Raw genomic sequence first — 72089 nt, 5'->3', positions numbered from 1 at the left:
AAATTATATTTAAATTAGGGGGGTAACTTTATTGTAGTGGCGGCAACGTTGGCAGCGGCAGATTAGGGGTTAATAAGTGTAGGTAGGTTGCGGCGACATTGGGGGGCAGAGTAGGGGTTAAGAAATATAATGTAGGGTTCGGCGATGTTAGGGGCAGCAGATTAGGGGTTCATAGGGATAATGTGGGTGGCAGCGGTGTCCAGAGCGGCAGAGTAGGGGTTAATAATTATAATGTAGGTGGCGAAGATGTCGGGGGCGGCAGATTAGGGGTTAATAAGTGTAAGATTAGGGGTGTTTAGACTCAGGGTTCATGTTAGGGTGTTAGGTGTAGACATAAAATTCCTTACCCCATAGGAATCAATGGGGCTGCGTTAGGAGCTGAACGCTGCTGTTTGCAGGTGTTAGGTTTTTTTTCAGCCGGCTCAGCCCCATTGTTTCCTATGGGAAAATCATGCACGAGCACGTTTAGCCAGCTTACCGCTACCATAAGCAACGCTGGTATTGAGGTGAGATGTGGAGCTAAATTTTGCTATACGCTCACCTTTTTGCGGCTAACGCCAGGTTTAAAAAAACCTGTAATACCAGCGTTGTCTTAAGGTAGCATTAAAAAAAAAGGCTGGTTAGCAACGCACCCCTGTTACCGCAAAACTCGTAATCTCGGTGTATGTTTGTATTAATTTCTTTTAAATGGCACCTTCAGAATAAAAATAAAGAAAAAAAGAAGACTATCAGAGAAGAAAGAGAAATAAAGGAAAGAAGAAAGAGAGACAAGAGAAGAAACAATGCTTATCTTCTTTTGTAGAGATTCTCCTGTACACTTACTAAATTTTAAACGTTCTCTTCAGCGTTACTGCTCCAGACTTAAAGGGACCGCAAACATTTTGAGATTGTATTAAAGCTTTGAGCTCCTGTTGCATTTATCTTCGTATGGACAATTCAGCAGTCCAATAAATCAGTTGTCTAGTACCAGATGAAAGGACATAACTGATCACATAAAAGATTTGTTTATAATTTTCTGAGCTAAAGGTATCGCTTTGAGAGTGGAGTATCTCCCCTGCCTCTTGAATATGATTGTGGACTAGTATTCCCACAACCTGGGAGATCTAACAGCAGAAAAAACATGTCTTCACATTTAGAGATTCCATGACCCTTTTCCCCCGGATCTTTAACCCTCATTAGAATTTTCAAACAAGATCCTTTTCCAGCTCCCTGAATTCCTTTTCTCCATTCTTGTTTAAAACATGGAGCTTTTTTTTTTGCCTCCATTCTTAATGATTCCCAGAGTGATATCCCAAATCCACAGGAATCTTCTTTCTTGATGTTGATAGCAAGCACAACTTTGGTATCCTCAGTTACTGGGACTTTCTTTCCTTCCTCATGATCTCTAATCAAGTTTCCCTCATCTTCTAAACTTGTCAGGAATCTTCACCCTCTCATATTTTCATATTCTAAGATAGATTTCAAATAAAATAGTCTATATCAGGAGTGCATGGGCTCGCACAGAGATTTCAGAATCAAGAAGAAATCTTTGGAGGATGCATAGGCTTCCAGAACTAGGAAATGTTACTTATCAGCAATGTCATTAAACACCTCTTCCTTTTATGTAAACATTGTTCTTGGGATAATGGATGTCCAGTCTGTCACAGTTTCTAGACCCACTAACAATTTCTTTTCATTACGAAATGCCCAGGAAAGGGATGTTCTTAATCAGGATGTGGACACTGTCATTACTTTGGACCATTCCAAATATTAATTATCAGCTCTATTTAAAGAGATGGAACACTTTATCCTCAAAGAGAATAAATTAAAGTGGGACGTTTGGAAACTTGAGAGTTATTTAAAGTTAAAACTTATACCAAGAGGTCTTAGGATAAATAAGTTTCCCACCTTCACAACTAAAAGTATTTATTAACCTTTGGAATAACACATTGTCTGAATGTTTATATACACTAATGAATTTGTTAATTGATTATAAGATGACCTTAATACAGGAAGTATCAGCTAAAATTATTTTAGTACAAGATGAATTGAATAAGAGATGTGAAAATATTGAATATCCAAAATTTGACAAACTATTACAAGATGCTGTCTTTGAAGCCAAGATGTTCCTTTTGGAGATAAAACATAATAAATATGTATGTGATCAGTTAGATTACACGAACAACACTGTTTACATTTGGAATAGGAAAGAAAGGTTTCAGAGAAGGAAGGAGTCTAATCTATCTTATGGCTCAGATGGGAAAGGTAGGGGTAACAGGGGGAGACGAAGAGGCAGGGGGAGAGATAGACACAATAGGAGAATTCACTTTTCCGATAGTCAGACTAACTCTTTTGGGGACAGTTTAGGTGATGATGACACCACAAGTGCATTACCTAATTTACAACCCCAAACTGTTGCAAATGTCAGCCAGACACAACTCGTAGTTAGGCCTAAGTAATCCTCGACAGCCCCAGTATCCATTCTAAAAAAACCTATTACTGCCTCCAGATACATCTCACAAGCCACTGATATTCAGCATCCCACTGAAATTCCCAGTACCTCTGAACAGTTAGAACTGAATCAGGTCCCCCCCCCCGCAAATCAGACAGGGGAACAACAAGGTATAAGAGGAGCCTACAAAGGAGGGCATTCTCTGAGGACAAACCAAATATAGACACATTACCAGTAAATAGCATCATTAACCTGTCAGCATATGAATTGAGTGTCACCGAACAGAAAGTTTTGAGTCTGGGTTTGAGTTTTGTACCCACCCATTCGTTTAATCTGTTTAATACTCTTTTGGATGTAACAGGTTCATAAGAAAAACTGGAGAGAAAAAAAGAGGGCGCCTCATAATGTATTACAGATAGTTGAATTTCTCAACGAACAGGTGGAACAGGTGGATTATGCTCACCAGATAAAGTTACACCGTACACTATTGCTGCCATGCGTTTCTCGACCACTCAGTGGTCGTTTCCTCAGGCAAATGCAAAAACGGATACAAACATGCTTCATTAGCATCATTAAATACACATGCCATGATATAACAGGAAGATGTCAATTCAAAATAAACCAATGGGAGTATACATTGTCAAACTGGTATAGGTGTTACTTTGTATCAGGTATTACCCTTTCACCACTATTTGAAACAATTGTATATAATAATAGCGCAATCAAGTTATAATCACATTGTTTAAACCACTGTTATACACAATGGGGAAGTCTGAGTTAAAAAAAAAAAAAGAATCGTGGCACCAATGAAGATAGGTGGTGCGTTCATTTGATTTTTCTTAAAAACTAAAATTTTTGTTTTTACTTCAATTAACAAAATGTGCATACTCTTTTTAATATTTACAATTTTTGAGTCACCAGATCCTACTGAGTATGTGCAAGAGTTCACAGCATATACGTATATGCATTTGTGATTGGCTGATGGCTGTCACATGATACAGGGGGAGTGGAAATAGACATAACTTTGCAATTTATTTAAAAAAATGTACTACTCATTTGAAGTTCAGACTAAGTGCTATTGCATTGTCTTCTTATCATGCATTTGTTGATTATGCAAATCTACTGTATTGACTGGTCCTTTAAGTGCTAGCCTGCATTTTAGCACTGGTCATAGTATGGTGCAACTTTATCTGGTGAGCATAATCCACCTGTTCGTTGAGAAATTCAACAATCTGTAATACACTATGAGGTGCCCTCTTCTGTTCTCTCCAGTATTTTAGATTATTCCACACACCGGAATCATTTGCAGAGCAGCCATTTGTCATTTCCATCGAGGAATTACCGATTAGAGTCACAGCCGACTTTAAACAGCAGTTGACAGTTTGGCTATTGCACAATCCACCCTTGGATCTCTGATCCCATATCATCATGGACTCAAGTATTTTTTTGTATATATATTTTTTTAATATACATTTTATTAATTTTTACACAATTGACCAACAATACAACTATATATTTCATACGGTGCTCCCCCTTTCACGGACACCCCCTTGGGTGTCCTTTTTTCTCATAAGAAAAATTACTTTTAAAAAACACTTCTTTGATACAAGTAGTGTCACCAGTACAGATTCCACAGAGAGGACTATTAATTATATTACATCTAGTAGATTAGATCTAGTAGATTAGATGTTGAAACCTTAGATTTCCAAGACCTCTGTGGATTATCGGTATTGGAGTCACTAGATATGGAAGCTACTAATGATCAGGTCTCTGGTCTGTGTCATACGCTGAAATTAAAGTGACCCTCAAACTTCTATCACATTCATTGTAGGGGTCCCATTATCGAGAAGTTTCAGAAGAGAGTAGAAAGTGATTTAACTAACCTGTTTTATCAGCAATCCAATTCGGAATTAGTGATCCGGGCTGCTGACAAAGGGGATTCGGTGGTGGTGATGGCTAGAGATAAGTTTGTTAGTGAGGCCCTGAGACAGCTCACAAACCCACATGACTCAGGGTTTTGAATACAAATCCCACCAGATTGTTTAACACTAAACGGAGGGATCTGGTGGATGATGGGCTGGATCAGGGTTTCATTGACAAGGAAACAAGCAAATATTTACTTGTCTACCACCCCATAGTACCTGTGTTTAACCACCTCCCTTAGGTGCACAAGTCCTTAGAGAACATAGTTGGGAGGCCTATTGTCAGCAGCATAGGGTCTCTACTCGATCACCTATCAGAGTGGCTTGATAAAATCTTACAGCCTATGTTGACTGATTTGTGGAGTCATGTGAGGGATTCCAAACATATCCTCAACATAGTCTCTAAAATTAAATGGAACAGAAAATATAAATGACTGACAGTGGATGTAAAATCCCTTTATTCCTCGATTCCCCATGAGTAGGGTCTTTTGGCAATAGCCTTTTATATGAGAAAATACCATGGGGAAAATGTTGAGTTTTGTGACTTTGTACTGAGGGTAACTGACTTCTTACTGCACCATAACAACTTTGAGTTTGAGGGGTTTTTTTACCTGCAGACCTGTGGTACTGCTATAGGGGAGAAGTTTGCCCCCTCCTACGCCAACCTCTTCATGGGGTGGTGGGAACAGGAATACATATTTGGGGGTGGAAACCCCTTTGGCTCAAAGTTGGTTATATATAAAAGATTCATAGATGATCTTCTATTTATCTGGAGAGGAGAACAATGTGATTTGTACTAATTTCTCCAATACTTAAATGCTAATGATTTAGGGATCAGTTTTACTTTTGAATGGGGTCCCTTTAGCATTTACTTTTTGGACCTTACACTGACAGGTGTTTGTGGTGAAAAAGTTTCCACTAACGTCTATAGAAAACCGATCTCCGGTAATACCCTTCTGCACACAAATAGTTGCTATCCTAGGAGCATGTTTAAGGGTTTTGCCAAGGGGCAATTTATCCACCTTAGACGGAATTGCTCAGACAAAGTTTAATTTCAACTTGGGTCACAAAAACTGTTCACAAGATTTCAGGAAAGGGGTTATCATAAGGATTACAATTAATACTATTGAAAAATCTGTAAAGAAATTAAACAGAAATAATTTACTAAGTCAAAAAGAACTGCCAGCCCAGAATCAGAAATTTGGGGGAGAAAATGTTTTGTTTATTACAGACTATTCTGAACAGTATCACCAGATTTGTAATATAATCAAGAAACATTTTTCGATCCTAAGAGCTGATGATGGTCTAGCCAGTGTATCCCCTAAGATTGTAAGTTTGCTTATAAAAGTGGCAGGACCCTAGGAAACTTGGTAGCTCCTACTAAACTTCCCGTGAAAGCACAGAGGGAATCCTCCTGGTTGACTGCGGTTGGCATGTATAAATACCATAACAGGACGTGTGTGGCCTGTGAAAAGGTAGAAACAGAAGCATGGTTTAAATCCTCAGTCACAGGACATTCTTACCAAAAACATTTATGTCTAAACTGTAGGTCCACTCTTGTTGTGTACCTGATTACGTGTGGAATGTGATAAGCAGTACATAGGTCTCACCACCCATGAGGTGAGATCTAGGATCAGGGAGCACCTTTCCAGTATTAAAATTGGTACTGCTATTACTCCATTAGTACAGCACTTCGCTCAGGTACATAGCAAGAGGGCAGACTCCTTCAGATGGTCATGCATTGAAACAATCATGCCCCCACAGGGGGGGAGATAGAGAGAAAATGCTTGGGAAAAGAGAGGTTTTCTGGATTTTCAAAATGAAAACTAGATATCCTGAGGGTCTTAATTCAGATTATGATTTAATAAACTTTTGGCAATAGATCAGTCTGTGTTTCAGTTCCTATTATTATTATTATTATTATTATTATTAAGTGTGTTTCACATTTACTTTAACCTCAAAAGTATTGGGTTAATTAATAAATGGTTAGAAATTTTATTTGTGCTGTGGTTTTGATTAATTGGAATTTTAGTGCAATTATGAAACTTGCATGGTTACCACTAAAATGTATTTACCATATGTACTTATATGTGTGGGCTGATTTTATGCATGATTACAATTCATTTCTAATTGAATACCATTTATTTCCTCATGTATTTTGAATACAAGTGTGCCACATCATATTCTATGTATTATATACTGAACAAGTATCATAATTGAATTTGAATTGGTCTATGTACTGCTGTTTTAAAGCACCCATTACTTGGTGTGCAATGAAGTGTCAATTAACCTGTTGTCCAATAGGTGGTAACTTATGGTTTTAAATGGCTGTTTTAGATTTTATGGCCAGCAGCTTCGATTATGGCTCCCAGCCGAAACGCGTCAGCTGTTTCTTGCTGACCTCCTTTCTATACTATGTGCCTGGGTATCCTGACTTTTAACAAGCTTTTTCAATAAATGTACCATTTTTACATTCTTCCGGCTGGTGCTCCATTCTTTTTTGTGCTTCCTATGTGCTTTTGACCTACTCAAGTGTAGCACAGCCGGGGAGAGTTTGTATCCTGATATCTGCTCCAAGCTTTGAATAATAGGAGCCGACCCTCTACTGGACCAATCACAGTGGAGCTGAGCCCTCACACCCCCGCTGACATCATCACAGGAGCAGTGATGTGCGGTGAAGTTAGAGGCTGGTGAGGCACTAGATACGATACGCCGAAGAAACACATATACCGCGGGCCGCAAGTACCCCCAACAGGGCAGGTTTTAATTATAGCTGAACCAGTGCACAGGTGAAGTAATCAGCTGATGGGTGAGAGCAAGTTAGTAACCACTGTGTTACTGATCAGCTGATTACTTCACCTGTGCACTGGTTCAGCTTTAATGAAAACCTGGCCTGTTGAGGGTACTTGAGGACCATGGTTGAGAAAATAAAGCACTAGTTTATCTGAAATGTGTTGATTACCTGGAGAATAAAGCACACATACTCACTGTGCTCATGCTCACTGACACACACACACACACTCTGCTCACATAACCACTCACACAATTCTGTGGCACAGTACCAGTTACTAAGCAATTAGAATGATACACAATCTCTTCTCTACTCTCACTACTGTATTGTAAAAATAGAAATAATTTACCATACAAATTATCAATACTGCCAACACAGCTGCTGCAATGCGGTGCTCAAGAAACACACATGCACTTCCCACTTAGGTATGCTCTTCAACAAAGGATACCAAAATAAGGCAGTACATAATAATAAAAGTAAAATAGAAATGTGCATTTTGGAATTTTGAAGTACAGGTTGTGGTTTCAACAGAAAAAAACAGCCATTTCCATTTTAATCCAATCCATCAGGTAAAATGGATCACATTATGAACACACTGAAATGGAGGAAACATAATTTTAATAGTTTATATTTCATGTCAACCCCTTGTTTCTATTATTTTACTAGATTACCGGGCCCCGGGGGGGAAGTACAGCATGACCCAGAAAGAACACAAGCCCCTAAATAACTGTCTCATATTAAAGTATTGATGTGATGTCATTATGAAAAACATGAATATGCCAAGTCATTTTTTGTTCTCCAGCAGCCATGGGATTACTAGAAATAAAGGGAGAGCCTGGGCAGGCTTATTGAGAAAATATGGCTAGCTACAGCTGTGTATCAAGGGTGGTGGTGATTATACTGCACGGTCATTACCTCTTGGGCTGAGGGCTCATGTCATGACCAAGTTCATATTTAATAAGACAGAGTGCCTAGAGGATTGCTATTTTTTGGTATGGCTTCCAAATATCTGCCTGCCTTGTAATATCCATAGTATTTTTTTATTTAATTAGCAAGAAAAACAAATAGCTTGACAATAAATAGTAACAGGGGGTTCTCAAAGAGCCCCTTTGAGAATCCCCTGTAACTATTTATTGTCAACTTAGCTATTTGTTTTTCTTGCTAATTAAATAAAAAAAATACTATGGCTATTACAAGTCAGGCAGATATTTGGAAGGCATACCAAAAAAAGAGCAATCTTCTAGGCCCGTGTTTCTCAACAGCCGGGCCACGGCCCACTACCGGGCCGCGACGGCCCTGCTGGTGGGCCGCGACCCGACATTGCCTCCAGACACTCGCTCTGACAGGCCCGCCTTTACACATCTCCTAAATTTTGGACGAGCCTGTCAGAGTGCCACTGCGCATGTCAGTTTGCGCACTGTGTCACTGTGAGCATGTAGCGGCGGGCGGGCGCACTGTGAGTGACCGGGTAGAAGCGGCTGGCGGCGTGCAGAGGTGAAGCATCGGCTCACAGGTAAGTAAGCCCACTGACACCAATTACATAATTACGGCCACTGACACCAATGTATATATTTAGGGTGGCCACTGGACACCAATGTGTATTTGTAAACTGTGTGTGTATATATATATATATATATATATATATATATATATATATATATATAGATCCTACTGACACCAATGAATTATAAAATATTAACCCACTGTAAAATATATATATATATATATATATATATATATATATATATATATAGATCCCACTGACACCAATGAATTATCATATAATTAACCCACTGTGGGTGAGGGAGGAGAGAGAAAGAAAGAAAGAAAGAAAGAAAGAAAGAAAGAAAGAGAGGGAGGAGAGAGAGAGATAGAGAGAGAGAGGGAGAAGATAGAGAGAAAGAGAGAGGGGAGGAGAGAGAGAAAAAGAGAGAGGGGAGGAGAGAGAGAAAAAGAAAGAGAGGGGAGGAGAGAGAAATAGAGAGAGGGGGGGAGAGAGAGAGGGGAGGAGAGAGAGAGGGGAGGAGAGAGACTGTATATATATATATATATATATATATATATAATTTTAATTTCTTCCAAACCTACTGCAACCCACTCCCGATGCTTACCGGGCCCTGGACCGGTCCCGCTAAAACTTACCGTTCCTTGAGGTCACTTAGGTTGAGATCCACTGTTCTAGGCACTCTTATTAAATATGAACTTGGTCATGACATGAACCCTCAGCCCAAGAGGTGATGACTGTGCAGTATAATCACCACCACCCTTGATAAACAGCTGTACTCCTGTAGCCATATTTTCTCAATAAGCCTGCCCGGCTCTCCCTTTATTTCTATTAATCCCATGGCTGCTGGAGAACAAAAAAATGACTTGGCAATAGTCATGTTTTTCATAATGACATCACATCACATCTCTCAGACAGTTATTTAGGGGCTACTAATGCTAAATCCAATTGTCCACTGTTTAGATATAAGATCAGCACATGGAGCAGTTTTCTTCAGCTTTTATGGTCAAAATTCCATTTGTAAGAATTATGTTACATGATACCAGCCAGGTCAAACCACTAACAACAATTACAGTCAGTTTCAGCATTATGGGAGATGCTGTACAGTAATAACAACACACATCTTAGTAATATCACCTCAAACAGGGTCACTGATAACTATAAACAAAAATGCTGGAACAGTTTGCTTACACTCAAAATAAGGAAACTGACAGAGCCCTGAATAGATCACCAAGCATAACTCACTTCTAAAGAACAGTATGCAGATAAATGCCAAAATAATGTGAATAACAGCATTTCCTTACCTTCCAGAATATACAGCACCCTACCCCTTCACTTAACCTCTTTATACAGCCCCCCTACCCCTCTCATCTGTTCATAGTATTTCATATGCACAAAACCTCTTTATACAGTCCTTTACTCCTCTCATCTGTTCACTTAACCTCTTTATACAGCCCCCCTACCCCTCTCACCTCTTCATAGTATTTCATATGCACAAAACCTCATTATACAGTCATTTACCCCTCTCACCTGTTCATTGTACTTAATATGCAGACAACCTCTTTATACAGCCCCCTATTCCTCTCACCTGTTCATAGTATTTAATATGCACCCACTACCCCTCTTACCTGCTCATTGTACTTACTATGCAAAAAAAAAAACTTTTTATACTACAGCCCCACTACCCCTCTTACCCGCTCATTGTATACTTTTTATGCAGAAAACCTCTCTATATAGCCCCACTACCACTGTACTATGAGAAAAACTCATTATACAGCCCCAATACCCCTTTCACCTGTTTATTGTAGCAGAAAACCTCTATATACAACCGCACTGCCACTGTACTAGTAAACCTCTCTACACTCTACAGCACCCTACCCCTCTCACCTATTCATTGTACACTACTCATTATGCAGGTAACATGTTTATACAGACCCTACTTCCCCATTACCCAACTTTTCTGTTATCTCTTTTTTTATACTTAATATGCAGCAAACCTCTTTATACAGCTCCCTGTCACCTCTTCATTTTAACGGCTGGTGTTCTGGGTCATGCTGCTCGCTGCTGGATTGCATTGCCGGGCCCCAGGTGGAAGTACAGCATGGCAGCTGCAGCAGCTTAGCCTCTCATCACTAACCTGGTCATCACTGAAGTTGACGTCTCATGTCCTCACCGGTCTCACTCCTGCTGAGCTGACAACCTAACACTGAGTGCGCACTGCGAGTGCAATGGACCCGGTGGCCGTGCGTGGCTGGCTCAGGGCTGCTGCAGACTGCAGTCACGGTGGACACGTCTGACTCCGTCTCTAGTCTGAGTTGAGCTGCTCTGACACTGTGACCGCACGTGACACGCGGAAGGATTCTATTTCCTTCCTGCCTGGCACTCAGAGACAGCCAGCCCCAGAGAGATTCAGACGAGTTCTGAATTCTGAATCTGATTGGCTGAGAGTGAGACTCTGAGAGGTGGCCAGGGCTGAGTCCGGACGGAGGCTTTCACAGTCAAGCCTCCAGTGGAAGCGTATGGGGCGCATTGGAGAGCACTGCATTAGCACCTTTTCTCCTCTTGGTGGCAGCCTCTCAGCGTCCCATACACTTCCACAGTAGTCAATACATTCATATTGCGCAATGCAAGGACAGCTGGCTGGCCTTGTCTTGTGCAATATATGAATGTATTGATGTATTACGTTTTATAAGTTAAAAATTAATTTACAGTGAGTTGAATACGCACAAACACAATCCTGATTTTGGTGGAGGGGTGGGGGGGGTAGGGGGGTCACCTTTTTTTATTTAAAAAAAAATATATGAAAAAAAAAAAAAAAGATCTAATTTTTTTATTTTTTTATTTTGAAAAAAGGCTGTTATTACATACATTGGCCAGGGGAGACACTGCCTCACCTGCCTCCTGTGACTGCAAGTCACTGCACAGGAGCCAATACACTCGCTTCACATAATCGAAGGGGAGGATTCACTCCATCATATGGCCAATACAGAGAGACTTTTTGGACGCGCCCCTAGTGACGCTTCAAGGTGTTTGCAGTTGGGACGCAACGGTGAGAATGGATTCTCACAGCGTCCCTCGGTGCTTGGAGAAAAGCTGTTGCAGACGAGTGAGCCCTTGCTGTACCGCACCAGGAGCCTGTACCGCACCAAGAGCTTTTCGTCTATCGATATAAGAGGGCGGGGTAAGCTGGTTTATCCGACTAGAGCTTCCGCCTTTTGATGTGGGATTGTCCAACTGTTTGTCCTATTTGCGAACAGTAGTAGCTGTTTAGTGTTAGTACATCATCAGTGCCCTCCCTGACGTTTGAACTTGTATAAGGAGAACCTTTGTGTTATGCTAACATTGTTCTTGCCCCGCATTCCTTAGGAGAACAAAAAGCAAATTCTGTAACCTGTAAATGCTGCAAATCATATAGCAGGTTTAGGTAACTAGCAGCATTTTGTAAATCTAGGTTACAGATTTTTCTTTTTACAACTTTCTAGGGAGTGTGGGGGAAAAAACACATTTTTACATAAAGGCAAAAAATCCAGCCCATTTTTGGTTCAGAACCTGGGTAGCTGATTGGTGGCTAAATTTACATTTTGTTAAATGTAGCCACCAATCAGCAAGTGCCAAAAATGGGCAGGCTCCTAATCTTAGATTCCTGCTTTTTTCAAATAAAGATATCAAGAGAATGAAGAAAAATTGATAATAGGAGTAAATTTGAAAATTGCTTAAAATGGCATGCTCTATCTGAATCATGAAAAAAATGGGTTTGTATACCTTTAATTACTTTTCTGAGCTATTTCATACAGGTTTTTCCCATAGGTCAATTAATGTGGCTTATTCTGCTATCTGCACAGTATATAATAAGATCAAAGATAATTGTCTTATTGGCTGTAATGTTCATGTTTGCATGCGAGCAAAACCTGACACTTGTGCAATGTAATTATTATTGTAAATATATCTATATATACTCTGCCTGTATATTCCTATAGATATCTGTTTTAGATTAACACTATCAGATATATATATATATTTAATAATAATAATAAATAAATAAAAAGTATGTGAAGAACATAGGTAAGTAAAACATTGGGGTTTGCGATTTAGATCTAACATGATCGGGTTAGTACACATGAAGAATTGCTAACTGCAATGCCTGTAATTGAAATATGAAATATGAAATATTGAGAAATATTAATAACAATTATTCAAAATTATACATACTTTTAAAACATTTAAATAATCCATAAACTATATCTATATTATTTACAGTATGTATAATAATTTGTAAAAAAAAAATTAATAATTTTTTATATTTTATATTTAATATTTCAAGAACGCACATTGAATTTAGCAATTCTTTCTAATTGCGCTAAGCCGACCGCATTATACCTAAATTGCTAACGCTGATGCACGTTTCACATATTTTACATTCCTATGTTCTTTGAATAGAAAATAATGTACCTTTTTTTATTAAAGATATATATATATATATATATATATATATATATATTATACTGTTCATGTAAAATACATATCTATACCTATGTATCTATAGGAATGTATAGGTATATATAGATATATGTATTTACATAAAAAAGTATATTGTTCTGTAAGTGAAGAACATTGGAATGTTAAATATGTACAGTACATATACAGTAAAACACAAGTACATTTGTATATACATCTGTATATATATATATATATATATATATATATATGTGTGTGTGTATGCATACATGCACATCTTTAGACATGTCTATGTATGCATATATATTTTAAAGCTCTTTGCTGACTTTTAAAACACTTTATACCATATATCTTTGAGCCCTTACAACTTTTAAATATAGCTGTAACAAAAGGTTATGAACAAAATTTCACAGATTAAATATTTATAATTGAAGGGCTGAATACAAAAGGATTTAAACCTCTTTACAAACTGAAAGATTTAGCTGATGAGTCTATCAAAGGTAGATTTTCCCCCAAAGAACTTCAAAAAGTAACACAAGATAAAAACCGCATTTACTAAATTGAAAAAAATCATAAAACAAAAAAGTTTTAGGAGAAAGGAGTATGTTTATGTTAAATGGAAGGGTTATCCGGATAAATTTAACAGCTGGATACCCAAAAGTCAGTTAACCGATATATAGAATAATGGAAGCATCACCATTTTACTTAACATTGCCTAGCAACACGTCATACAACATTTTTCTTAAAAATCAGATATCTAGTTTTACAACAAAGTTAGCTAAACCTGTTATAATAAAAGGAGAATAGGTAGCTGATTCTAGAATAATTGTTACGGCACCAAACAAATTCACTACGCCGTTAGCCGTAAAAGCCAGCTATTTTAAAGATATAAGCGATTTAATAAAAACTATCAATGAAAAATTAGTATCTCTCCAAACCGCTAACATAGATGTAAAGCTTAAATACAACGAACTGGGAAGAGCTATGCGTATCTTAGGCAACTCTACCATCTCAACCTCAGAAAGGTTGGTGCATATATTGGGGATTAACAATCAAGGTGTAAAGAATGATGGTGTCAAAATATATCGCGATATAAATGCCGGCTTCTACACACTCTTTATCTATACAGACATCATAGAACATCAACTGATATGTACCATTACTAAGAACAGTAGAAATTACAGGTGGCAATAATGAAATCATCACTCAACGGTACACCAAGCCAGACTACATACCTGTAAACAATCATCATTTTGACCGTATAACAATTGAAATTAAGAACGATCAGAACAAGAACGTGGGATTTATATACAGAAAGGCAATCATTAAGCTACACTTTAGGCCGCGCAAGAACAACTTGTACTAAAGAATGGTGGCTGTTAAGGTTTATGGTGACCCGACCGTTTACAGTAATTATTATAGGACACAAGCTGGTAATGGTCTACCAGGTTTTCACAGTAGTTCGTACATGTACGGCCACGGATTAGGCAGTATATTTCGTAATCCTTTTAGAATGGCTGTCCCACTTTTTCGACGTGTAGTAGATATAGTGAAACCACATATGAAAACAGTGGCACAAGGTATAGCAAAGGATGTTGTGGGGCGTGTTTCAACTGCTGTTATGAATAAAATGAATAGCGGGCAACAAGAGGTATCTGGTGTTGTTTATATCAGTAACAAGCGAAAACCAAAAAGGAAGCGTTGAGTTACTTTTCCACCAATTTCATCACAATTCATAAGCAAGAAGGTGATACACAGGCCCACAACATCCTTTGCTATACCTTGTACCACTGTTTTCATATGCGGTTTCACTATATCTAGTCCACGTCGAAAAAGTGGGACAGCCATCCTAAAGAGATTACGAAAAATACCGCCTAATCTGCGGCCGTACATGTACAAACTACCGTGAAAACCTGGTAGACCGTTACCAGCTTGTGCCCTATAATAATTACTGTAAACGGTCGGGTCACCATAAAACTTAACAGCCACCATTCTTTAGTACAAGTTGTTCTTGCGCGGCCTAAAGTATAGCTTAATGATTGCCTTTCTGCATATAAATCCTGCGTTCTTGTTCTGATCGTTCTTAATTTCAATTGTTATATGGTCAAAATGATGATTGTTTACAGGTATGTAGTCTGGCTTGGTGTACCGTTGAGTGATGATTTCATTATTGCCACCTGTAATTTCTACTGTTCTTAGTAATGGTACATATCCGTCGCCCACACGTTGCTGTTCTATGATGTCTGTATAGATAAAGAGTGTGTAGAAGCCGGCATTTATATCGCAATATATTTTGCCACCATAATTCTTTACACCTTGATTGTTAATCCCCAATATATGCGCCAACTTGAGATGGTAGAGTTGCCTAAGATACGCACAGCTTTTCCCAGTTCGTCATATTTAAGCTTTACATCTATGTTAGCGGCGTGGAGAGATACTAATTTTTCATTGATAGTTTTTATTAAATCGCTTATATCTTTATAATAGCTGGCTTTTACGGCTAACGGCGTAGTGAATTTGTTTGGTGCCGTAACAATTATTCTAGAATCAGCGGCATCTATGGTGTCCCATGTATGGGGGTATTGTATCTCCGTCAGAGATACTTCCCATTCTCCTTTTAATATAATGGGCTTAGCTAACTTTGTTGTAAAACTAGATATCTGATTTTTAGAAAAAATGTTGTACGACGCGTTGCTAGGCAACGTTAAGTAAAATGGTGATGCTTCCATTATTCTATATATCAGTTAACTGACTTTTGGGTATCCAGCTGTTAAATTTATCCGGATAGCCCTTCCATTTAACATAAACGTATTCCTTTCTCCTAAAACTTTTTTTAAGATTTTTTCAATTTTGTAAATGCGGTTTTTATCTTGTGTTACTTTTTGAAGTTCTTTGGGGTAAAAGCTACCTTCGATAGACTCATCAGCTAAATCTTTCAGTTTGTAAAGAGGTTTAAATCCTCTTGTATTCAGCCCTTCAATTATAAATATTTCATCTGTGAAATTTTGCTCATAACCTTTTGTGAACATGCCCTTATGTTTCAAAATCCTGACGTTGTCACCAATTTTTAAAACAGGTTTAACCTTTTTAGTTTTTGGCGAGGAGCTGTAAATATTTTTCCAGACGACGAGTGAATTTTCTTGCATCACTTTTACCGGCTTACAATGTATGGTTCTGTGGTATGTATTATTATAACTATGAATTAATTTGTTCAATATGTTTATATATCTGTGTGTGTTGTGATGTGTAAACTAGCGCCACATTCTAGTCTTTAAAGTACAGTTAAATCGTTCTACAATTGCTGCTTTAACACAGTTGTTTGCGACAAAATGTTGAATTTTAATTTTTTTCAAAAACTTCTGTACGGTTCCATTTAAAAATTATTTGCCTTTATCAGTCTGTATTTTCATAGGTACACAACCATCTTTGAATATTGTTTCAAACCCCTTTGCGATACTTGGTTCAGTTTTATTATGTAATCCAACGCCCCAAGAGTATTTAGAAAAACAATCTATAATGGTTAGAATATACTTTATACCATCATTATATTTATGGTAGTCTATCATGGATACCAGGTCAGCTTGCCATTGTATATCTAAAGAAGGTGCATATATTTTATTTCTTTCAAAATTACATCTGGCTGGTTTATGTAGCGTATAAACATCTTGCTGATTTAAAAACTTTACAATTTGTTTCTGTTGAATCCATATTTTTTAGATGCTTTGTGCAGATTTTCAACACCGCCTAATGACCCGGGGTTTGTAGGATTATGATATAATTCTCTTAATACAAGTCCACGATGTCCATTAGCAGACTCCATTCTTTAGGCAGTATACAGCGAGTTTTTCATAAAACATTGATTTATATGGGTTTTTTTTTTTACTAAATACGTGTGAGATATTAGTCTGTTTTGAGTAAAAGACATGTACTAACATGCCACATAACATTTTGTGACAAAAAGATAAATCCTGACACGCCTCATTGTTTTTTGGTTAAAAGACACGCCCCTAACATAACGTTAGCATTTCTGGTAAAAGACAAGTCCTGACATGCCTTATTAAACCTATTGAACATTATAGAGGACATATATTAAGCTTTTATATCCCCTTTTAATAGAATACAATATCAAAGTGTAATTTACACCTTTTATAATTAAATAACATTAAACCTTTATAATCTTTTTACCCAATCCTAATAAATATGCATATCAATTTAATATCAAATTTGTATTAAAAACACTTTTTTAATATCAATTTAATATCAAAATCACCTTTTTATATCAATTTTTATATCAATTTTATATCAATTTAATATAAAATTTATATCAAAATCACCTTTTTATATCAATTTTATATCAAATTGATATTAAAAGGGGTGTGAAAGTGGGAGTAGAAAGGGGCAGGGTTAGGGGCGTGTCCACCTGTCAAAATGAGTTTGACATAACCTCCATACTCTTGCTACTTACATGATTTTTTTTTTATTTAATCTTTATTTTACAAAAAGAAAGACAAACAACAACAACAACAACAAAAAAGAACAGCACATACAAACAATCCAAATTTCTCAAATAATGTCACAAAAGAAGAAAACAAAACATCTTAAATAATCCTCCAATCCAGTAGTGTCTAGTTAATCCTTTCATCTCACCTTAATCTCTTTCAATCAACTATTCTGGTTCCAGTGAGAAAGAAAGAGAAAAAAAAAAAAAAGGATTCCCACCTCTCCCCCCCCTAATTCATCTTCATATTATCAATTTGTTCTATATAAAATACAACGTCCCTGCCCTGAGAACACACAAAATCTTTCCAAATCTTACAGAAGGATTCTCCTCTTACTCCATCTATCTTAGATTCATAAGCTGCCTAGCTGTATCTAATAGCAATCTCCTTACTTCCGCAATAGAAGGTATTTTGTAGGTAATCCAATTCTTAAAAATAAGTGTCCTAACGATTATTATTGCTGTTAGTATAAAATTAGCATTTCTATCCCAGGAGATGTGGCCCATCAAAAAAAGAACAGATTCCTTCGCCAATTGTATCTTTCCTTTAACTATATTAGAGAGGAAATATTCCATCTTCGCCCAAAACTGCTTCAATTTAGGACAATCCCATAACAAGTGGCATAAGTCTGGATCCTGAAGACAACATTTAGGGCAGAGATTGGACACACTCTTGTTCCATTTGGCCACTCTACGTGGGATTAAATAGTCCTTGTGTAACACTCTAAATTGAGTTTCTCTGTAATAAGATGAAGAAAAAAGTCTTTGAATATTGTTTAGACTTTTCAGGAGTATTTTATCTAAATCCACTAAATCTACCGTTTTTGTCCAGCGAGATGTCAGATCTAGCACTGAAGAAGTTTCTTCTAAGGACAAAAGGAATGTATAGATTAAGGACAATGATCCTCTCCCTTTTTTTACTGAATCAATAAGAGGATGATCTCCCCATATCTGGGGAAAAAGCTTTATTATAGTAAGAATATAGCTTTTTACCTGCATGAAGTAAAATATATGTTTTCTTTGTACTACAGGAATTTTTTTTTTTCATTTATCAAATGTATATAGTTTATCATGGTTAGAGTAGTAAAAATCCCTCACAATCAATGCTTTCTCTGGCGACCATCTTTCAAAAATGTCCACCATATTACCTAAAGGAAAGTGACTATTACCCTTTATCGGTAGCCACTTTGAGATATTTTGCATTATTCCCAAGCGTTTAGATAAATTTCTCCAGACCCATAATATATCCCTATATAGGGGATGCTCCAGAATCCTTCCCCCCAAATCTTTGTTTGATGCAAAGATAACAAAAGAGAGTGGGGAGCAAACCTGATTCTCTAAGACTTCATCTGAGTATATAAAAGACCTTGATAGCCAGTCCATAGGGAATCACAGAATGGAAGCATGGTTATACCATTCTAAGTTAGGTAGAGCCATCCCTCCTTTACAATATGGTTGGTATAGCTTAACTGGTTTCATTCTTGGTTTTCTCCCACTCCATAAGAAAAACCTCAATGATTGATTGAAATGCCATAGATCATTTTTCTTGATCAAGAAGGGAAGCATCCTCAAAGTATAAAGGATTTTTGGAATAATAAACATTTTGAAAAGGGCTATTTTACCTCTTAAGGAGACTGGGAGTGATGCCCACGATTTTAGTTTATCTCTGCTATCCCCTAGAATTGTTGAAAAATTATCCTTATACCAATCTACTATATTTGCAGATATTTTTACCCCAAGTAATCCAATGTTTTGGTTTCTATGAATTGGTAAGACTGAGAATTCCCTAAATTTTCCTTAAGCCAAAGAATTTTGGATTTTGTAAAATTGGTTTTATAACCTGAGACCATACTATATTGATCCAGAAGATTCACAATCATATCAATTTGACTCTTTGGTTCCGCAACAAAAAGCAGAAGATCATCCGCAAATAGGGCCGTTTTAAATATTACCTTACCTATACTAACTCCAATCAATAATTCTCTCGATCTAATAGCTAGGAGCTCCATTATCAAATTAAACAATAAGGGGGACATCAGGCAAACCTGAAGGGTTCCTCTTGTCAAAAGAAAAGAATCTGAGAAACCATTATTGATCAATATGGAGGCTTTAATGTCTGAGTAGACATTTGTGATGAAATCTTTAAAATATCCTACAAACCCAAACCTCTCCAGAACCTGCAGCAAGAAGGGCCACTCCACCCTTTTGAAGGCCTTCTCTGCATCCAAGGATAGCAGGAAGGTCTCAGGCAGGGCAGAGCGGTCTCCCCCATACCGACAGACTACATGTAGGATTTTCCTTATATTCAGCTTTGAGGCTCTTCCGATAATAAAGCCTGCCTGGTGAAAAATCGCTGGTAGTATAGGTTTCAGCATTTCAGCCAATAACTTCATCAGAATTTTATAATCAAGGCCAAGCAGGGAGATAGGTCTATATGAGGTAATATCTGAGGGATCTTTGTTGGTCTTTGGAATTAATTATAATAATAATTAATAATTAAAATAATTAAAATTTTCAGACATCTTATAATTTGTTCTAAAATATGCATTGTACAGATCGGTCAGTACATACTTTGGTAGAACTCAAGAAGTAAGTTGTCCGGACCTGGAGTTTTCCCTCTAGCCATAGAACTGATTGTTCTTTGAACTTCATTTTCAGTTATTGGCTGATTCAGGGCTTTGCAATCTTTTTCTGAAACCTTAGGGAATTGGACCTTGTCTAAGAACTTTTTAATATTTTCTGGATCTGGACACTGAGATGCATATAAATCAGTGTAAAAACTATGAAATAATTGCGCAATTTGCTCTTGTTCTGTATACGTTATATCTTTTACTTTTAAAGCTGCCACTGGTCTCCTCCTAGTTTGCCTCCTAAACATTGAGGCCATAAATTTACCTACTTTATTACCAAATTTTGAAAATCTGGCAGCATTTTATATAGAAGTTCCTGTGCCTCTCCCATTAGAAATATCTCTCTTTCTTTCCTATACCGAAAATAATTATCTGTATTGACCTTGCAAGGGTTTTCTAAAAACAGTGTATATGCCTCCCTCACTTTATCTGACAGGACTTTATCCTTCCTTAGATTCTCCTTCTTTAATCTTGCCACATAGGTATTCATTTCTGCTTTCAAATAAACTTTAGCAGTTTCCCAGAATAGTTGAACATTATATCTACAATGATTGTTAAATACTTTAAATTCTCCCCAAGCAGTACTTATTTATTTTATTTTTTTTTATTTAGGAGAGTCTCGTAGATATGTAGGGGAAAAAAAGAATTAAATGAAAATTTCCTTTTCACTGCAAGTGATAAAATCACTGGGGCATGATCCGACAGAGTAAATTCAAAAATATTACATTTCTCCGCTTTAGGAACCAATAAGTCAGAAATCAAAAAAAATCTAACCTTGAAAGCATATTGTGTGTCTTTGAACAGCACGTGTATTCCAGGCTATTAGGATTTAACAACCTCCATATATCAACCAAATTTAACAAGTTGTAGAGTAGGTTAAAAAAAATTTTTTCAAAGTTCAGCTGAAAAGGTTTATATTTAGCTTTGGTTTTATTAGCCCCCATTTTCCTTCTATCCAAATATGAATTAGGGGCAACATTAAAGTCCCCTACCAATAATATCTTAACTTTGGGGAATTTAAACATTTTTTTAACTAACAAATTCCAAAATATTTCATTGGGATTGTTTGGGCCATAGATGTTCACTAGCAAATATTCTTCATTTTGAGTAGTAAATATGATAATTAAATTTCTTCCTTCTTTGTCTTTTAAGACATTTAGAATTTTATAGTTGAGTCTTGTATGGAATAAAATAATAACCCCTCTAGAAGATTTTATATAAGATGAAAAAAAGGACTCTCCCAACCACCTAGCTCTAATCTTTCTATGCTCGTTGTCCGATAAATGAGTTTCTTGTAAGCAAGCTATATTGAAATCTCTTTTTCCTAAATAGTTTAAAACTGCCTTCCTTTTTATTGGGGAGTGAATCCCCCCAACATTCCATGTTAAAACTGTAACCATTTAACCAAATGGGGAGAGAGGGGAGAAGAGAGGAACAGAAATTGGGGGGAAAGGAAGAGAGGAAGAAGGAGAGGGAAGGGAAAAAACAAACAAAAAGGAACCCCATAGTGACAAAGTATTTTCTCTTTTCTCCTTCAATATTCTCCACTACTTATGTAATTATCTCCAACATGAAGAAGATAATATATTGCTAATACAAATTTTGTGTAGTACCTACAACCATCGTGTTATATTTTTTCTCAACTAAGTGCTTTATAATAAATAATTCCATCACATTTTTTTCTTTTGTTTCCTCTTTTTCCCTAAAAAAAACATTACAACCCTTGAGCAGAGAGAGAAAAAAAACCCATATATGTGCACTACATAGTAAAACCATTAAACCCATTATATAAACAACCATAGTAAACCCATTTATGTACTATAACCATTTGTCCTTAAGTCCTATAATATACATAGGAACTATCGATAAGGCACAGTATTCTCAACTGCTTCACTTCTATAAATGTTTCAAACGTGAAAAAAAACAAAACTAGTGCTAATACATAATTTGTGTAGTACCTATATCCATCGTGTTGCATTTTTTCTCAACTGAGTGCCTTATAATAAACAATTCATAGTGCAAAACTTTGTGTAATACATATATCCATCATGTTACAGTTTTCTCAACCAGATACCTTATAGAGGAGAAAGCATTATAGTGCAGGTGCAAATTTGTGTAATGCATATATCCAACATATTGCACATTTTTCTTTTAACTAGATCCCTTATGTTTAACACATCTATTATATATATAAAAAAGTCTAATGCATTTATCCATCATATTACAATTTTCTCAGCTGGATACCTTAAAATAAACAATTCCATCATATTTAAAGAGGACATTGCAAACCAAGGGAGAGAGAAAAAAGAAAACTTAAGACACTGTATAACAAATAGAAACAGAATAAATGCAGGATAGAGGACTCGCATTAAACCTTTTACTTCTTTGATTCATTTTCCAAGAAAATTAAGGCTGCTTCAGGATAGTCAAAGAAAAAAAAAATCCATATCAGATTTTATTTTCAGCCTAGCTGGGTATACCAGAGAAAAAAAAATCTGTTTTCAGCCACTAAGTGAGAGCATACAGCCAAAAATTGCTTCCTTTTTAATGATGTTTCGATGGAGAGTCCTGGAAGAGTAGAATCTTTGCTCCTTGGAACTGTATAGACTGTTGTTTCCTGTAAGCCCTTAGGATCTCATTTTTCCTTGGAAATTTAAAAATTTCGCTATCACTGGCCTTGGTCTCCTAGGATTTGATGCTGTTTGCTCCCTTTCTCTTCCCAGTGTGTGTATTATTTCAATTATGAAGATGTTGTTCCCTGGGTTTAAACCCAGTAGCTCAGGAATTGATTGTTCCACAATTTTTTTTAAATCTTGGAATCTAAGAGATTCAGGGATCCTAATCAACTGCAGTTTATTACGCCTTGACCTGTTCTCCATATCATCGATTTTATTGGGCAGGGTTGCATTTTGTTTTAGAAGAGATTCAACTTGTAGTTGTATTAGTACTCTGAGTATCTTCGCAGTTTGAAACTCTCTGCTCTGCTTCTCTTATTCTCTCTGCTTGAATTTTCAGCTCTTCCAATATTGTATTTAACCTTATATAGATTTCCTCTATCTTTGGGCTGATTAGAGCAGAAACCAAGGTTGCAATCTCACCAGCATTGGAAGTGTCACAGTTCCTATCTTCCACTGTAGATTTATTAGGGGAAATGACTGAAATGGCAGATTTGTTGCCTTTTTTTTCCACTTGTTTCATTTTCGGTGACATTTTCGCTTAGTTAAGGTATTTATCCATACGCTTTACCTCTGAACAAGCACCCCAATCTTGCTGTGCAGATACACTGCAGTTTACAATAATTTTGTAGAACGCAGACTCAAATGAAACACCAAACATCAATTGTTATTATTTAAAACCCACTCAATTTCTATAGGGAGTGATGCTCCGCCACTACACTGCAGCTTGCGACAAGCCTATGGTGATCAGACACAAATGTACCACCAAACATCAACTGTTGTTATTCAGACCCCAATAATTTTCTATTGGGAGCAAATGTTTGTGAATAATTAGAGAGGTAGAGGTAGGTTAATACAGTAAGATGTCATATTCCAGTATCAGTTCTTCAAAAGTTAAGCAGACAGAGAAAAGAACCTGGAGTATATAGTTAGGGATTAAGTTCAATAAACCCCAGTTATGTCAGTGATTTGCCAGGCTCAAAGCTGGCTTGATAAATACCAATGATGATCAAACTTTTTTTTTTTTCTTTTCCTTCCCTTCTTCTTTTTCCTTCCTTTTTTTTCCCCAGGACCTCCCAGGATCTCTCTCAAACTTTCTTTAGGGGTTGAAGGCCTCTTAATAGAGGCAACCCTGTGACCTTATGGTGCCAGCCTCCCACCTCTAAGGCACCAGGTGGTCCCAGCGTTAGTCGTCAGCTCTAAAACAAGAGAAAAGCCGCTAGACCCTTCTTGTGCTGTTAGCCTAAAAGCCTGCGCGGTATCCCGCGCCTCAGCTTTCACCTTTTAGTTTCCACTGGTCCGGAGGTGTTGGCACAGATGGCTCCTGCCGATATACAGAAAGCCTCCTTCGGCACCAGGGAAACTCCAGAGGGCTCAAGAATCCCAGTCTCTGTGGCAGACGCGGTTTTCTCTCCGCCGCTATCGTGTTTGCACCTCGTCCTGGGTTCACGCTGTCTACGCTGCGTAGTGATGTGGCAACATGCGCATCCCCCCCGACAGAGCACTACTTACATGATTATGAACCTTCATATATAAGAATAATTTTGCAATGAAAACTGTAGCTTTATTTTGTCAAATCAATATATTGTTTTATGTTTATTATTTTCACTGTCCTCCAGAAAAAAAAGAATCCTTGCTAACCAATCACAAACTGATATTCAGATATGGTACAAAACTCTGCTTGCACATGTGCAGAGTGGGGTAGCCTTCCCTCTTGTATTGGAGGTTTAGCACTGATTCAACTTAGTTACGGTACTATTGCAAAGAAGGATATTCCTATTGTGATTGTTGATGCAAAACTATTAATGCACCTTTTAAAAGCATGTGACACCATATATTAGAAGCTAAACAAGTACAATTTTGTAGATGTATTTTACAGCAAAAGACTGTAAAATAAATAATGTATATTGCAATAATGTTTCACTTGCAATAGTGAAACATTTTATGCTATGTTGAAATGTCAATGTATTGGTCCTTTAATGGAGGTGAATTGGAAACTTGTTTAAAATTGTATCTTGACATTATATAAAAAGATTTTCTTTTTAATGAACAGTCTCTATACAATAGCAATAGGAACTTGAGAAATTGGGATTTTAGTTGGGTTGAGGGACTGGTTAAAGGGAAATATTACTCAAAATGTATCTACCATCTGTAGGAAAGAGCAGATGTTAAACATGTTAAAAATATTGACTTGCATAAAGAAAGTTTAAAGGGACATGAACCCCAAATTGCTTCTTTCATGATTCAGATAGAGGGTCTAATTTTAAAAAAAAGTTTCAAATTTGCTTCTATTATTTTTTTGTTCTCTTTATATCTTTTGTTAAAAAGCATACTTAGGTAGGCTCGGGAACTGCTGATTGATGGATGAGCCAATAACATGAGGCATATATGTGCAGCCAACGCCTTCGGCTAGCTCCCAGTAGTGTATTGCTGCTCCTTCAACAAAGCATACAAATATAATGAAGCAAATTAGATAATACAAGTACATTGTTCATTGTTTTAAAATTGATGCTCTATCTAATTCATGAAGAAAAACAATTGAGTTTCATGTCCCTTTAAGTAGAATCTGTTTAAATACAAGGTCAGGTGAAACTATCAGGAACTGCCTGATACTGTATATGTGGGTCCAGGGACAATGTTCCTCATTAGCTGATACAGGACAGCTCCCACATTCAAAGTTGGCTTATTCAGCAAAAGAACAGATATATTTATTTATTTTTGTTAAAAAAAAAAAAAAGAAACAAAACACTGTAATACATTTTGAAACAAACACCACTCTCTTTAAGATGGGACAGAAAATGTCCTGCATATCAATTCCCTTTAAATATTCATGACATATAACAGATAATTGTGTGCTGTATTTGATCAAGAGAGATTTGAGTTATTTTAGTAGATTATATAATAAGATCTAGTGAAAATAAGTTGTGCTATGTATAGTTTCCAAAGTCAGTTATGTTTGCAGAAATCTCTGTAATGATAAAAGTGTTTTAAAGCAACTGTAATATAAAATGGATAGTAAAAATATAACTTTGTAATATGCATGATTTACATTTCTTGCTTTTGAGTGAAAGTTGTGCCAGTGTCCCACACTACCTAGAGAAGTTGAAAAGCAAATGATGTAATCCAGGATTCCTTCAAAATGCTGCAAATTGCAGAAACCAGCTCCATGCTTGGCAGTGATTGCTTATTACAGCGGGTACAATAGTTTATATCTTCATTAGTCATTTAACTCACTTTGCTGTTCCTTTCCTCTCTCATTCACATACAAACCGTGACCAAATTTCCAATTTTAAAGTTAATTTTATTAACAAAAATGTTCTGAACACAGTGTTGAGTAAATATGTTCTTATGCATAAAACAAATTAAGATACGTCAGCAATAACCCTAACCTGTGATAAACTTTGTTTTTATAGTTTAAATGTCACGTGAAAAATAGCTTACGAAACGGAGCATGAATATTATGAATTATTTACTAATCAGTTAAAAAAATAAGGTAATGGTATCTGCCAAGCCCGCACTATGGATATTCAGCAAACGTGAAAATGGGGCTCTGTGTCTTTAAGCGCTTGAACGCTTCTCATTGCAAAGGGCAGATTTCTGTTTTATGAATGGAACCACGTCCTTGAATAAATTATGCATAATGCAGCCAGAGCGCGCAGGCCACAAGACTCCTCTCCTCACGACTTCAAGCAGAACAGTGAATGAGGTCAGGTATGTAAACCCCGCCCCATTTTCTTTCCCAGCGAACAGGAGAGAGGGGGCGTCTGATTATAGATGAACCATTGGATACCCTCCGAATAAACAACTGATGACTGACGTGATAACAATTTCCAACTGACCAATAAGCAGCGGATGGTATCGCCTGTGGGTGGAGCAAATGCGCAAAGATTCATTGAGAAAAGACTATTGCAGTCGGAGCGCTGTTTGCGTTGACTTTTTTTTTCTACCCTGCCCTGTTTGTGGATGGGTTCATCGCGTTCGCTTCAAGTTGCAGAATAAAGATCCGCACCGCAGCCAAAACTTTCCGTGGTTTTTAGTAGGCTCTGCATCCGCGCTCTTGTCATATAATAAGGTAAATACTCCGTGTGCAGCGGCCCTGAGCTAGCTCTAATCTATGTGAGCTGCGTATCTCCAGTGCCGCCCCCGGGAGATCGCTTGTGTGGATCAGGTGTAGTGAAAAAGGCCTCGCCTTGGGTCTCCTGGTGGTTTAACCCCTTGGCTGCCAGAGTGGGGGTTGCAGACTGTTGTTGTTATATGTTCTGTCACTGAACCATGAAAACTATTATGGAGATCTTCTATAACTTGAATCAATTAATTGCACCATTGCTTATTACACAGAGCACTGATTTATTTGTTTACATACAGTACATATTTTGCAACATTACCTATAGCTTAGATGTATTCAAAGTACATGTCCCAATAACCTATAGTTTGCTGTACTTGATCAAGAGTGATTTGAGTTATTTTAGTAGATTTATATAATAAGATCAAGTGAAAATAAGTTGTGCTATGGATAAAGTTTTCAGTCAATTATGTTTGCAGAAATCTCTGTAAATTATGCAATAAAATCATTGTAATTTAGTCATTTTAATAACACAAATGTATCTCTATGAAATGTGATAACAGACCTATTTATCCAAATATAATTAGAAATGTTCTTTTTGCAATTATATATATATTTTTATACTCCTGATTGATATTGCACTCAGCACATATTGAGAATGTGACAGATGGGCAAATAAAATGCTTTTAGAATAAGAGATGTGATGCCTCTGTGATAAGCATTAATTATTAACTGCAAAAAGTATGTTTTGCAAGATTACTTGTGCTAAGGCGTTTTAGATTCAGATGCTCAGTGTTTTTAATCTGATTTCGAAACAGTTTATAATTAATTTCAGACTGAGTTACTCTTTCCTTTGTGGATTAAATGTATATTAAATAAAAATTTTTTATCTATGTTGTAGCAAATGCTGTAAGATTTTCTATACGCATTTTAATGTTATTGTAAATGTAATATTTGAAAAATAATATACATTTTGTCTGAACTGTGGTGTTTGAAGAACACACTAAAAGGTGCATTTGCTTTATAGCCACATTTTCAACCACTATTTTATGTGAACTTTTAAAAACCCTAGCAGTTAAAGGGACATAAACCTTTTTCTTTTAGGATTCGTATAGAGCATGCAATTTTGAATAACTTTCCAATTTACTTCTATTATCTAATTTATTTATTTTTCTCTTGGTAGTCTTTGTTGAAAAGGAGATACCTAGGTAGGCTCATAGCTGTTGATTCATGTCTCACCTCATGTTATTGGCTCATCCAATGCTTCCATCTAGATTCCAGTAGTTCCACTGTTTCCTCAACAAAGGATGACAAGAGAATTAAGCAAATTAGATAATAATGAAGGAAATTGGAAAGTTTTTCAAAAGTGTATTGGCTATATACATTATGAAGGAAAACAATGGGTTTTTATGTCCCTTTAAATGCAATCTCTAGCTTTTAATTCAGTGGATTTAAAGGAATATGATAAATTTTGATTGTAATATATACAGTTTCATGATATATGCTAAAAAAACAAACATTTGCAATGGCCATTTATTGTTTATTTTGTATTGCTTCAGCTGTAAAATATCTTGCTTTCATGTAAAATAATTGTCCCACATTCCCTAGAGAGTCCAAAAGCAAATACTGCAATGCAAACTTCCTTTTAAAGTCCTGAAATTTGCCACTACTAGGCAGTGATTGATCAGAACAGAGGACAAACTCATTTACAGTCAGCTCTCAAATTAGCCAAAGTTAAAGGGACAGTCTAGTCAAAATTAAACTTTCATGATTGAGATAGGGCATGCAATTTTAAACAGGAAAACTGGTGGCAGGAACTTCAAAAACCAAACGGATGCAAAAATATTTTTGCACCCGTTTGGTATTTGATGTGCCTGCCACCAGTTTTCCTGTTTTCGTCACGTTGTGCGATATTGGGATTTATCGCAGGCTACGGCACTCTGCTAGCTCAGCTCATTGGAGGACTTTATACATTTGCCGGTTCCGGATGCAGCTATACCGCGCTCACCTTCCATGTTTGCAAGCATGCAATTTTAAACTACTTTCCAATTTACTTTTATCATGTTTGCTTTGTTCTCTTGGTATTCTTTTTTTGAAAGCAAAACCTAGGTAGGCTCAAACTGATTTCTAAATTGTTGAAAAACGACTCTTAAAGGGACAGTCAAGTCAAAACTAAACTTTCATGATTCAAATAAGGCATGCAATTTTAAACAACTTTCCAGTTGACTTTTATCATTCATTTTACTTTGTTCCCTTGATTGTATTTTTGAAAAGCTAAACCTAGGCAGGCTCATACCGATTTCTAAATCGTTAAAAACCGCCTATCAGCTCAGAGCATTTTGAAAGTTTTTCACAGACAGAACTAGTTCATGTGTGTCATATAGATAACACTGTGCTCACTCCCGTGGAGTTATTTAGGAGTCTGCACTGATTGGCTAAACTGTCTGTCAAAAGCACTGAGATAAGGAGGCAGTCTACAGAGGCTTAGATACAAGCTAATCAAAGAGGTAAAACATATATTAATATAACAGTGCTGGTTATGCAAAACTGGGGGATGGGTAATAAAGGGATTATCTATCTTTTTAAACAATAAAAAATTCTGGTGTAGACTGTCCCTTTTTAACTCAGTGCATTTTTTTCACACCTTGACAGTGCTAGTTCATGTGTGTCATATAGATAACATTGTGCTCACTCTTGTGGAGTTATTTGAGTCAGCACTGATTAGCTACAATGCATGTCTGTCAAAAGCACTGACATAAGGGGACAGTCTGCACTGGCTTATATACAAGGTAATCGCAGAAGTAATACCTGCATTAATATCACAGTATTGGTTATGCAAAACTGGGGTATTGGTAGCAAAGGGATTAGATATCTTTTTAAATAATACAAATTCTGGAGTAGATTATCCCTGTCAGACCCTACTTACCAGAGTGTATAAATGGTTTTGCAAATAATTGAATAATGTTTTAAAACATTTATTTAGTATTTTTTTTTTTTTATTATTAATTTTTTTTTTTTTAGCAATCCAGTACCTATTCACTGGCATATAATATTTTTTAATTTTTAAATATCCTTTTAACTGTGGCAAAGGGCAATAGTAAAAAAAAAAAAAATCCATGTTGACTTGTTAGTGATCCCCCCCCCCCCCCCCTTTATATCAGTATTTTGCAACAATGGTTTAAATGTAACCTTTTTATGAATGGAATATGTGTTTTGTTAATGTAGATGCAAGTCCCCCCCCTTCCTCCTCCTGCCTTCAAGATGTGGGAGGTAACATTTTGGATGTTTTGTTTTTTTAAAATGGAACAGAGAGCAAGGGCACATCTGCAGAAATTTTATGAATGGAAAAGCAAAGAAAGCTAACTGGTCTGAAAGTCTGGTTTTGTGAATGGGGCCTTGTGCCTCATGATTTACATATGTACCAAATGCCCCACCCCCAACACCATTCATGAAAACATTTATCGGAGAGGGGGTTGAGAGGGCTGCTCCTTTTTAGTTTCAGTTGGTGCCGTCTTCCTTTTATGTGAGGCACCAGAAAGGATTTATAGGAAGTACTTTGCTGCAACCTCAGCATTGCTCTAACAAAACTTTTTTTTTTTTTTTTTTTTCCCCTGTTGCAATCAGCCCACTAAAAAAAACAAGCAGGCCACATGGTATCTGCATGGCTGAGAAACATGATTTGGCTTGTGCCTTTGCAACACTTTGATGTTTTGAGGCTGCCATAAAATATTTATTTTTGCATCTGCTCGGTGGGACAAGTAAGCAAAATATGATTCAACAGTTTTTATTTATTATTTTGCATATATTTCATCTAAACTACATAGTATTGTCATGTGTACACATGCATCAGTTAAAGGCAGATCACTATCTTAAGTGACTACTCCTATAAAAGAAAGCACACCCTAAGGAGATTATTTAAAGCTGGATAGCTATGCTGAATTCCAACACATTCCTTATGATATAATTATACCTTTTGGCTTAAACTTTTGTACCTGTTCTGCTGTGAATGCTGCATGGAACAGATTTTAATGTAACCGTGTTTATTTCAGCAACCTTCTGTTTGTTTGTTTCCTTATGTAGGATCTTGATAACACACATTACTGTGAGTACTCAATGCTGGCAGAACATTTAAAGCACAATGGATTGTTTTTATGACCAACAAGTTCCTTACGTGTTACCTGGGGTGAGTTATTTTTTTGTTGTTTTTTTTTTTAAAGTAGAATTAGCGTTTTACTTAGTGGTGTGTTCACTATGCATACAATATTTTTTTCTCTGTTGTGTGTGTATTTAAAATAAATAATCTCTGATAACTACGATTAACTTAAACACTGTAAGCAGCTTTTATAAAACAGAGAAAATGTACAATTTCCTAAGCTGTACAGTAACATATTTCCCCTGTAAATATTCTAGAAGTCTTGTCTTGAGGAATGTCGGGATCGACCAGTTAATGATCGGAAAAGGAGATTTTTGGACACAGATTTAGCACATGATTCAGAAGGTGAGGATTTTTTAAATTTCATTTTAAGATTATTATTTGTAGAGTGCCAGCAGGTTCCACAGTGCTGGGGGACAAAGGGTATAGGGCCCTGCCACGAATTTCACTGTTGTAAATCATATCATGAAAGTGATCTACAAAACAGCTTGGCTCGTAGGCGTACATACTAAGGGGGTTCAAGGGGTGATATTACAACCTTTTTTTATAAGCTAAGTTGGTGTTTTTAATGATTTTCTCTTTGGGTTTTCAGAATTATTTCAGGATCTTAGCAAGCTGCAAGAAGCATGGTTAATTGAAGGTAATGTATGTGTGTGTATATATGTTTAAACATTCTTTCATCCAATGTCGTCATCCCTTTTATTTTATTTTATTTTTTAATTAATTTTTTTAAATATATATTTTCAGCTCAAGTACCTGATGATGAACAGTTTGTTCCAGATTTTCAGTCAGATAATTGTGAGTACTTTTTTAGTGGTATACTGTTACTCTTGTTTTGTTGGTTGTGTTTTTTATTGTGTTGTGTCCAAATGAAACTTTCATGATTCAGATAGGGCATGTCATTTTAAAAAACTTTCTAATTTTACTTTTATCATCAAATGTGCTTTGTTCTCTTGTTATTCTTAGTTGAAGGCTAATACTAGGTAGGCTCATATGCTAATTGCTAAGCTATTGAAGGCCACCACTAATTTGAATGCATTTGGCAGTTTTTAACAGCTAGAGGGCGTTAGTTCATGTGTTTCATATAGATAACATTGTGCTCATTCATGTGAAGTTATTTAAGAGTTAGCACTAATTGCCTGTAATGCAAGTCTGTCAAAAGATCTGTGATAGGGAGGCAGTCAGCAGAAGCTTAGATACAAGGTAATTACAGAGGTGAAAAGTATATTTCTATAACAGTGTTGGTTATGCAAAACTGGGGAATGTTAAAGAAATTATCTATCTTTTTAAACAATAACATTTTTGGTGTTTACCATCCCTTTAAACATAATCAAATTGTTTTGTTTTCAAGAGGGTGTGTTTGGATTAGCAAATCACAAGCTACTGCTGCTGAGGTTGCAGGGTTTGTTTTTTTTTTTGTTTGTTTTGTTTTTTTGTTAAAGTGAATGTCAACTCTTATGATAAAGTGCCCGTTTTTTAAAAAAAACTATTAAAAACAGGGGCACTTTCATTCATGAAAGTTTACATTGCACTGAATTTTACAAATACTTACCTTCTCCCGAAACACAGGATCGCCGATCCCATGCCTGCAGCTCCTCTGTACTCAGTCAGGAATGACAAAACCGTCTCTCTCCAATCAGGGCTCCCTCCCCCCAGGAGCATTCATCTGGTGAGGCCACGCCGTGATTGGAGAAAGCCGGTTTCGTCATTGCTGTGTTAGTACAGCAGGAAGAAGCAGGCTTGGCGATCCAGTGTTTCAGGAGAAGGTAAGTATTTGTAAAATCCGGTGCAAATGTAAACTTTCATGAATCAAAAGTGCCTCTGTTTTTAATAGTTTTTTTTTTTTTTTTAAACGGGCACTTTATCATGAAAGTTGACATTGACTTTAATATAGGAAGCAAATTGTAACTTTGTATACTGTTTGCATCTCATATGTAATAACTATGCAAAATATATTAGGATTTCTAAACCTAATATAATATATATGAAGGAAATAGTTCTCATAGGGTAAAAAATATATATAAAGCATGTTAAGCAGCTAAGTTCATGTACTGTATAGACAATATGAAACCATGGGATCTAATTTGTGCTTTGTTCAGATTTAGTTAATTTACTGATTTGTGCCTGTGGTTAGAAATCATACAGACGTTCTATATCATTTGTAAACATGTAATGCATCAGCCTCCCATTTAGTTTGTTTTTATTTACTGGGCAAGTGTTAATTAACTCTGTTCCTATGGAACTAAAAACCTGCCATGATCGAGTTGTGACTCTTAATACTCATTGGTTAATCTGGTTCAGGTACTATATTATTTATTTTTATCTGTGCTTGGCAAGTAATCCTTAAAGGGACAGTGCACTGGGGTGAGAGTTTATTGTATTTAAAGCTGGTGCAGCAACACACTTTAAAGAAAGCTCTCACTCTCTCTCCCACACCTACTAGGGTTGATTTCTGGTGTGACCTCTTGTTTGCATAATTGTTCTGTAGCCATTACATCACTATTGACATTTTCATATAGGCAGTGGTTTTGACAGAAGAAACACCAATTTAAATGACAAAATAAAGAAGTTGTTAAACAATTTAATACAAGACAATTTTACATTAAACTGTCCCTTTAAATCCCACCCTGTTTCTGGACTAGTATAACATAACACTCTACTATGAGTATCACAACTTTATAATCCTAGTAAGCCTTTAACTGTAATAAAAATATATAACTTAAATGTCTTAAGTTATAGAGTCAGCAAAAAAGTGATTGGGACAAGAAATGCTGTTTTACTTAGTGCTGTGTGTTCCTTTCCTGAATACATTGGGAACCATTGTCTTGTACCTAATGCAGGATGATTACTTTCCATGCTTAGTGAATACTACATTTTGGAATGGATTAAAGGGACACTGAGCCCAATTTTTTCTTTCATTAATCAGATAGAGCATGCAATTTTAAGCAACTTTCTAATTTACTCCTATTATCATTTTTTCTTCATTCTCTTGCTATCTTTATTTTAAAAAGAAGGCATCTAAGCTTATTTTTTTTTTTTGGTTCAGACCTGTGGAGAGCACTTTTTTATTGGTGGATGAATTTATCCACCAATCAGCAAGAACAACCCAGGTTGTTCACCAAAAAAGGGGCCGGCATCTAAACTTACAATCTTGCATTTCAAATAAAGATACCAAGAGAATGAAGAACAATTGATAATAGGAGTAAATTAGAAAGAAAAAATTGGGTTCAGTGTCCCTTTAAGAACAAAAGATCTGACTTTCTATTACTGTTGACCACAGATGTGGTGTCTCCTTACTCCCTCCCAACTCTTCCATAAAGTGTTACTTCATCATGTCACATAAAGTTTAGATGCATCAGTCTGAATTGCCAGATGAAATCACAACAAAGAAAATATTCTGTATTGATTCTATGTCACATGGACATGTGGCTGTTTTTTTTTTTTTTTCTAACAGAACTTTTCAGCATTTTTGTTTGTATTTCATAGCTTTGCTGTTCTTATACTCCTTGAATAAAAAGGTTCCTACATTTACTGATCAGCAGTACAAGTCAGACATTTATGTAGCCATCTCCTTCACTGCTAAGCAATTATTTTCTTTCTACTGTGGTTAGAAAACCCTGTGCTGATCACATAAGTACAATCACTGTTTAGCATTTTATTGCTGAGAATTTAAATGGTCAGGAGATTACATGTATCAAATAATAAATATTCATCCTTTATCCTTGAAGTTTTTTTTTTCTTGTTCATTCAATTTTCTAGAACAATTGGTTCCAATAATTATTGCAGATTTTTCTTGAAAATGAGACCTATTTTGTTTTCGTTTTTTGTTAACACATTTTAGTATTTGTTCTCAGATCTGTTTAAATTTCAAATACAGTTGGGTGAGTTGATGTGTTTTTAGGTATATAAGGACATTTGTTTTAATAATAACTCTAATCTGGTTAAACAAATACGGTAAATAAAATATGTATATAATACTTTTGATTGGTATATTAACATCTTAATGTCTGTGTGATCTAATCATATACAAAATAAACATGCAGCTTAGTTGAGTTTAGAATACTCTGCAGTGCAGTAACAGTGAGTTGGCTTTAAAAAAATAAATACATCTTTAGCCTACAATGAAACAGTAAATCATGGGGCTTTTTCCCTTGTGATTTCCATCCTAATGGAAGGGATAATGGAGGTATAATAGTATTTGGGATAGTGAGTACTTTCCTGTGGGGACACCATAATGTATTTCGACTACCAGTGGTCATTTTGTCTGATGCTAATTACAACTTTAGGTCATTACTATTTGAGATCATTTTTGTGTGTACATATTTGCTGGTTTGTATTAGCAATTACTATATTTGGCTGGAAATTCTAAGCATTATGAGGTTTTGTAATGTATTTTGTTCTTGTTTTCTTTAGTTTGTATTCTTATTGAGACATTTTGTCCTTTTTAAAATTCATAATAAAAGTGACTTTGCTTTTAAAAGTATTTTTATAGTGATGCATGCGGTAAATGGTAACACAACCTTAAATCAATAACCATTAGTGTATTTAGGTATGGAGCCAGTAAGACATCCCTTGAGATCATTTACTAGCTTTTACTTCAAAATCCTAGTGCTGTTTATATCTGAATTGGCCTTCTGTTCATGTCAGACAGACCCAGTATGCTTTAAACACAAGAGGCAACTCCAGCTCTACTGAAACTTCATTTTTTTGTAAGAATACAATATTTGCCTAATGTAAAAAGGTTCCATTAATGGCAAATGCATGATATGCAGCTATAATTCCAAGGATGTAGTGTATATGTGTTTTGTCAATTTGAGTATATACTATAATCACTGTACAGTAGCTCCATTATAAGGCATCTTTTTAGCCAAATTCTTATATTGTTATAAAGAATTTGACTGAAATTTTATTTGTGTAGTATTTTGTGATTTCCAGTTAAAGGAAGTCAAAATTAAACGTTCATGATTCAGAGCATACAATTTGCTTCCATTATCTAAATGTACATATTCTCGTTTATATACACACTTTCTGAGGCACCAGATCATGCTGAGCATGTATAAGTATATGCATTTTGTGATTGGCTAATGGCTGTCACATGATGCAGTGGACTGTTTTTAGTGGTCCTTTTAATGATCGTACCTGCTTGAAAGTTTTTTAAATGGTTGTTTTTGAAATTTATCATGAAAATACTTTGGTGTTCTTTGAAATATCATCTAAACTTACTTATGTGTCCTACATTTTGAATTCTGAATCTATGTATTATTGATCTTTCCCCCAGAAAAATGAACACAACTCATTTTAATATAAATAAGTGATATATTAAAATAAATAAATCTGAAATACTAGTTTGTGTGCATACAGACCAAAACATTATTTGGGTGACAATTAAATCATGTTTGCTCTTATAAACAGTTCATGTATGTGGACATTATCATAAAGTATTTGGTGTGTGTGTGGGGGTTTGTTTGACAGCCTACATAGTTTTGATTGTCATTCTAGCTGTAGCATATGATAAGGATATCCAATATCTATTTCTTATATGGTGAAATGATACCCCTTACATACACCTAGGTATGATTACAGCTAATCTGCTTAGAATTGATGTGTAGTTTAATTGAGAAAAGGGCTAATGTTCCAGCTAACATAAGGTGTGGGTATTTTTTTTTCTTTTCCCAGTGTATAATCCCCTTAGTGTTCAACAAATCCAGCTGGCACCTCTTTCTATAAAGAAGGTCTTGTTTCCACTGAAACTGGGTATTAAACTTAACCTAAGAACTGAGACATGGAGAGGGCTGACATGTTATGCCAACAAATAAGACTGTACCGCTGGCAGACATGCACATAGTTTTTCTAAGGCATCACCATCCCCCCCCTTCCTAAACGCTCTGTGGGAGCAGAGGCTGATGTCATAGACTTTACAGTCACGTCTTCTGAGACCTTTTTTTTTGGTTTTTAGAAATAATTAAATGTTGTTTTCCTTGCTGAAGACTGTAAATAAAATTGATATCGCAAACGTCAACTAGGGCATAAACTTATTTTTTTTAAATTCAAAAGCTTTTGTGAAACCTCAGCTATACTTAAATTAATTTTTTTTTTTATATCTACATTGAGATTCAAATGAAAATAGAATAAGTGTAAAGGTACATGGTGGCATGTCTCTTCATAAATCATATGCAGCATTGCTCATCTTAAATTTATCTGACTTTTCACTCTTTACACTTTGGTGTATGTGTATATACATCTATCTATATCTCTATCTACCTATCTCTATCTATTTATCTATCTATATCTCTATCTACCTATCTCTATCTATCTATATCTCTATTCCCAAAGATCTTTTTAATGGGTGCACCACCCAGCTGATTTTACTAATCACCTGTCTAAAATTGTAGCCAATATTAAGCTTAAATGAACTAATATTAAAAAATGTTAAATTATTATTGCACAAATTATCATTAAATAATTAAATACTGTATATAATATAATATACAAATGTTACAGGCAAAGTGGAAACATAAGTATTGTATAGAATGCCTAAAACTTCCAGGCAATGCATCAAATTAAAGAATCTATACATAATCTGAAGAGTTCAGAGTTCACTTTAGACATTGTTTGAAACTACCAAGCATATTAAATATATTTTGCCTCGTTCAGAGTTAAAAAATTTAGCCTGGAAAAGAAACTTATTTTGACACAGATTTTATTGCATTGTTTAGGAGTTCAACAATTGAGCCTACAAAAATATTGAATTTATGTTGCTACAGTGTTTTATTTTCATCAATGAATTTACTAGGAATTACATTTTGAATATAACTTATCTTAACAATGAAATGACATTTAGATAAATCAATCCCTCCTCCTCCTCCTCCTCTTTTGAGAACCTGCAATCAGGATTTATCAAGCAGTGGTCATCAGACCGCTGCTTCCTACCATCTTCTCCACCTCTTAGGCGGAGAATTTCAATTTCCCCAGACTTGTCCAACTGGGGAGATTGACAACTCCTGCCCACGAGTGATTAGCTGTGCGGGGGCAGGGGGGCGGGGTTGCATGTGAGTGCAAAATAGCGCTCTTGTGCAATGTTAAATTCCAGCAGCGGACTGCTGCCTGCCGGAGGAGAGCTGGGGCTAATATGTATACCCCTGTCCACCCTTGATTGATAAATCAAGTCTTTTAGTGGTGAACTTCTTTTAGGTGAAAACCCTTTCAATACTGGCGGGGGGGGGGGCTTTCGGCCCTTCTCTTGAGAAGCGTTATTCTTTAGAGGTCTAAAATGCAATGTTTATCAGAATGTTTAGGTTTCATTAGAAAAACAAAGTCTCAAATGATACAAAGTTTATTAGAAGATTTTTCTTTAGTTTAAATTTTGAAAGATCTGGTATCTGAAATAGGGCTGCAACAACTAATCTGTAAGATTGATCAAAAAAAAGTCAACAAATCTCATTAATTAGGTGGTCTGTGATTAGTTGGTCACTTGCACGGTACCAGCTGCTTCACTCCAATGAACTCTTGCATATGGCATAGTGCAAAAAAATGGTATTAATTAGTTTTCTATCTAATTAATCATTTGATTAGCCGATTTAAATATAAACACCATTTCTTTGCACAATACCATGTGCATAAGTTTTTATCGGAGTGAAGCAGCTTGTGCCGTGCACCTGACCAACTAATCGCAGACCACCTAATCAATGAGATTCATTGACAATAATTTTTATGATCAAGCTTACCTATTAATTGTTACAGCCCTATTTCAGGTACCATTTCGTTCATCAAATTTTCTCATCTGTGTTTTATTTGAAATGAGTGGGTTTCACAGGTTTCAATTTGTTCATAAAGTATCCCCCTTTTGTCTATTCTAATAGCCAAAAAAAGACTAGGCATTCTATGGAATCCCTAGGTAAAATTCATAAGGTCGGAATGAAATAAGCTCATTTCATACTTTGCCGAAATGTGCTAGCTATTCTATACAATGCCCCACTTTCCTGGAACACATGGACACACATCCAAGAATTTATATCTCACTTTTTTTTTTTTTTACAAGTTAAAAAAAAAAAAAAAATTAAAAAAAATACTCTAGTCTTGTAATGTATGGTTCCGACATGCACATGCATGTTTTATTTATTTAAAGGCAACATAGTAACTTGCCTTTCTAATTTCAGTAATTCTTCATGGACCATCACCTGCAAAAATTAAGCGAGAAGTTCATAGTCCATCCTCTGAGCTGACCTCCTGCAACCACGGTGCTCCTGCTCCTTATGGAGAAAAGTGCCTCTACAACTCTAGGTAACTTCATTTGTATGAACTACATATAAAAGGGGAGGAGAATGGTAGACAGAAATTAAAATGACAAAAGCAACTCTTCCCCCCCCCCCCACCTTTGGCTACTGTTAAGTTTACAAGTGTAGTCCAGCTACCAACTGACTGTAACAAGTAAAATAACATTTTTTTAAAAAGCCCAATACTTAGAGAGAACAATTGAAAATAAACATTGCATTACTTATCTCTCCCAACCCCCACCGGAGTGTAATTTCTTTTTCTGGTTATGTTTACATAGCTTTTCTATAGCCAATACTTAAGTATAGAAAATTTCCGCAGGCAAAATCCGCTATTTCAAATAACAAAATAAAGGTAAATTGTCTACTTGTACACAACTTTAAAAACTCCAGCAGGTAAAATCGATCACTGTGAACAAATTAAAGGGGAGAAAGATTTATGGTACACTGTCCCTTTTAAGTTTATAGAATATGTTGCAAGATAAAATACCTTTTATAGTCTATCGAAGATTCTTAGTAGAAATAATAATTTCCTCTCCTTTTCAGTGCCTATTTAAGGAAGCCCCATGCTGGGCTAAAGCCATTGAGTTCTCCACACACCTCTGCATCTCCTGCACTTCCCCTGCCTGTTTCGGCACCATCCATGCCGATGTCTGTCCCAGTTTCCCCTGCTCCTGTGCATATTGAGCAGAAACAGACATTTGCTGTTCCACAACCACCTCATCAGCCTGCACAGTTGCCAAAGAATATCCAAGAAAACCAGTATTCACCAGATCACAAGTAAGTTCTGCCGATATTTTGATGACTTTTATGCATTAGATAGTGCTAGCATTTTAATTCTTGAGTTAACCGAAAAGGGCGTTAAAGTCGAAATTGTATTCCTTATACATTTTCATTAGGCATAGTAAAATACCCTGGTAACACACAGTTATTGTCTGTTTTTCATGTCAGTAAGTTCTGAAAAGTGTGGGGGTTTTTTGCCCCCTGTTCTGCAGGGCAGGGCCTGCTTAAGACATTGTGCTGCCTGGTTCCAAGAATGTAACACCCCCAACAAGCAGTATCACAGATTAACGTTCAGCATATGCATATGTCACATGCACAGCTCATATGAGAGTAATCTCCCTGTATGCTACCCATGTCAAATGCTGCCTGGGGCCCAAACTGATCCAGTTACAGAGTCGTCCCTGCTCGGGAGCAGTAAAGTTGATCAGCAACATCATACCCAGTGATAATCTTCTTTATTTGATTTTAGGGACTGTTAACACTTTGAAATTGTAATATGAAATGTTTAATTATACACAGTAAAACAAGTTTTCAATATACTTTCATAATTTATTTTGCCCCTTTTTCCTGTAATGAGTTAAAAAAATGTGGGTTTTCCGGTCCTAAAAGCTGAAAGAGCACATGCCAGGCTTCATAAGCATAACCTTGCCAAATTGCTCTTCCTAATTTGCAATTCTTCCTTTATGCTAAAGCCAAACATTGTAGAATGAGTTAACACAATGACTATTGCAAGCCCTGTCATCTTTGGACTGGCTCATCCAAATAAGGAAAGTTAGTTGGTGAAGTTCAACCATTGAAAACAAGTGCAGCAAAATGTGTTGACCTGTTTTAATAATATTCAGACTGCTGATATGTTAATCTGTTGAAAGATTGCAGAAAAATGTTTGTGTTTAGTGCCTTTTAAATGTTATTTTAAAGGAATATAAAAACCCAATTTTTGTCTTTCATGATTCAGATAGAGCATACCATTTTTAAACAACTTTCTAATTTACTTCTTTTATCAATATTTCTTCATTTGGGTTTCATATCTCTTAAGATCCCCCCCCCCCCTTATGTGGTTTTCTGGATAGAACTTATGTCTGTTTTTTTTTTTTCTTCAGTTTAGCTTCATGCTTTCTTTTGGGATATATTTCATGCAGATCACAATAATTTTTGGTGTTAAAGTAGTGTAATTGTACGGATTCCGTTTATTCTCTGCAGTAAAACTGGGGCATGTTTTTTGCTACTTGGCATTACCTATCTGGTTTGTTGCTGCAACTAACATTTTGAGCATTGGAAATTAAAATGTAACGTAATTTACAATATTGTCAATATATTGCAAATACACATGAAATAATTTTTTTATTAGCTTAAAGGTAAGGTAAAGTTAAGCAAACTCCTCCTTTACGCCATCTTAAACTTAAAGGGCCATAATACCCAAATGTTTAAACACTTGAAAGTGATGCAGCATAGCTGTAAAAAGCTGACTAGAAAATATCTCCTGAACATCTCTATGTAAAAAAGAAAGATATTTTACATCAAAAGTTCCTCAGTAGCCACCTCCCATTGTAAAGGATTTCTAAGCAGCATTTTAGTGTGTTTGTCCTGGGACAGCTGAAAGGATGAGCCTCGTGAACTCTCATATTATTTCACCAATCAGGTAAAGGAAGCTTACTATGAAATCTCATGAGAGTTAAGTCAAATCTCATGAGATCACAGTAAGAGTTCATGACCTCAGCACTGCTGATGCTGATTGGCTGCTGTTCATTTCTTCATTTTTATTTTTACCTGCAGCTGGGAGCAGGTGAAGTATAACTTTTTACACAGAACTTACTCTGCTGAGCTGAGGAGATTGTGAGGTAAAATATCTTCCTTTTTTACATAGAGATGCTCAGGTGATATTTTCCTGTCAGCTTTTTACAGTTATACTGCATCAGTTTCAAGTGATTTAGCATATGAGTATTCTGTCCCATTAATTAAAAATTAGCATAATTCATTTTTTTTTTTTTTTTTTTAAATATTGAGAAATAACTTAAATTTTATCGTTTAATTATCCTCCGTTCGGATTGTTTCCTCCGCCCGACATTTTATGCAACTTGATTGACATGCTACCTCTATATCAGCATCCAATCATCGTTTCCCCCCCAGGGTGGTCAGCCCTACCATTGAAACGTCACTACATTACTATGCGCATGCGTTGAACGTGAATAATCCTATTTCCAGAGGGTGCTCGTTCATGAGACACGCATGCTCTGTTTGACTCTGATATTGCTGGCAGTATAGTATTCAATGAAGAATGTACTTCATTGAATACTATGTATTGAGTGTAAGTCACGCATGTGCAGAACAAAATTTGATGTGAACGAGCTTTTAGCCGACGCAGCGAGTGGGTGGGACGGCTCTCTGTGTGGAAACAGTGAAACACGGAAGTAGCTGCTGGGAGGAGTTGGGTAGGAAACGGAAATCCCATTTAAAATTATATATTATATATAAATATTACAGAAATAGTGAAAAAAAAAACGTTAGCGACTGCTTTATAATAGTTATGAAGGTTTGAGGGTAATCGCAACCCAAAAAATTTACCTTCATTTTAATAATGGGGTTTGCTGTGTGTTCTCTACAAATTGTGTTAATTGATTGAGGATCAATTAGGTAGAATCAAATCTTTATTTCCCTTTTAGAGAATATTCTGTAGTTCTACTGAACGTGTTTCTTGGGACGCATATGGCTTTTTTCTTTGCTATAATTCAGTACATTGTTCCTTTGTTATACAAGGTTTTGTTTTTTTTATTTAATTATGAATCCTTTTTTTTTATTTTTATTTTTTTAAATTTAAGTGAAGGGAAAAATCCTGTGCTTTGTACAGATACCTGTGTTTATTTCTCGAGCATACTGAATGAACTCTTTTTGGATGACCTCCAAATTATGCATGAGGTATTGGCTGGGACCCATCTGGAAGTGTCATTTCCTGCAGTGGCATACCAGTTTGGCTCTCGTTTTTCATATACAGAGGCAAATAGATCCTGACTATGGAAGTGATATAATCCAGGCATGTCAGCTGAAGGCGATCACTTTACAGATCCAAATGGTAGAAATCATGTTTGTACCTTACTGAGTAGCTGATAAAGTGGATTACAATTAAATGTTTGAATATGCAATAATATGATAGCATTTTCTCCTCCAAATGTAATTGTCAAAAATATTTATTGGTTACAGTCCTTTCTTGTAAATGTTACAAATATTATAATCTGTACATTTTAATAAAATAAAGAAAATCTTTTAGGACAGGATTTGATAGATTAATTTTAAATTTATTAGCCAATTTGATTTTATTTCTGCCAGATAAGGATTTTTGTACATAAGAATAATATAAAATACAATTAGAAGCCATAGATCCAGTATTTATACCAACCTATAAAATCAGGCAACATGTTCAGTCCTGGATGAAATTAGACTTCTGCTTTTAACATTTAGTAAACTAGTAACTTTTTTTTTATAACAGTTGATTGCCATTTGTAGTGATATATATATATTTTTTTAGCCCCATCATTTTAAAATAGATGAAGCAAAGTAAAATGTGTGATTTGTTGCTCCTTTAGAATATCTTTCATGGTGTTTGTATGCTTCTAGATTTCACAGGCAAATGTCTGAACCATGTTCGTCTTTCTCTCGATATTCTGGCGTAACGGAAACGCGACCAGTTTACCACAGACAGATGTCTGATCCTGTCACTGCACCATCACAGCTACCATCTCATCAAGTGTTTAAACAAGAGTATCATGATCCCCAATACGAGCAAGGAATCAATGGCCCATCCAGACGTGCTTTCCACTCTCCTTTGGGAATTAAGCAAGAACCTCAGGATTACAGTATTGAATCAGGTAATAGAAACTCTTGGTATAGTTGCATTAACATGTCTATACAGGGAGTTTCAGCTTTTAGCAGTGCTTTTGTTCCTAACAATGTTATGATGTATCAGGGCGCTACAGATTCCTGGCTCCTAAACAAAAAAAAAATGTAACTAACTTCTCCATAATCTGGCTCCAATCTCTGTGTATACACTTCTTCCAGGTTCCCAAAAGTTCTTTGCACAGATCACTTGTTTCTTAGGCAGATAGACTCTTATTAAAGACCCAGTACTCTTAAAGCAGAATACAATTTAAAAACACCCAACTTTAAAACCAAGTCGATTATGAGCGCAACAAACACGTACAAATTAGGAGCGTGCCTAACAAACCAGAAGCATTTCTTGCAGCGTTGTACGTGATCGGGCATTATGCTCAATACTGAAGTGCATAGGAGAGCATTTAATTTTTGAGTGTAATCATATTTTAATACACTTGCATTAGCTTTTGCTGGCTCTTTAATCATAGGCCTGTGTGTCTAACGATGGCAAACTGTGATAAAATAAATGCATGAAATAATGAAGTATATAGAGCTACACACACACACACAACGTACAAAGGTGAAATGGCAGCATTATGAGGAAAACTGTGCAGTTTGCGCTATGCCAGATGCCCATGTAATTTTAAGAAATACAAATTTCTGGATAGTGCTGTAGCTTCTAAGGTTTGTGAATACATATTTTATTGTGGGCCGTGCTGTGAAGTTTTAGTTATTGCTATATTTTGCATTTTACTTTCTTGTGAAATCATCTTTCTGCAATTTAATCTTTTAATTGAAATTGAGACTGTGTATCTGTTTGCATGGGGAGGTTTAATGTATGCCATGTACCAAGGGGTTGGCTTCAAATGAAAGACCCAGCCTCAGTAAAGGACTTGTCCTTTGATGGTATTCGACCTAGTTAGTATTGAAGATTATATTTCTTTTTTTAAACCATGCACTGAGCAGATGTTGCCCTCTAAGCCAGCATAAGCTGTTTAGCATTTCTATTCATGTGCAGCCCAACAGGAATATTTTGAAGTGTGAATAATATCTCATTTATATAGGTAAACATATTCATTCAAACACTTTTAATGTACAATTGTTTTAGAATTAGTTTTTTAGTTTTGCTTATGTAGTTATATTCTGATATTACACCGGTTTTTTTTTACCTGTAGAATATATTTTTAGATCAGTTTGAGAATTAATAGGGAGGTTTTAAATAGTTGTAAGTGATGGTGTTTGCAATTTTTTATATTTATTTTAACAACACTCACAACCTTTATGGCTTTTCTTTGAAAAATGAAAAGGCCATGGCACCTGGTGATATTATACCTTTAGCTATTCCACCGTTTGTCGTTTTATTCTGGTTGCTGAATTTACAACCAGGCCTGGCATTATTTTCACCATTTTGCCCTCCTTTACATGAAGAGTAGTAAATTATCTCACTGCTCTGTGTGTTTAGCAATCAGAGGGTTAAATATTTTCTGCATGTGTCTTACGGGCAGGCAGCAGGTTAAATCACTGCTGAAAGTATATTGATGGGATTTACTCATGGTTCCATGTTTAGTACAGGTGTTCGGGTGTCAGTAAACAATATTGTGTTTTTTTTTTTTTTTTCTTCAAATAAAGTGTGTAGAAATAAAGTTATATAATTTATATCTTATCTCCTTATAACCGTTGATCCAGTCTTCATTCTCCGCCCAGCAAGCCGCTCCTGCTATGGGAGTTTTTTATTTTTAGCAAAGTTAATCCCATGGGCCGGTCTACAAACGCCCCCGTTCCTCCCACTAATGCTCGTTCACAAGCATCTCTCTGTTTTGCCGTCGAATAAGACTGCTCATGCGCAATAGGATTTTTTTTAACGATATGCTACATACTAGATCGCTATTCATAGTGTGTGATACGTGCAGCATATCTGGATTTGTACATTTCCTGTGTAGCGTGTTAATGCGATTGTGCAGGACGTCGACTTTAATCCCTGTCAATCAAAGAACGCGCGTCCCTGACACTAAAGGAGCTGCACGATCGATATACAAGGGATTGGAAGAAATCATGCTTGCTGTGTTGAAAAAAATAAATATACACAGAACGTGTTAGGCGGCCGTCGTTACCTCCCTAGATGTTTGATTTGCAATATGTTTTTAATATGTTAGAAACATTTTTTTTTTAATAACTGGCTGTTTTTTATTCATTTTGACATGCAGCATTTTAGGTTTACTGTCCCTTTAAACGTTTGGCAGATTAACTAGGCTTCCAGTAAACCACAGAGTGCTTACTCGCTGATCTTTTTATGAAAAGTTATTGTTTATATATAGATTACTAAAACATAATATTGTAACATTAGACACACACATATGCACTAACAAAAAAGTATTGGTTTTGGGGTGTCTCACCTCTTTGAAACTTTTTAGGGCATCTGATGATTTCATTAAGCAAAAACCCTGAAGTAAAATATTTTCAGTGGCTTTTGTATGTTCTCCTCATTTACAATTTCAGTGTACATTTTCTTGTAGTTTTTTTGTTGTGTTAACACAGAGGCATGCTGGGACAAGCCCAATGGCTATCAGACAAAACAGGGAACATTGTTTTGGTTATATTATATGTTGTGGTTTAATCCTGCTTGTGTTAATTGGTTAACTTTTTTTTTACTTCTTTAAGTAGAACTTTGTTTATAAAAATGTTTAATTAAAAATAAGTGGGTTTCCTTTTATCTTGCACATGTCACTGTGGGCAGGTTCTGATTAGTTTTCCACTGAGCCAAATGCTGCCTACAGTTTAGTAAGAAAATGGAAGTAGTCCAGAGCTTGGTGCTGATTGTCGTGTAGGAAACCTATTCATGTGATTTTTAAGTATGATTATGTCTATATTTTTTTTGTGTAGACTTCAACTGGGTGTCATTATCTTCCGTTCTAATCTTTGTTCAGTCATGGCAAATGATTTTTGGTCTGTCAAGGGAACAGAAAAGACTTTGTTTCTTTTCTAAACTGGTTTTTCATGTTTGTAAAGAGCCAAGACCAGAATACAATAAGTTCAATTTGGGGCACTAAATAAGGAAAAATATTTTTTTAGGCTATAAAACCGCAGCAAAGTTCCATGGCTTCCATGCCTACAAACCTTTTAGTGTCCTCAATAAGAATATCACACTAGGGAACCTAGTGCTGTAAAGTAAGATTTTATATATTTCCTGTTTCTATCTCAGAATGTTTCAGTCCCTGTTTTACCGTTGTCTTCTCTCTATACCTAATGAATTAGACGAGCATGTAAATTTCACATTATATTGTGCCTTTATGCAATCACTGTATAGTATGTTGTTGGGCCAGACAAACTGCAGCATATTCAAGTACAGGATATGATCTTCAGCCTCTCTAGGAAGTATGAAGAACAATTTTGAGCAAAAGCAAACAATATAAATGAATATATTGCAATATTTAATTAAACTTCTTATGCCCTATTAAATCCTGTGAGCACTATATAGTTACTTCCTGCTCAGAAGTTAAACACATACAGCAATTTGTACCCTCCACTCAAGGGTGGCATTTGGACCCTGTGATGGTGATTCTTGTTGTTTGGGAAATATTCACATATACTTTGCTGGATGCGCAAGTGTGCTTATGTGTTTTATTCCTGAGCGGGGTGGGGTGGGGTGAGGGGTGTTACCATAGCAATGTTTAAGGGACATTATTAATAATCTGTTTTTACAAAACAAATGCATATTTTTTAAATATTGTACATTATAAATTATTCAAAGAGCATCTGTTCATTAGTGATGATGGCAAAATAAAAAAAAAATACTGGTGCTGGTAGTATACATTAAGATGAAAAGGTTAAAATATTTTTTGGTCTAAAAACATGTACTATCTAATGTTATCAGCTTTAAAATATAAATGTACCCTTTGCAGCAGTAATGCAGTATTTTTTAACAGTATTTTTTTCCACCTCTTTGTTTTGAATACAGAAGTGCCTAACTGTCAATCTTCCTATGCAGGAGTGAGAAGCTATTTTCAGAGTGAAACAGAAGGTGAGTGATTTTAATGTACAATTTAGCATGCAGGAAGGTCAGGTTTCTGAATTCCACGTAATGCACTCCAGCCTCCGAGGGGAAAATGGAAAAACAATTATTTTCAGATTTAATTTACAGGAAAACATGCAAAATAATAGTAGTTTAAAGGGACAGTTTTGCATAACCAACACAGTTATATTAATACACGTTTTACCTCTGTGATTACCTTGTTCCTAAGCCTCTACAGACTGCCCCCTTATCTCAGTTCTTTTGACAGAAATGCAGTTTAGCCAATCAGTGCGGACTCTTAAATTACTCCATGGGAGTGAGAACAATCTTTATGTATATGACACACATGAACTAGCAGTGTCTGATAAAATTGTCAGTGCACTGAGATAAGAGGCAGTTTAACGGCTTAGAAATTAGCATATGAGTCTACCTAGGTTTAGCAGTCCACAAAGAATACCAAGAGAGCAAAGTAAATTTGATAAAAGTAAACTGGAAAGTTGTTTAAAATTGCATGATCTGAATCATGGAAGTTTCATTTTGACTAGACTGTCCCTTTTAATGTAATGTTTTCTTCATAATGCATAAAAAAATGTTTTATAGGCACTAATATGGGGAATTTAATGTCACACTCAGACACACAAACGCCTACTCTACATGAGTTGTTTGTTTTTGAGTGTGATTTGAACCTTTTACCTTAAAGGGACAGTGCACTGTAAAATAGTTTTTTTAAAGTTTAATGAATAACTGCCCTGTATCTAAAACTAATCTTAAAAACAGGGGCACTTTCATCCATTAAACTTTACAACAAAGCTTCTTAAAATACGTACGTTTCTTTATAGAAAACAGACCGGCGATCCTCCACCCGCATCTCCTGTTGTAGTTAGCAGATCAATGACGAATCTGGCTTCCTCCAATCATTGCGTGCCCCTTTTGGCGTCCAGCTTGTGGGGTACGCAACGATTGGAGGAAGCCGGATTCATAATTGATCTGCTGACTACAGCAGGAGATGCGGACGGAGGATCGCCAGTCTGTTTCCATAAAGAAAAGCAAGTATTTTAAAAAATAATCTTTGTAAAGTTTAATGGATGAAAGTGCCCATGTTTTTAAGATTAGTTTTAGATACCGGCACTTATTCATTAAACTTTACAATCACTTTTAATGTATTTCCAGTGACTTTTTTTATACCAGCTGCAGAGTATAAAATGTGTGAGAAATTATAATTTTAATACTTAACTATCCTGCACCCCACTGGGAGTATAATTTCTTCTGGCAGTATAGAAACTTTCAGTTTTAGTTTGGGATTCCACAGGCTAAATTAGCTATTTCTAATGCTGAAATACTGGCGAACAAGCTACTTATAAACAATTTAATACACTCCTCCAGGTAAAATGGACCATTGGGGAGAATTTTTAAAGTGGAGAAATATTTTTGGTAAACTGTCCCTTTTAAACATAGTAGTAAGGTGTAATATTCTCTAAGCCATGGCTTGACAAACCCAGGAGCCAGGGAGCCCCATGGTTGCTATCCTTTTGCATTATTCTCCATATATCTATATAACATTTAAGAGCCAGACTGTAGAATTTGTAAACGACCCCCTGCTCTAAGCTATCTGGATTATCAATGAGTCTGTTAGTAGTTTGACTGTCCATAATAATATCAAATGCAGAATTGTAATTGTGTTTACAAGCTGACTCTATCTTTTTCCTCTTTAGAAGAAGCTCAAAATTGAGCTGTAATTCTTTCTTTTTTGTAAGCTTGGGAAAGTTAAAAAGAAGTATTCTTAAAATCTGATCCTAGCTAGCTTTTGTCAGACTATACTAGCACTAATATAAGTAATGTCTTACTATGCAATGCAAAATAAACTTATTTTATATATGCTGTGGCACTTATGTATTGTTTGCTGCCCAGACACTTTGTTTTCTTTCCTTGGAATAGGAATAAATATTACTAGTAATAAAGAAACAAAACATCTAGAGAATTTCATGCTCTCTTATTTCTACATCTATGTGTATATCTATTTCTGCGTGACCTGTGCAGTATGCAATAAATGTAATATTGCACCACTTAAATTCTCCTCATGGAATGCTCTAGAGGATAATATCTGATGACCATGATACAAGGAGTGAAGATAAATCCTAGTGTTAGTGATATACTAAAAGTATATTTATCTTTTTGGGGGGGGGGAGGTCTGGCTTTTGCTTTAAAGAACGTATCCTTTTGTTTGTGTATTTTTAGGGTTTCCCTTTGAAAGTAATGCTCGGCTATTTTATGATGATACCTGTGTTGTGCCTGAAAGATTGGATGGTAAGATTTAAATCTCATTTTGCACCAACTTGTACAGAATTGTAATGCTTTTAGCCTTATTTTTTATTATATAGTTTTGAGCTTTATATTAAAAATAATTGCAACATTTCTCCACAAATGTTAAACTCATTTACAAGGGTAAGGTGATAGGATATCTAAAAAGGGCAAAAAGAAAAGGCTCCAATGCAGAAGAGTTAAACCGATAATTAGAGCCAACTTCAGAGCAGCTATGTACTACTATGAGCTAGCTAACACATGGAGCCAGTGATGAGGTATAATGTGTCTAGTCACCAATCACCAGCTAGCTCCCAGTAAGACATAGCTGTTCCTGAGCCTACCTAGTATTGCTTTTTAACAAAACATAGCAAGAGAATGAAATAAATTTAATAATAAACTGAAAATTATCTAAAAAAATCACACACTCGATCTCAACCATGAATGTTTAATTTTGACTTTCTTGTTCCTTTCATTTTTCTCTTTAAACATTCTGATATGTATGATATTGGGGGGTTGTTGTACATGACAACCTTTCCTTCTCATTAAGAGGAATCGCTGATCAGCATTGGATCGGCAATTCCACCGTACTGCAGGCATAATCATTGGTAGTATAGTGGGTGGCATTTCCAGTGCTTCATGGGAGTGGCAGTGATGTGATAGGCAAGTAAGGGAGCTAGATGGGGGGGTGACTGTTCAAATCCCTCAATCTCAGCTCCCTTACTAGCCACAGAGCACCAAGACCCCTCATTTGAAAGACAATCGTCTGCTCTTTCAAATGATATGGGGTCTGTATTAGCCACAAGCATGCAGATCTTTGTATAAAAGTAAAAATAATAACATACTGGGGAATGGCAATTTATAAGCCCATAAAAATTCTATTATGTCTAGAGACCGTTACTAAAGTTTTTATTATAGTAGACAAGTTCCTCTCTTTAAAGAATTACATTTGTCTGTATAGCCAGGTAATCACTGTGGTAACTGATAACCTCACAAAACAAAGTGCATTTTAGTTTTGTACTGCAAAAATGGGCCTCTCTAGTTTATATTATAACAACCAAAAGCCCATATCGGCCTCTTTTTCACTTGTGGCTGCCCTTGATTACGATTTAGTAAGGTGGTCACCTGGCCATTTTCAATATTATTTACTATAATCTCAACAAATATACTCTCTCCCCCCCCCCCCCCCCCCCAGCTATCTCTCATGCCATGAAATACAAATATAATAAATGGTATATTTTTAATCTGCTGGAACCCCCCCTATTATATAATTTGTATGGGTCACTCACTGAAATTTGACTTACAATAGTGTGTGTGTGTGTTATAAAAAAAATAAATAAAAAAAAGCTCAAAATTGGCATAGCACTGGGGTGTGTGAAAGGGTTAACTGTGAAGTATAAACAGAAATTCTTGGAATCCTGAAATAAAGAGATGCTTCCTGAGTTGAGTTAAAGGCATTTGAATCCGTTGGTAAAATTCTAATTCCTGCCTCCTAGATAACAAATAGAAGAACTGATTGCACATGGAACTTATACATACTATGGTCCTTATTTCTGCAAACATTAATGTAATAGAAAATCGATTACCTTCAGGTTTTTTTGTGTGCACAAACCTCTTCTAAAACCATTATGTCCTGTGCCCATAGTACCTTTGTATGCTCAATTCATAATTTACGGTATTTTTTTTTTTATACACACTACCACCTTTATTTTTAGATTTTTGGTACATTCTATAGTGACATGCAGTAATAGCACAGGGGCAGTGTGTTTCCTTGGTTTGTCATATTACAGATTTATCCTGTGCTGTTTTTCAGTAAAAGCTTTATTTATTAAAGGGCCATAAAAGTCGGAAAATGACATGTTCTCGTTCATTAGAGAGTCATTTTAAGTCTATTGACCCTATGTTGCTCTGTGTTTACTCCAGCAATGTGGGTAAACCCTCAATAGATGTACCACTTGAAACCCGTAGAGCACTGCAGGTCCCAAGCAGAAATCGCCACTGATCCAATTAGCATTGCTAGTCACATGACTTGCATATGTAACTAATATTGCTGATTGGATCAGCGTGGGTTTCCGCTCTGAACCAGCAATGCTCTGCAGGTCTCGTGTTTAACCCCTTTGTGAGGGTTAAGCACACAGTAGTGAAGGGTCAATAGTCTTAAAATCACATGCTCTAACATATTGGATCATGTAATTTTTTCACTATTATGGCCATATAGAAAAGGAAAAAAAAAACACAAGCCTTTCTCTGAATTTTCTATGCAAATTTTTTTGTAAGAGTTTTTAATGTTTACTGTTGAATTAATCCTGGCTTCTTTGTTAATACTTTTAAAAGAACAGTTAAAGGGACACCATACAACAAGACATTTCAAATAAAATTATATTGCAGAATTGTTTTACTACGCATAACTAAACATTTTATTTATTCAGTGTTTACTGTCCCTTTCATCTTAAAGTATTTTTGTGTGGAAGCTTACGTTTAGGTTATTGAAACTAGTAGGAAATGCATCTTGCATTCCCAATACCTTTCTTAAATACATTTTTTAGATAGAATAAAGTGAAAAAAATAAGGTTGTGTTGCACATGGGTTTACAAGTTTTGTAATCTATTTAAAAAAAAATCTTGCATATTCTAGTTTGTAAAGCCATGCCCCTTGCTAATACTCAATATTTCTTCAATGTACTCATTTATTTTTTTCTAAGGGGCTAAAGTGAAACAGGAGTCCACCTTTTACAGAGAAGGACCACCGTACCAACGCAGAGGATCTCTTCAGCTTTGGCAATTTCTAGTTACCCTCCTTGATGATCCAGGCAATTCTCACTTTATTGCGTGGACTGGCAGAGGCATGGAATTCAAACTTATTGAACCTGAAGAGGTGACTTTTAGATGATTTTTATATAGTGTAATAGTAATTTTATGTATGAGTTGTATATCTCGCACACTATATGTGCATATGACCAATATGAGTTTGTTAGATATTCCATTCCAAAACCATATGGAGTTTTTTTTTATTTTTAACATGAGTGTTTGTGTTGTGTGTTTTAGGTTGCAAGACGGTGGGGGATGCAGAAGAACCGACCAGCAATGAACTATGATAAACTAAGCAGATCTCTGCGCTATTATTATGAAAAGGGCATTATGCAGAAGGTATGTATCTCTTGCCACCTTCTATAAGAACACCTGTTCAGGCCACATGTAACCTACTTGTTTTGATAATCCAATAGTTGTAAACACTTTGCAGTTTAATCTCTGAGGTTGATATCTTATTTAAAATCAAATCTTCAAAATTAGATGGCATTTTACAGAAGTTTGTGTGGGCAAGCAATCCAATATCAGTAGTTTTATTTATTTTTGTTGATTCAGATAGAGAACACATTTTTAACCAACTTTACAATTAACTTGTATTATCAAATTTGTTTCATTCTCTTTGCATCCTTTGTAGGAGGAGGAGCAATGCGCTACTGGGAGCTAGCTGAACACATTGGTAAGCCACTGACAAGAGGCATATATATGCAGCCACCAATCAGCAGCTAGCTCCCAGCTCCCGAGCCTACCTAGGTATGCTTTTCAACAAAGAATACCAAGACAAATAAGCTAATTAGATAACAGAAGTAAATTCTGTTTAAAAATGCATGTTGTATCTGAATCATGAATTTTTTTATTTTATATTTTTTTTTGGTTTTGTTTTATATCCCATTAAGAAGGGACAAAGAAAGATGCTAAGTATGGTGTGCTTTTTAATATGTTACTTGCTTTCCAAAAGAAAGATACTGCAGCAAAATGGAAACTTTAACAGTATTGCACAATCCATAACCCCAGGGGAGAAATTGTCAGTTTTTGGCCTCGAGGGCAATCGCATCCAACAATACAGTGACCCATCCTTTCTAGGTGCTTTAAAATGGTTATATGGAACCAGCTGCCCATATTTTGACTAACCCAGCCAGGTGACCCTAATTATGGTTAGGAATCACCATTCTAATGGTAAATAATAATTGTTTAGAAAATTAAGTTTACCCCCCCAAACATCATAGTGAGAAATGTATTACGGACTGTTCTTTAAAAATCATTTTTTATTTAGCCACAAAACTTAAATTCTTATTTATGGAATGGTAACTGTCCTTGTTGTCATGGACTGCTGCATTCTGCAGAAGCTTAACTCTATAAACGTCTTTTTCATTCTTAGGTGGCGGGTGAGCGGTACGTGTATAAATTTGTATGTGACCCAGAAGCACTTTTTACTATGGCTTTTCCAGACAATCAGCGGCATTATATAAAGACAGAAACAGACTGCCCTGCGACTGAAGATGACACTTTACCTCTAACCCACTTTGAAGACAACTCCGCTTACTTACTGGACTTGGAAAAGTGCAAAAATCCTGCATATACAGATGACTTTTTCCTATTAACTCAGGAGAGACAATAAATAAACACTCCCAAGATACTGGTTCTTGGAAACATGACTGGTATTTCCGCATTGTGCGAAGAGATATGGATGTGGTGTTTCATTGAAACTGATCATATAATCTATTTTGTTGCTTTTTGTTTCTTCTAATAGCTCAGATTAGTGAGTGCTGTAATCCAGTGACAACTGTCTGTTGTGGATTTTTTGGCGCATACATGAAAATTCACTTGCAAGATAATTCTGCATTGGTGATCTGCACAAAACACATCCAGAATTTTAAGAAGATATTGCTTACTTTTTTTTGTTAGACTGAGACAAAAAAATGTTTTGACAATCTCTGTTGAAGACAGTACTTGTAGATGCCTTTTTTTACCCTATAAGGGAATAATTATGCACAGACTATTACTTTTAAAAGGGAAAGTAAAACAAAAGATTTTGTAAAGGCGTAAATGAATCTTTGGGATATCTGATGTGTATATAGCTTGAAAAATATAAACATTTGATAAAAAAACAAAGGGCATTCTTATGTTTAAAAACATGCTCAGATTCTTAAATGTAATATGGACTCATGCATAAACTTTACTGATTTACAAAGCAGGCTCTGCTGATCATATTTTCAGGATCTTTTAGAATTTAAGACCATGTTTTCATTAAATGTTGTAAATTTAGTACAATTCTAACATTCTTTCAGTAGTTTTGCTAAATGGGCTAACATACTTTTCCTGTTTTGTGTGTGCGTGGTTTTTTTTGTTTTTTTTAATATTACTCTTTGAAAATCTATACCATCTATATTTTGCACATTTTTAAGTTAAACTTATCTCCGAATGCAAAAAAAAAAGAAAAAAAAAGTTACCATGCAACCTGCATGGTCAACTTGTTTTTTGCACAGTTATTGAAAATAAATATATACTAAATTGCTTATATGATTCTATTGGCGTACCTGTATGTAAAGGTTAAGTGAGCTTTAAAAATCGGTACGTTGAACCAGTTTTTATGCTGCCAGCTGCCTGGTAAACTTGTGTTAGATTTCTGTAAATGAAAGTAACTTTTAAATGTATATTTTTACAGTATTTTAATGAACACTTCTTTCTGTTTTCAAATATTTCCATCACTTTTAAAGTTTGACAATTTTACGGTTTATTAAATAAAAACCTATTTCAGCTTATTAGATTTTGTTACTGTAAATTATATATGTTTGCTTTTTTTGATGGAAAACATTATAGATGAAGCATTTAAGAATGTGTTTTGCTTCTTTTTTTTTTCCTGTGCATTGAAGTTGATGGTAGAAAAATGCATGGCACATTGTTATTCAATGTTAATCATTACGCATGTTATATTAGGGTAAATAATGATGCATATTCACACAAACCTAAATATGTCATGTACTATGTACAATAAAGTTTTTATTTTTCTCTGTGAGTGGAGCTGTCATGCATTGTTTTCACTAATCAGTTTACTTTCATCACCTGTGAAATTTTATACAGGGATCTCAAATCCTATATTTCTTCAGGTTTTATTTATAGTGATAGTATATCTTAGCATTTGTGAAACACTAGGCTTTACCAGTGCAACAAATAAAGGGGACTGTTATTAAGTATAAAATACTTCATGTTAAAAGTTACTTTATTTGTTTGCAGCGTTCGCCGCGCTGAACGTCTCAGGCTGCCCACGGCAAAATGCTATTTTGCACTGAGGTACTCCCAATAGCATGCTAGCTACCTGGCTTAATGGCTCGCACGGCTATTGGCTAAGAGTGCCTCAGTGCAAAATAACGCTCTACCTTGGGCAGCCAGAGGCGATCATCACGGCGAACGCTGCAAACAAATAAAGGAACTTTCAACATGAAGTATTTCCTTCTTAATATGAGGAGAGTCCATGGCTTCATTCATTACTTGTGGGAATTCAGAACCTGACCACCAGGAGGAGGCAAAGACACCCCAGCCAAAGGCTTAAATACCTCCCCCACTTCCCTCATATCCCAATCATTCTTTGTTGACAGAGGAGTGTCAGAAGATAGAGTAGTTCCTTATGGAGGGTATCTACCCTTCGGAATGGGACTGGAGTTTTAAGTAGTCTTGTCAGCCTCTCAGTGAAAGCATTGACAAAAGTTAGGGTCTGGAGATGCAGGGAGATTCTTTCTGCAAAACCATCCAGACTCTTATTAACAGCTCCTAAGCAATAAGTGTTGACGAGTTTCACTGCCTGCTTTCATCACTCAAGTCCATGTCAGGAGCGATGCTACAAGACTGTAAAACTTGAGAGGCTGTGTTTCTGTTCCATGGCAAAGATTCCGGTAAGATTGTTTCATTTTCTATACACATATGATAACGCAAGAAGACAGGGTCTCAGTGCGACTCCTTTTATCTGTATGGAATCAAGGGTTAATATCTCTAGACAGGGATTATTGAACAGGGGGGATTATTCACATAAATTGTTTTATTATGTTTATGCTGCGACATGTGAGATGAGGCTCAGGCAGATGTGGAGCGTACTGGTTTACTTCAGTTTTTGAGATAAGCTGCGCAGTCTGTTAATCTTGGTGCGCTTTTTCCTATAACATTGGCGGTCCTGCATGGCGCACCACGTGACTGGGTGTGGTCACACCGACTTCCTGGTTCCTGAACGTGCGGTTTAAGAAGACAAAGCTGTTTCTCTGTGTGGCCTGGGTCATTGGAGGTAGTGAGTGCCACAGCCATTGGGGTATAAAGGTGCCGTTTTACATTGTTTTCTGTAGTCCGTTCTATAAGCGCAAGCTATGGAGGACTCTGATACGTTAGAGGGTACTCCCTCTTTCCCCAAGTCTAATAATACCTGTTAATATGGTGAGGAGGCCACGGTATACCCGCCTGCTCAATTATGTTCCACATGCCTTGATAAGGTGATCATGTCAAGGAAAGTAAATATGTTTAGTACCACTGAGCCGTCCACCTCTGAGGAGTCTCCATACCGTGAGGTGTGCACCCTACAGTCATCTCCTAATACACATGTAGCTTCCCCTAGCACTCCTAATTCTCATTTAGAGGGGCCCTTTTACCGCCAGACTTCACTGAACAGTTACAAACGGCAGTGTCTGCGGCCTTTAGTTCTTTACCTCGCCCTGCTAAGTGCAAGTGAAAGGTCAAATATTACTATCCTTCCCAGGGGTCATCTACTATCTTATTGGCGTTATCAAATACAAGATTATCAGTTGACGAAGACATCTCTGATACTTCGGAGAATGCTCTTTCTGGGTCGCAATCTGCTGCCTCTAAGCCTCCAGCTGTGGAGGAACCAGACTTTAGATTTAGGATTGAACATTTACGCTTTCTGCTAAAGGAAGTTTTGGCTACTTTAGAGGTTCCGGAGCCTAAATTGCCTGAGGAACCTTCTATTCCTAAATTAGATAAAATAGATTAGATAAGGACAGAGTTGTACCACAGACTTTCCCGGTTCCCGTAAAGATGCTGAACATTATTAAGAATGAATGGGAAAGACTTGGTTTATCATTTTCTCCTTCTTTCTTTAAAAAATTATTCCCGCTTCCGGACTCACAATTGGAGTTGTGGTGCTCCACCCCCAAGGTGGATGGCGCTATCGCCACGCTTGCTAAGCACACTACTATCCCGCTTGAGGATAGTTCATCATTTAAAGAGCCCATGGATAAGAAGATAGAAACTCTGTTAAGAAAGATGTTTCAACATACGGGATATTTGTTTCAACCGGCAGCGGCTGTTGCTGCGGTTGCTGAAGTGGCTATCTACTGGTGTGACTCCTTATCTGAATTGATTGAGGTGGAGGGTCCCCTCAACATGATCCAAGAAAGAATCAAGGCCTTAAAGGTGGCTAATTCTTTTATTTGTGATGCAAATATTCAGATTATTCGCTTGAACGCCAAGGCTTCAGGTTTTTCTGCGGACATGATTTCCATTGAAGGGAAAAATTATTTTTGGTCCAGGACGGGACTCTATTTATCTCCACGGTTACTGGAGGCAAAAGTACCTTTTTACCACAGTATAAGAAGAACAAACTGAAGGGACAAGGTCCTAATTTTCGTTCCTTTCATTCGGATAACGTCAGCAGCCCTCCGCAAAGCCTGAGCAAACCAAGGGAACTTGGAAGCTGGCTCAGTCCTGTAATAAGTCCAAGCAGAACAAGAAGCACGCCGAGTCAAAGTCAGCATGAAGGGGCGGCCCCCTATCCGGCTCTGGATCGCGTAGGGAGCAGAGTTTCACTCTTTTTGGAAGCTTGGTTTGGGGACGTCCAAGACTCGTGGGTCCTGGAGGTTAGGTTTCAAGTCTCAACCACCCAGGGGCAGATTCCTCTTGTCAAACCTGTCTTAAAGGCCAGAAAAAGAGAGGCTTTTCTAGGGTGTGTGAGGGACCTTTCCTCCCTGGGAGTCATTGTACCGGTTCCTCTGGCAGAAAGAGGTCTGGGGTACTACTCAAACCTTTTTGTGGTTCCGCAGGAGGGAACTTTTAGCCCGATTCTGGACCTAAAGTGCTTAAACAAATTCCTATCTGTCTCCTTGTTTAAGATGGAGACAATAAGATCCATCCTCCCTTTTATTCAGGAAGGACAGTTCAAGATGCGTACCTTCACATTCCAATACACAAGGAACAGTTCAAGTTCCTAAGGTTTGCGTTCTTGGACCAGCACTTCCAGTTTATTTCTCTTCCATTTAGTCTAGCTACTGCTCCAAGAGTTTTTACGAAGTTTCTAGGGGCTCTGCTTGCGGTGGCCAGAACCAGAGGTATAGCAGTAGTGCCATACTTGGACGATATTCTGGTTTATGAACCATCCTATCATCTGGCAGGAGACCATGCGAAAGATCTTCTATTTCTTCTTCAATCTCATGGATGGAAGATAAACTTAGAAAAGAGTTCTGGGAGGAGAGATTCCATCTCAGACCACTTTAGCTGTGCATGCTGAGACAGTGGAACGGCGATCATTCGGATTTGTCTCAACAGATTTCTCTGGACAACCAGTTGATAGAATTGCTCTCCTGGTGGCTCTGTCCAGATCACCTGTCCCAAGGGACATCCTTCTTAAGACCATCCTGGGAGATTGTGACTACGGACGCAAGTCTCTCAGGATGGGGAGCTGTTTGGGGTGCCAGCAAGGCACAGGGCCTGTGGACTGGAGCGGAATCTCTCCTCTCGATCAACATTTTGGAATTTCGAGCGATCTTCAATGCTCTGAAGGCTTGGCCTCTTCTGGGTTCGTCCCAGTTTATCAGATTCCAATCAGACAACAAAACGTCAGTGGCATACATCAACCATCAGGGGGAACAAGGAGCCTCCATAGCAATGAGAGAAGTATCTTGGATACTGGAGTGGGCAGAGGCCCACAACTGCTTGCTGTCAGCAATCCACATTCCTGGTGTGGACAACTGGGAAGTGGATTTTCTCAGCAGACAATCTTTTCATCCGGGGGAATGGTCTCTCCATCCCGAGGTGTTTGCGGAGATTTGCAACAGATGGGGGACGCCGGAGATAGATCTCATGGTGTCCCGGCTCAATTCCAAGCTACCCAGGTATGGGTCACGGTCCAGAGTTCTCAGACGGAACTAATAGATGCATTAGCAGTGCCTTGGAGGTTTCATCTGATCTACATTTTTCCGCCTTTACCACTTCTTCTTCTTCGTGTAGTGGCCCGCATCAAGCAGGAGCAAGCATCAGTGATTCTAATTGCTCCATCTTGGCCGCGAAGGATGTGGTTCGCAGGCCTGGTGGGTATGTCCTCATCTCCTCCATGGAGGTTACCTTGTCACAGGGATCTGCTGGAACAGGGTCCTTTTGTTCATCAAAATCTAGATTCTCTGAGGCTGACTACGTGGAGATTGAACGCTTAGTCCTCGCCAAGAGGGGTTTCTCTGAGAGGTTACTCGTCGCATCTATCATAAGGTGTGGAGGACCTACTTATTCTGGTGTGAAGAATGGGGATTCCCCTGTCATTAGGTCAGGGTTTCCAAGATTCTCTCTTTTCTCCAGGATGGCCTGGACAAGGGCCTTTCTGCTAGTTCTCTTAAAGTGAATGTAAATTTTGATGCTAAAGTGCCCGTTTTTTTTAAAATTTGATTAAAAACAGGGGCACTTTAATTCATCAAAATTTACATTTCACTCGTGAAAAAATACTTACCTTTTAATCTTGACAGCCGCTCCAGCTTCCCCCGGTCGTCGCAAGCCATTTCTGACGTCAGAAATGATGGATCGGTCATCCTCCAATCACGGCTTCCCCCCGGGGGAATCGGTGTCTAATTCAACTGCGTGATTGGAGGAAGTCGGATTCCTCATTTTAGATCCAGGAACAGGCTTTGCGACTGGCGGAGGAAGCTGGAGCGGCTGTCAAAATTAAAAGGTAAGTATTTTTTCACAACACGAGTGAAATGTAAGTTTTGATTAATTAAAGTGCCCCTGTTTTTAATTGAATTTTTAAAAAACGGGCACTTTAGCATCAAAATTTACATTCACTTTAAGGGACAGATTTCGGCCCTGTCTGTTTTACTGCATAAGAGGCTCGCTGAGCTCGCTGAGCTTCCAGATGTTCAGTCTTTTGTTCGGGTTCTGACTAGATCTATTGCTCCCCCTTGGAGTTTAAATCTTGTTCTTAAAGTGTTGCAGAGGGCTCCGTTTGAGCCTATGGCCTCTAGTTGTCAAGCCGTCAACCTCAAATACGCTGGAATTCCGCAGCGTATTTGTGGCGAGGCCGATTCGCCTAAGTTATCAAGCCCTACAGACCGGCAAAAGTAGAATTTTGTGACATAAGCTACGATCCGCCGGACTCAGTCTGACACAGATCGATTCTTACGTCACTCCAGATGTTCCGAACGCAAGTTCGGCACAATCTGACTACTTTTGGAAGTTAACAAATGACAAGCAGGTACGCTCGGCACTTTTCCGGCCCAGCGTACCTGGTTTTCAATCCGCCGCCCTGGAGGTGGCGGATCCCATAGGAATCAATGGGAGTCTGACCATAGCGAATGTTCATGTTCGCTGCTGCCCGACATCCCATTGAATCCTATGGGAGCTGTCTACACCTAACACCCTAACATTTACCCCGAGTCTAAACACCCCTAATCTGCCCCCTACACCGCCGCCACCTATATTAAACATTTTAACCCCTAAACCGCCATCCCGGAGCCCACCGCCACTCTAATAAACGTATTAACTACTAAACCGGCGCTCCCGGAGCCCACCGCCACTCTAGTAAACTTATTAACCCTAAACCGCCGCTCCCGGACCCCACCGCAACTATAATAAATATGTTAACCCCTAAACTGCCGCTCCTGGACCCCGCCGCCACCTACATAATACCTATTAACCCCTATACCGCCGCCACCTATAATACATTTATTAACCCCTATCCTGCCTATCCCGTACCCCGCCGCAACTAAATAAATTGTTTAACCCCTAAACCGCCACTCCCGGACCCCACCGCCACCTATATTAAACTTATTAACCCCTATCCTGCCCCCCCACACCGTCGCCACCTATATTAAACTAATTAACCCCTAAACCTAAGTCTAACACTAACACCCCCCTAAGTTAAATATTATTTTAATAAATCTAAATAAAAATTACTCTTATTAACTAAATTAATCCTATTTAAAACTAAATACTTACCTATAAAATAAACCCTAAGATAGCTACAATATAACTAATAATTATATTGTAGCTATTTTAGGATTTATTTTTATTTTACAGGCAAATTTAAATTTATTTTAACTAGGTACAATAGCTATTAAATAGTTATTAACTATTTAATAGCTACCTAGATAAAATAAAGACAAATTTACCTGTAAAATAAAAACTAACCTAAGTTACAATTACACCTAACGCTACACTATCATTAAATAAATTATTCCTATTTAAAACTAAATACTTACCTATAAAATAAACCCTAAGCTAGCTTCAATGTAATTAATAATTTTATTGTAGCCATTTTTGGATTTATATTTATTTTACAGGCAACTTTGTATTTATTTTAACTAGGTACAATAGTTATTAAATAGTTATTAACTATTTAATAACCATCTAGCTAAAATAAATACAAAATTACCTGTAAAATAAATCCTAACCTAAGTTACACTTAAACCTAACTCTACACTATCATTAAATAAATTAAATGAATTAACTACAAGTAGCTACAATCAAATAAACTAAAGTACAAAAAAAAAAAAATAAAGCTGTAGAAAAGTCGAAGAGCAGCAAGATCGGATGAGTGATAACTATCACAGTCCGCTGCTCATCGCCCCGTACTTGATGTGTGGCTTTTTGACAGCTTTTTTGATAACTTTGGCGAGTGTATTCAGGTCCGCGGTGGCGATGTGAGGCGAGTGTATTGGGGCCGACGAAGGCAGGTACGTACAGCTTGATAACTAGAGGCCTATGCATGTAATTGACATTAAGTTACTGTCTTGGAAGGTTCTTTTTTTACTGGCTATTGCTTTGGCACGCCTTGCCTTGCAATGCAGCCTTGCAATGTGAGCCTCCTTACCTAGTATTCCATGCTGATAAGGCTGTTCTTCGTACTGGGTTAGGTTTTCTTCCTAAGGTCATTTCAAGTTGCAACATCAATCAGGAGATTGTGGTCCCTTCCTTGTGTCCTGATCCTTCTTCTTCAAAGGAACGGTTACTTCATAATTTGGATGTGGTTCGGGCCTTGATGTTCTATCTTCAGGCTACGAAGGAATTTAGACAGACTTCTTTGTTATCTATTCAGGTAAGCGCAGGGGACAGAAAGCCACTTCCTTATCTTTTTGGTTAAGGAGCATTATTCGCTTAGCATATGAGACAGTGGGACATGAGAATCTTCAGAGGATTAAGGCTCATTCAACTAGAGCTGTGGCTTCCTCTTGGGCCTTTAAGAATGAGGCCTCTATGGATCAGATTTGTAGGGCGGCTACCTGGTTGTCCTTACATACTTTTTAAAAATTTTACATTTTTGCTTTGGCTGAAGCAGCTTTTGGGAGAAAGGTTTTGCAGGCTGTGGTGCCCTCAGAATAGGGTCTGCCTTTCTTTTTACCCTCCGGTTTCATTCAGTGTCCTCTAGAGCTTGGGTATATGTTTCCCACAAGGAATGAAGTTGTGGACTCTCCTCATATTAAGAAGGAAAACATTAATTATGCTTAGCAGATAATTTCCTTCTGTATGAGGAGAGTCCACGGCCCCCATCCGTTTTTCTCCAATGGGCGGACAGAAATTTTTGTTTTGTTTTTATGCTTCTGGCACCATTTATACTCTGATATTTCTCCTACTGTTACTTGTTGCCTTGGCAGAATGGTCTGGGATATGAGGGAAAAGGGGGAGGTATTTAAGCCTTTGGCTGGGGTGTTTTTGCCTCCTCCTGGTGGCCAGGTTCTGAATTCCCACATGTAAGTTATGAAGCCATGGACTCTCGAAGGAAAGGAAATTATCTGGCAAGCATAATTTATGTGTTTCTACTTTATGACTGAAAGTCCCCATTATTTGTTTACTATCACTTTTAAAAGGGACAGCCAAGTAAAAATTTAACCTTTCATGATTCATTTTAAACAACTTTTCAATTTACTTTTATCATCAAATTTGTTTTTTTTTTTTTTGTATTCTTTGTTGAAAGCTAAACCTTTAGGAAGGCTCATATTCTAATTTCAAAGCCTCTTATGTTAGGGCATTTTTATAGTTTTTGTCTGCTAGACCGTGCTAGTTCATGTGTACCATATAGATAACTGCTCACTCCTGTGGAGTTACGTATGAATCAGCTCAATAGTGCTCACTACGTGGAGTTATTTAGGAGTCTGCACTGATTGGCTAAAATGCAAGTTTGTCAAAAGAACTTAAATAAGGGAGCAGTCTGCAGAGTCTTAGATACAAGGTAATTACAGAGGTAAAAAATATATTAATATTACCGTGTTGGTTATGCAAAACTGGGGAATGGGTAATAAAGGGATTATCTATCTTTCTAAACAATAACAATTATTGAGAACTGTCCCTTTAAGCCTAAAGGAATATTGTACTGTAAAATTTCTAATGTGTTCCAAATGGTCATTTTTTCCTGCTGGGGTGTATTAAATTGTTTACAAATAGCTACTTTACCTTTTATTTTTCACATGAAATAGCTGTTTTTGCCTGTTGAAGCTGGCACCTGTGTTGAAAATTTCAATAATAGAAAAGCTAAGAAAACAAGAGTCACCTTGTTAAAAACCATCATGCATTCATTTTAAAAGATAATTTAATATTGGTTGGCACCATGCTACTAAACTCTAGTTGAAAGACCCATCCTTTTACCAGAAAGACAAGAAAAACACCCGGTCTGAGCTGGTATCTGGATTTTCTTGAATAGCCTATAATTCTCACAACTCCTTTATGTATCAAAGTATTATGTCCAGTTTCAATCTACTGAGAGTTGATTGTAGGAAAAAACTAAATTTATTCTTACCTGATAAATTAATTTCTTTCATGATGGTGAGAGTCCCTTGCAAAATCCGAGTTATCAAGTAATATTTTAGCATTTTTTGTAGCTGGACAGAGCGATGGGACTACAATTTCCTGATTTATATTTTCAGGAAAAAGTAGATTGGTCTTAAAACTACTTTATCCTGATAAAACAAATAGGTAAGGAGAATAACAAGATAGAGCAGAAAGCTGAGATACTCTGAGAAGTAACTCTACTAAATACCCCACAGAGAACAGGGATACTTTAGAATGCAATGTTTCCTCCTTTTGAGGATGGATTTTCAGAAACTCAGGACTACCACTAATGCAGTGGCTGAAGATGTTAATTTTAGGATGGAGCATATTTATGCCCTGTAAAAGTAGGTTGTCTTAGAGGTAACAAAGTCCAGAAAGGGAACAGCACATGGGAGTGAAGGATGTGCACGGTAGACCTAGGGCGCTGCCAAGCCCTAATACACATGTACAAAGATAAGCAGGGTCTCCAGCACTTTTTCAAACTGACTTTATTTGAACACAAATAGCGACGTTTCGGTGTCACAGCACCTTATTCAAGCATGAATAAGGTGCTGTGACACCGAAACGTCGCTATAAAGTCAGTTTGAAAAAGTGTTGGAGACCCTGCTTATCTTTGTCTTAGAGGTAGATAATATCATTACTGATAAACAAGAATTTATACATTATTTAAACCAGCTCACAAACAGCCATCTGTCTTCCCAGTTTCTGACTCATCTAAGGAATTAAATAAACCAGGTTTTCCTTTTATTTTGTCATCAAAATTAAAAAAATTTCCTTCTGCAAACTTGGATGTTTGGGACACTAATACTAAGGTGGATGGAGATTTGTATTTCTCAGGCATTATCAGTTTGTGGTGCTCCCATTTGATCTGGCAACATTGCCCAGAGTCTTTACAAATACTCTAGAAGCATTGCTGACTGTGGTACAATCTCTGTACCTGGACAATCCTCTGTTGAAGTCAATAATCTGTTCAGCTGGCAATGGAAAAAAAACCCATAAAAGCCACTCTTCAGATGCTTCACAGCCACGGCAGGAAAAATCAACCTACAAAAGAGCTGTGATTAACTCCAACTCAATCTTTCTTTATGTGGCTTAATGCATGTAAGTTGTAGGTCTTATGGTCTCTGCTTCAGATGCAGTTCCATTTGCCAGATTTCATCTGCGGCATCTCCATTAAAGTGACATAATATCCATATGCTAAATCACTTTGAAATTGATGCAGTGTAACTGTAATAAGCTAACAATAAAATATCACCTTAACTTCCTTCAGAATTTCTTCTACTCATTAATAAGAATTGCTGTGTGAACAGTTATGCTTTAGCTACTGCCAGCTGCATGTTGACAAACAAAAAAACCTCCTTAACCCTTTAAGGACACAGCTTTCAGTTTTCTCAATTGTTTTATGACGGAAAAATTCTGTCATATGTCCTTAAGAGGTTAAACTAAGAAGGGAAATAACATGACTTTGTCTGCACATGCCAGATGCACGCTCCCTCTCAAGTCCTGGGACAAGCATTCCAATACCGTCTCCCATGGGAATGGGCCCTAAACCAGGAGGTTTCCAAGCAAAACGAATTATACTTCTCAACCAGATAGAAAGAGAAGAAGCTTTCTGACCTTTACATTTCCCAGAGAAACAAACAAACAAGGCAGAAGACTGGCGAAAATCCTTAGTCGCCTGAAAATAAAATTTTAAAGCACGTACAACATCCAAATTGTGCAACAAAGTCCTTTGTGAGAAAAAGGATTAGGACATAAAGAAGGAACAACAATTTCCTGATTAATATTCCTATCCGAAACCACTTTAGGAAGGGAACCTACCTTAGTACAAAAAAACACCTTATCATTATTATCAGGTATTTGTAGAGCATCAACAAGTTCCGCAGCGCTATGAACATAGGTGGTATATAAAAACTATTACAGGTGTCAAATGGGGAGAGAGGGTCTTGCCGAGAGTTGCACTGTTGTAGTTGGCTCTTACGAAGATGAACTACAAACAGCTGGGCTCATAGGCTTACATGCTATGGGGTTTTAGGGGATAGCAGTGGAGATAGGAAGGTTAATGTAGGTTGTAAGCGTCTCTGAATAGTAGAGTCTTCAGGGAGCACTTGAAGCTTTGAAAACTAGGGGAGATTCTTGTGGAGCGAGGCAGAGAGTTCCATAAGATGTGAGTCAATCTGGAGAAATCTCGAAGACGGGAATGTGAGGAGGTAACAAGAGAGGAGGAGAGTAGCAGATCATGAGCGGAGCAAAGGGAATGGGAGGGAGAGTATCTGGAGACAAGGTCTGAGATGTAGGGGGAGCAGTGCAATTGAGGGCTTTGTGTGTCAGAGTGCGAATTTTGTGTTTAATCCTGGAGGCAAGAGGAAGCCAGTGAAGGGATTGACAGAGAAGTGCAGCAGATGAAGAGTGACGTGCAAGGAAGATGAGCCTGGCAGAGGCATTCATTATGAATTGTAAAGGAGCTAGGTGGCAGCTAGGGAGACCAGAGAGGATAGAGTTGCTGTAGTCAAGGCAGGAAAGGATGAGACAGTGAATTAACATCTTTGTTGTGTTTTGTGTAAGGAAATGTCTAATTTTAGCGATGTTTTTAAGGTGGAAGCGGCAGGCTTTAGCCTAGGACTGAATGTGAGGAGTGAAAGAAAGATCTGAGTCCAGTGTGACCCCAAGACATCGGGCATGTGAGGTTGGCGTAATGATGGAGTTATCAACAGTTATAGAGACATGGGGGGTGGAGATTTTGGAAGAAGGGGGGGGGGAATAAGGAGCTCAGTTTTGGAGAGATTTAGCTTGAGGTAGTGAGAGGACATCCAAGATGAGATATGAGAAAGACAGTTAGTGACATGGGTTAGCAAGGAAGGAGGTAGTTCTGGTGCAGAGAGGTAGATTTGGGTATCGTCAGCATACAAATGATAATGAAACCTGTGGGACTTTATTAAGGAACCTAGTGAGGACGTGTAGATTGAGAAGAGAAGGGGACCGAGGACAGAGCCTTGCGGTACCCAACAGAAAGAGGTAGCGGGGCAGAGGATGCCCCAGAGAAGGCTACACTAAAGTTACGGTTAGACAGATAGGAAGAGAACCAAGAGAGAGCTGTGTCACAGTACCAAAGGATTGGAGGGTATGGAGCAAAAGAGGGTGGTCGACAGTATCAAAGGCTGCAGACAGATCAAGGAGGATAAGTAGAGAGAAGTGGCCTTTGATTTTGCTGTAAGTAGGTTGTTGGTATCCTTAACAATTGCTGTCCCTGTTGAGTGAAGGGGGTGACATCCAGATTGCAGTGGGTCAACGAGGGAGTTTGGTATAAGGAAATAGGATAGACATGCATATACTAGCTTTTCAAGAAGCTTTGAGGCAAGAGGTAGTAGGAAAATAGGGCGGTAGTTGAATGGGGAGGTTGGATCGAGAGAAGGTTTTTTTGAGAATAGGTGTGACTAATGCATGTTTAAGAGATGTGGGAACCATACCAGTGCTGAGGGAGAGGTTGAAGATGTGTGTGAGTATAGGGGTAAGGGTAGAAGAGAGGGAGGGGAGTAGTTGTGAGGGATGGGGTTGAGGGGACAGGTAGTGAGGTGAGCATGAAAAATAAGATAAAGCGAATCATACTGCAAAGCTGAGAGTTCTGACACTCTCCGAGCAGAAGAGATAGCAATAAGAACCAAAAAACAACTAAATATCTATGGAATGCAATGGCTTAAACTGAGCCAGCTGCATAAACTTAGGAGCAAGTTTAAGGCTCCAAGAAGGAGCAACAGACTTAAACACAGGCCTGATTCTCACCAGGAAGAGAAATAAAGAGGGCGCCACATAGCGTGATACTGTTTCACAAAGGATAATATAACAAGCAGAATGGTAATGCGCTTACCGGAGACTATGGTACTGTGCTGTGACCAGTACTGAATCGCCTGCTAGCACTTAAATCAGTGGCTAGTACACTGTCAGATCTGATTCCTCCCGGGGCTTTATCAGTAATATCCCTGCTCTCTGGGAACAAGAGGAGCTGCCCACACAGGAACCTCTGGATTAACAAAGACCACCAGACCGATATAAGACTGTCATTATCTCTTCCTAGACTCGTTTTTTGAGTGAGACATACTCGGCGAGAACGGAGTAACTATTTGTGGGACCTGTTATTATTGTTTGGGTTTCTTATTAACATTTGTATTTTGAACCTTTTCATTATCTATAGCAGCGCGCCTTCGTATCTCCCAGTGAGATACTACACCTGATTCTGACCAGGGCCTGACAAAAAGATTGCACATCTGGCACGTCTGACAGACGCTGATGTAGCAAAATAGATAAATGCAGAAATCTGACCCCTCAGGGTACTGACTGATAAACCCTTCTCCAGCTCCTGGAGAAAAGACAAAACTCTAGGAATCCTGGCCCTACTCCACGAGTAACCCATGGATTCACACCAATACAGATATTTACACCATATCTTACGGTAAATCTTTTTAGCAACTGGCTTGCAAGCCTGAAACACGCTTAGACAAAACTAAGCATTCAATCTCCAAGCAGTCAGCATCAGAGAAAACAAGATTTGGATGATGGAAGGGACCCTATATCAGAAGGTCCTTCCTCAGAGGAAGTCTCCAAGGTGGGAGAGACGACATTTCCACTAGTTCTGCATATTTCAGAACATCTATCATGGCGGTCTGCAGATCACTTGACCTTGAACTGTACCTTAGAAGCTTTCCTGGCCCTTAGAATCCAACTCTGGAACCCCCATTTGAGGGTTTACCTAGAGAACACCTCCGGATGGAGAGCTGAGTCCCCAAGATGAGATTTCTATCTGTTCAGAAGTCCGATTCCCAATGGTCCACCCCTGGAAAGAGGATAACTGACAGCAATTGTGAGCTTCCACCCACTGAACAATCCAAGTAACCTCCTACATGGCTAAGGAACTCCGAGTTCCTCTCTGGTGGTTGTGTAAGCCATTGTGGTGATATTGTCCAACTGGAACCAAGCTAAGGACTACTGAGGCCACGCCATCAGAGCATTGTAAATCAATCAACTCCAAGATGATAAAGAGAGCAGACACTTCCGATTCCATAATCCCTGTGTCTTAAACAAGTCCCAGACTGCTTCCCAGCCCAGCAGGCTGGCATCCGTGGTCACATCACCCAGGAATGTCTCCAGACACACGTGTCCTAAGACAGATACTCCTTAAGAACCACTACGGGAGAGAGTCTCTTGTCGACTGATCTAGATCTATCCTTTGAGACAGATCTGAATGTTCTCCATTTTAGAAGAATATGGGGAATAGCAAAGGGAATGATGTCCATGGAAACCATCAGACCAATTCCCTCCATACATTGAGTCACTTGAAAAGTAAAGGAAAAACAAATACTCAGCCTTCTGGTTGCAAGATGGTCAAGCTATCTTCCTGACCACTAGAGCTTGCTGTTGGCTGGACAGTAGGTTTAAAAGACCAGTGTATTAACCACTCCCAAATTGATCTTGCAGAGAGAGGAAAATAAATAAATCCTTGATTATTCGACCTCTGTTAGAAATCTTCTCCTAGATAGAGAATCAGTTAAGGTTCCCAAATAAATCACACTCTTAGATGGAACAAGGGAACTCTTCCATGGGTAAGTATATTGGACAAGTTCTCTGGAAGAGAGTTTGCTCAAAGGGAGGATGACACGTGAACTATATATAGTCCAGAAAAGTACCCTTGCAATATTCCAAGACTTAAAGTCTTTCTAGGATGATGAAATTCAGAAACTTGAGAAGATGTCATGGGAATAAGAAATACACATCCTTCAGGTCCATGTTCGTTACGAACAGGCCCTCTGAAACAAAGGAGAATGGATACTACTTTGAAGGTCAGAACCTGAGCAACTCAAGGTAAAATACATAGATGCCGTTCCCAGACTGGGACTGGAACTATCACTCCCAGAGAGGAAGGTCCTGAGCCCAGTTCAAGGAATGCCTCTCATTATACCTGGATTGCAGATACTCTTGAAGGAGAAATCTGCCCCTGGGAGGAATTCTTTGATTGAACTAAGTTTGGTTGGATTGCATAAAGAGGAAAAGGAAAACTTTCCTTTAGTCTAACTCTCTTGGCGAGAGGTAGAAAAACCTCTTTTCGTAATTCTGCCAGGCCAAGTCCAAACAAGGTCTCATCCTTGAAATGAAACGCCAGAAGCGTGGATTCAGAGGAAACATAAAATATTGAACCTGCAACTGCAGAACTATAAAGCCTAGGCTGTACCAATAAGCGGCGAGCTACTTGGGCTCTTTTCAGCAACTATGCCCGGCAGGCTAGCACAGTAAGTCTAATAAGACAAGGCATTGCTCTAAATGAACAATTAAACCTCTAGCTTCTTATCCACAGATCCATAAAGGAGCAGTTACCCTCCATAGGGATCAAAGTTCTCTGAGCCATAGTAGAAAAGCTCCCTTCTACTTAGGGCACCGTGCATTTTAATGGAGTCAGCGACAGGAAAATCCCTTAAAGGACAGGAGACAGGAAGAAAAGTATTCCTAGCTTCTCCTATTCCTGTGAAAATCTCCCAGGCACATCTAAGAAACACTTCCTCGTAGGAAGCAACATCATAGAATGATAAAGTTTACAAAACAACTTCCAAGGGTAGACAACGACAGGGTTATCAATGTCGACCAAGTAGCTAAAACCTCCTTTAACAATACACGAGGTGTTCGAGCATACATCTGAAGGAAACCACTTCAGCATCAGATGAAGGAATTATACTGCCCTAATCTGAGATTTCACCCTCAGAAACTACCGGCGAAAATTCCTCACCAGACGTAGGAGGGAGAATAACCTGTGTAGCAGAAAGTGGAACAGAAACCTTACTATCTGAATCTTCAAATGTCCTCTTGCGTCTTCCCTGTATGAAAGGAAAAGCAGATAAAGCTGCAGATACCGCAGAGGATACATGAGCTGCA

General features: G+C 37.3%; 1 protein-coding gene across 2 annotated transcripts; it reads left to right on the top strand.

The window, feature by feature from the left end:
* The first annotated feature begins 26816 nt into the window (after nt 1-26816).
* On the top strand, nt 26817-56166 carry ETV5 (ETS variant transcription factor 5). 2 transcript variants are annotated; one of them, XM_053698553.1, is made up of 13 exons: nt 26817-26978; nt 31050-31152; nt 31380-31467; nt 31715-31762; nt 31870-31920; nt 39279-39402; nt 39939-40172; nt 43785-44035; nt 47995-48057; nt 50284-50352; nt 53048-53220; nt 53391-53492; nt 54529-56166. In XM_053698553.1, exons 2-13 carry the CDS (start codon nt 31108-31110, stop codon nt 54766-54768), a joined length of 1488 nt encoding a protein of 495 aa, XP_053554528.1. In that variant the 5' UTR covers nt 26817-26978; nt 31050-31107; the 3' UTR covers nt 54769-56166. The 2 variants fall into 2 exon arrangements, with proteins under 2 accessions (XP_053554528.1, XP_053554529.1); XM_053698554.1 differs by lacking the exon at nt 26817-26978 and adding an exon at nt 30494-30727.
* Nucleotides 56167-72089: the final 15923 nt, after the last annotated feature.

Source organism: Bombina bombina, chromosome 1, assembly GCF_027579735.1.
Source record: "Bombina bombina isolate aBomBom1 chromosome 1, aBomBom1.pri, whole genome shotgun sequence".
In the NCBI taxonomy this organism is placed as follows: domain Eukaryota; kingdom Metazoa; phylum Chordata; class Amphibia; order Anura; family Bombinatoridae; genus Bombina; species Bombina bombina.
This window is presented reverse-complemented; position numbering and strand designations above follow the sequence as displayed.

Excerpts from the sequence above, each read along its gene's own strand:
- ETV5 (XM_053698553.1), top strand. The coding sequence starts at position 31,108 with ATGGATTGTTTTTATGACCAACAAGTTCCTTACGTGTTACCTGGG. Across the intron at positions 31,468-31,714 it reads TTTAGCACATGATTCAGAAG|AATTATTTCAGGATCTTAGC; the intron begins GTGAGGATTTTT and ends TTGGGTTTTCAG. Across the intron at positions 48,058-50,283 it reads TTTTCAGAGTGAAACAGAAG|GGTTTCCCTTTGAAAGTAAT; the intron begins GTGAGTGATTTT and ends GTGTATTTTTAG.